This window comes from Pan troglodytes, chromosome X, assembly GCF_028858775.2.
Source record: "Pan troglodytes isolate AG18354 chromosome X, NHGRI_mPanTro3-v2.0_pri, whole genome shotgun sequence".
Lineage (NCBI taxonomy): Eukaryota > Metazoa > Chordata > Mammalia > Primates > Hominidae > Pan > Pan troglodytes.
The window spans coordinates 147235194-147306436 of record NC_072421.2 but is presented as its reverse complement, the minus strand read 5'-3'; the positions used below and the strand labels follow the sequence as shown (position 1 = coordinate 147306436).

The 71243-nt window shown below is 45.5% G+C and overlaps 3 protein-coding genes across 10 annotated transcripts; all 3 read right to left on the bottom strand.

Annotated features, from left to right (window-relative positions):
• Positions 1-3953: 3953 nt before the first annotated feature.
• On the bottom strand, positions 3954-9787 carry MAGEA9 (MAGE family member A9). 6 transcript variants are annotated; one of them, XM_063804514.1, is made up of 6 exons: positions 9660-9741; positions 7117-7358; positions 6696-6791; positions 5848-5934; positions 5621-5689; positions 3954-5545 (listed from the first exon to the last, which is right to left on the bottom strand). In XM_063804514.1, the coding sequence occupies exon 6, from the start codon at positions 5478-5480 to the stop codon at positions 4533-4535; it is 948 nt and encodes a 315-aa protein (XP_063660584.1). In that variant the 5' UTR covers positions 5481-5545; positions 5621-5689; positions 5848-5934; positions 6696-6791; positions 7117-7358; positions 9660-9741; the 3' UTR covers positions 3954-4532. The 6 variants fall into 6 exon arrangements, with proteins under 6 accessions (XP_063660584.1, XP_063660585.1, XP_063660586.1 ...); XM_063804515.1 differs by lacking the exon at positions 6696-6791 and having other exon boundaries at positions 9660-9762; XM_063804516.1 differs by lacking the exons at positions 6696-6791; positions 9660-9741 and adding an exon at positions 9106-9237.
• Positions 9788-14818: 5031 nt separating this feature from the next.
• LOC473816 (heat shock transcription factor, X-linked) lies at positions 14819-18918 on the bottom strand. Its single transcript, XM_016944374.3, has 2 exons — positions 16450-18918; positions 14819-15616 (listed from the first exon to the last, which is right to left on the bottom strand). The coding sequence occupies exons 1-2, from the start codon at positions 17011-17013 to the stop codon at positions 14909-14911; spliced, it is 1272 nt and encodes a 423-aa protein (XP_016799863.1). The 5' UTR covers positions 17014-18918; the 3' UTR covers positions 14819-14908.
• TMEM185A (transmembrane protein 185A) lies at positions 18868-54291 on the bottom strand. Of its 3 annotated transcripts, XM_016944375.3 has the most exons (7): positions 54016-54291; positions 33528-33704; positions 30886-31093; positions 26296-26379; positions 22599-22775; positions 21850-21973; positions 18868-20548 (listed from the first exon to the last, which is right to left on the bottom strand). In XM_016944375.3, the coding sequence occupies exons 1-7, from the start codon at positions 54051-54053 to the stop codon at positions 20304-20306; spliced, it is 1053 nt and encodes a 350-aa protein (XP_016799864.1). In that variant the 5' UTR covers positions 54054-54291; the 3' UTR covers positions 18868-20303. The 3 variants fall into 3 exon arrangements, with proteins under 3 accessions (XP_016799864.1, XP_009438034.2, XP_016799865.1); XM_009439759.5 differs by lacking the exon at positions 26296-26379 and having other exon boundaries at positions 54016-54280; XM_016944376.3 differs by lacking the exon at positions 33528-33704 and having other exon boundaries at positions 54016-54276.
• Between the last annotated feature and the right edge of the window lie 16952 nt (positions 54292-71243).

Genomic DNA, 71243 nt, shown 5'->3' with positions numbered 1-71243 from the left:
AACACTCCTCAGAACGACGGTAGATTATATGGTATTTTCAAGTGTGTGTGGAATTTTTACCAAAAGAGACCAGAAAACAACCCATAAAAATTTTAAAATAATTGGAATTGTACAAAGTATCTTTTTAAAATCTATAATGGAATGTGATTCAAAATATAACAAAGGAAATATCTGTAAAGTCCTTAAGTATTTTTAAAATAAACAACACATTTTTACTAATCCATGCTTAAAAAAATTCTTGAGGAAAGTTAGAAAATATTTTCAAATAAATAAAAATGGAAATGTGATGTTTTAAAATATCTGCAATTTAGCTAAAATGTGCCTAGGGGACATCTTATGTACTGAAATGTTTATATTAGAAAGTAATAAAAGACTCAAATATGTATATTTTGATCTCAAATAGCTAGAAAAGAAAAAGGAAATTAAACCTAAGGTGAGCAAAACGATGGGGATAATATAGACAAGAAGAGAAAAATTAATGAAATTGAGATTTCAGAAATTTTAGAAAAACAGTAAATAATACTGATGGAATCAAAAGTTAGATCTTTAAGTAGATCAGACAAGCCGAAAGGCCCGAAGTCAATCTGAGAAATTTAAAACACATGGGTTTGGGCCAGGTGCGGTGGTTCAAGCCTGTAATCCCAGTACTTTTTGAGGCAGAAGCAGGCAGATCTGTTGAGGCCAGGAGTTCAAGACCAGCCTGGCCAAGATGGTGAAACCCTGTCTCTACTAAAAATACAAAAATTAGCCAGGCGTGCGGTGCATGCCTCTAATACCAGCTATTCGGGAGACTGAGGTACGAAAATGGCTTGAGCCTGGGAGGCAGGGATTGCAGTGAGCTGTGATCTTGCCACTGCACTCCAGCTTGGGCAACAGAGTGAGTCTCTGTCTCACAAAACAAAGCCAAACCCCAGAAAACGTGGTTTTGGAGAAGCAACAGCTTTGAACACAGCTAGAAGTAGAGGACACTTTACAGAAACTATTAACTGTTGTGACAACAACAATGTTTCTTAGAGAAGTTTCTGAGAAGACCAGATTTGCCTTGAAATGCTCAACGTGTCTGCTATGTTACAGATGCTTTCAAACGTATTAACCCAGGGGTCCCCAACACCCCCGGCCATGGATAGGAACTGGGCTGCACAGCAGGAAGTGAGTGGTTGGGCAAGCAGGTGAAGCTGAACTCCACCTCCTGTCACGTCAGTGGCGACATTAGATTCTCATAGGAGCGGGAACCCTATTGTGAACTGCACACGTGAGGGGTCTAGGTTTTGCGTTCCTGATGAGAATCTAACGCTTGATGATCTGTTACTGTCTCCCATCACCCCCAGATGGGACCATCTATTTGCAGGAAAACAAGCTCAGGGCTCCCACTGATTCTGCATGATGGTGAGTATGCAATAATAATAGAAATAAAGTGCGCAATAAATGTAATGTGCTTGAATCATCTTGAAACAATGCCCCACCCCCACCCCGTGCTCATGGAAAAATTGTCTTCCAGAAACCGGTCCCTGGTGCCAGGAAGGGTGGGGATCACTGCATTAACCCATCTAATTTGAAGAGGATCCTGTAAGGTTAGCATGGAGAGTTCACCTTCTACACTCCATAGCATTTTCTGCACTTCCCTTTGCCACACCATCTATCAGCTCAGGAAGCTGAGGATTTCCTCCTTCCATCTGATGCAGGGGCAGAATCTTACCCATCATCTCTGCTACCCTCCATATGACTGTTCTTACCTGAACACCTGTGTAGGTGCCACTAGTCACGCTGAAAGCCGGCGTGTTCCTGGGGACAGATGCCAGACAGGAAGCAGTGAAAGGCTGGTTAAATATTCTTTTGAAACTCCAGCTGGCATGTTCGCCATGGAACCATTTTTCCCCTCCTGGGAGGAGCCCAGGGTTTGTAAGAATTCAGCTTCATGAAATGGCTGCTCCTCTTCTACCTCTTAGGAGGGGAATTTCTGAGCACCATCCGTCTGTTTGCGTGTTCTGTCCCCAGCTTCAGATAACAAACTCAATAAAATCCTACTACAAATATGCAACTGACTGCGAAAATACTCTCTCAATCCTGGGGGCTGTAACCCAACCAGGAGCTTATGGGTCAAATTGGACTCTTCTCACAGCCCACTGGGAATACACAGAGTAGAATTCTCCCGGGGAGGGAGGACCAAGTGTCTAAAGTCACCGTCCAGAATGGTTGCGGCTGTGGGACTGGACTAAGGGCGAGCCGTGCGAGAACCAGGGGACTACTTCGAGGGCTAGGAATGCTCCATGTTGCAGGAAGGGCAGGGGGGTCTGCCCAGCCTCCAGGGGGAGGCAACAGTGAAGAGCAAGCAGTAGGTCAGGTCGCAGAGTCAGAAGGGAGGAAACATGATAGTGACCGGGGAAGGGCACTGTGACACGGGAACGTGCTGATGCCAGACAGAAGTGCTGATTATGTATTCGTCCCTTGTGCCCAGGAAAGAGAAGATCAAAGATGTGGATGGGCATTTGTAGGCGCTCCTACAACCTGTTGCATAGTAGGTGCTCAACAGGCAGCACCCAGCAGACAGTTCCCAGGGGACCCCCGGCATGCCATCCCCAAATTGTATTTGATGCTCATTGTCACCTTCTTTAGGCCTGCATTTAGTACCTTGGCCTCAGGGTCCTTCTTTTTGTTGCTTGAGAGACATGATGCATTGCTGAGAAGAGAAATGAAGTGCCAGTGAGGAGGTCTGCCTCCGGCTCAGGGCAGTGGGAACAGCACGGGCTCTAGAGGAATTCAGATCAGGGATCCGGTTCCAGCTCTGTTCCTTACTAGCCACCTGATCCTGGGAAATACCCAAGTTCTGTGAGCCTCTGGTTCTTCATCTGTGAAGCAGGTATGATGAGGCCCTTCCACTAGGACGGTTAGAGTGTGTGCAATGTAAGTGAAGCATCTGGCTCAGGGCCTGGCATTAAGTTAGAAGTTTAAGGAATGGCGGATGGCTGTCATATCTAATACTATTTGACCCTAGACCCTAGCACTCTGGGATTTCGTAAATGTTGTTGTTCTCCAAGACTTACCAGAGAATATACAGCTCAGTAGGACATGGGATAATCAGCCCCAACAGGAAGTTTCGTCAATAAAATTAAGTATTTCCTCTTAGCGAATGTGCTTCAAAATTTGGGTGTGCTGGAGTCTTGCGCAGCTGAATGCAGCTCAAAGCTCCTAGAATTTGAATCGAGGATCAACTCCTTTCCTCTCTCCCACCTGCTTTTGGATCCAAGACTGTGTTTTCACTTATTTTGTTAACACTCGAAATCTAGCCTTTGCTCACAATTGGTCAAATCCCACCTGAGATAACTTGATTAGAATGCCTTTTAAATACGATCAACTCTGGCTCTCCCAGACAGGCAGAAAAGCACCTGGCCAATGACTTCTGGGCTTCCCTTCTGGGAGATTCACCCTCATCTTGCAGGAAACCCTTGCAGATGATAGGTATCCATCACCTAGCCCCTGCACTGTGTTCAAGCGCACCGAGACAAGAGCGCGGGACGATTTCCTTCTATTCCTGCCCCAGGTGGAGACTCTTCTCTGTTCATCCACTATCCAAAAGGAACTGCTGAGCAGTCGTCCATTCCAGGCCTTTCTCTCATCCTCTGAGAATCTGGCTCTGGCACCACCCAGCTTCAATAGAATTACCTCCCCCAGAAGGAACTGCAGTTTCCCAAAGCCCAAAGGGCCCTGGCTCAGGGCATATACACTCGACTGCTGTCATCTAGAGCCCCAAACCCTCACCCATGTTTTATTTTCCTCTAGTTCTTAGAGGACATGGCACCACCTTAATTTTAGGATTGTAGCCCCTAGACTTCACCACCCTATGGCAAAGGGGTGGGTCTGGCTTACCGAGCATCTCTACTACTAACCCAGGGTGTTCCGAATAACAGATGTTCAGTGCATGTTTGAAGAAAAAATGAGCCAGTGAACAGGAAAAATTATTCTTTCAATTTTTATTTCTCTTACATGCTCAAAGAAGCCAAGCAAATCCAGGTATACATGTATATATTTTAATTTTACAGGAGAGAGAAAGAGGTATAAGGCAAGAATTAACTACATTTTCATTTCACTATTTCTTTATGAGCTCTATTTTGCTGCTAAGTTCAAGTTTCAAAAAAATTATTAATTCCTCTGCTATGTTATCTTGTCCCAATTCACAAAATAACAGGGATTTCCCCATGTGACTCAAAAGCAAGAATCTTACTCCTAAATAACATAAACAGCAATATGTGTGACTACTGTCATTCATTAACTTCGATGGTGAAGTTCATTAAACTGACCATTAAAAGAACATTTGAACAATTCCAAAAGGGAGCAAGGATAAATCTCCAAATCACCCAATAGACAAGGAACCCAGAGATGACATACAGTGTGCTCACTTCCACCCACTGCCACTGAGAACACTGATTGCTCTCTTCAAACACAGAGTGAAGAATGGGCCTCATGTCACATGGGGCAGGGCAGCTGCTGGATGGGGCCCTGACCCCACAAACTTTGGCCCCGGCTGCGGCTGGTGCTCAGACTCCCTCTTGCTCCTCTCCCAAAACCTCTTCATAAAGGGATGGGTAGCAAATGGGCTCTCTTGCATTGAGCATGACCAAATAATTTATGACCTTCTCATAGCTGGTTTCAGCGTGGGCCTTGGAACCCCACAGGAACTCGTAGTGCGCAGGATCACTGCCGGGCACCTGCCGGTACTCCAGGTAGTTTTCCTGCACCCAATCTTGGGTGAGCAGCTTCCTGGGCTCCCCATAGAAAATGTGCTCCTTCCCAACATACACCCCCATCACACTCAACGCTTCCCAGATAACCTCTTCAGGGGCGCAGTTGTCTTTGGTTAGGATCACACCCAGGATAATGATCAGGAGGGCGGCCTTGGGCATGCTATGACCATCACCCAGCATGCTATCGCACGAGAGGCCAAGAGCAGTGACAAGGATGTAGGAGTGGCCGGCGGGGTCCACCTCCTTCACATCAGTGCCAAAGATCACCTGCATGAATTCGGAGGCTTTGCCGAAGATCACAGGAAAGTAGCGCTTGTAATTTTTGATGACGCTCTCCAGCATTTCCGCCTTTGTGACCGGCTCCTTGACTCGATATTTGTGGAGCAGGAAATGAACCAACTCAGCCACCTTCAATTTCAGTGCTTCTTGGAACATGAACTCCAGCTGAGCTGGGTCGACCGAGGGGCTTGGCTCTTCCTCTTCTTGACTGCTGGAGCCCTCATCGAATTGGCTCCATAAAGTGTAGTAGACGGAAAAGGAGGAGGAAGCGCCTCCCTGAGGACTCTGGGGAGGACTTGATGACCCAGAAGCAGACACCTCCTCCTCCTCGCTGTCAGAGGAGGAGGTAGTCTCCTGCTCCTCGCCTGTGGGTTCCTGTGCACCCATCAGGCCCAAGTCCTCTCCTTGGGCTTCAAGGTCTTCATCAGGCTTGCGGTGCGGACTCCTCTGCGCGAGAGACATGATGACTCTGGTCAGGGCAGCAGTCAGGAGCGTGGGCAGGAGCTGGGCGATGGAGACCCACAGGCCTGGGGAGAGAGGGAGTGTGTGAGAGACTTCAGCTGAGAACCGAACCTTGGAGGTTCTAACAAAGGCTGACTTACAGGTCTTCGTCAGTGCTGCTCTGGGGCCTCTTGGGGCTCCTGTCCTCCTGGTTAGCCTGTCCCGAGAACCTGAAGGAGGAAGTGAGAGGGCTACTCAGCGTGCAGCTAGCCTGCAGAGATCAAGGCTCTATGAGTGACAGTAGGGGGAATGGGGCCAGGTGCTATGGGGTCCCATGTGTGCTGGGGCAGGTGGGGCCCTTGGTGCACATTCAGGGTGAACACTTCACCTTCACTGCTGACACTGCCTGGGTCTCCTCTGCTCTGCGACCTGAGGACACTGTCTCAGACCAAGGCCTGCCGGCTTCCTGGAGCTCCTGGAAGAGGAATCGAGGGGCCCTTAGGCTGCAGACTGCAGGCAGAGCCCCGGTCCCTCAGTGCTGTCAAGAGGGCGGGCTGGACACTCTTGAGTTCCACACACTTTTGGGGTGGATGGTCCCCTCTGCGCTCACTCAGGGCCCTGACCTTTCTCCTGGCAGGGACTGGACTCTACTCCTCTACTTGCCTGAGAGTCTCTCAGATCAAGAGCTCACATCCCTGATATGGAACAGAAGGACATGCCCCAACCAACATCTGCCCACACCTGCCCAGGGTTTCCTCGGAAGTACAGTAAGAGATGTCTAAATTCAATGGGGTCCATGTGTCCTGGGGTGAGGATACTGCCCGGTCCTCATCTTGATGCCTGCAGGGTCTGGAACCCTCCCTCTGTTGACCTGAGGCCCTATCTCCAGGAGACACCTGAAGAGGAAGTGAGGGGAGTCCATCCACCCAGCGGCTTCCCTCAGCTGACACAAGGGGCAGGGTGGGGCTAGGTCCTCTGTGTTTGGTGAGTGGGGTTCCCTCAGTCTGCACCTGGACTCCTGGCAGGGCCTGGGACCCTCCCTCTGCTGACGTGAGTGCAGCCCCCTCAGACCAAGGCCAGCCCTCCCTGACACCAGTGATCCCAGGATAAAGGAGGGACCTCAGCAGACAGCCCTGCCCGGGCTCTCTAGGGTGACAGTAGGGGCAGGGCAAACTCTCTTGATCTGAGAGTTTCTCTGGCCTGGAGGTACCCTCGATCCTCCCTTAGGTTCCTCACCTGGACTGCTCTCCAATCCTGGGACCACTGTGTCTGTCGAACACAGGGCCTCCCTGTTTTGTCCACACACCCTCTGAGAACAAAGTCCTCACCTCCCTGAGATCCAGAAACAGAGGTGAGGAGGCCCCACAGATGTCACCCCTGCGTGGGGTGTCCGGGGCTGACCCCACCAGCTGAACCCTTCAGGTATGAGGTGGGTGTTCCAAAGTCCTCCTGTGGGTTATTCATCTTTACTCCTGCTGGGGCTTCTACTTCCTCGACCCTCAAACCCTTGAGATGAGCAGACATCTCCCTTTACACCAACGCCTCATCCCCCTGAGGGTTCCTCAACTTCCTGCCGTGGTACAAATGAGCTTGCCACTTAGCACCATCCTTGATCAGGCCCCCCGCCCCCGCCCCCAGATTTAAGAACAGAGTTCACCTAGACTCTGTGGGGTGGCTTCTTTCTGCGTTGGGGGTACCTCCATTCCTCATGAAGGGGGCACACCTTGGGTCCTGCTGATCCTGGGAGTCCTCCTTCTACTGACCAGGTGTGGAGCCCTCTGTTGAATCTCTCAGTGCCCCCGGGATCAAGGTACTCACCTCCCTGAGACCTCTCACCCCCAGTCACGTGGGAGAAATGAGAGCATGCCTCATGCCATTCCTGCCTGGGGCCACCTGGGGCTGAGAACAGGTGACACCAGTGTCTGTGAGGTCCTTTCTTTTTTGAGAGCGTGGAGGTACCTTCTTACCTTCAATCCTCACCAAACTTCCTCCCCGTCACTCCTGGAAGACCCTGGATTCCACCCTGTGCTGACCAGGTGTGGCTCCCTCTGCCGAGCTGAGGAAACCCCTCGGACCCAGGCCCCCACCTCCCTGAGACCCGGGAGGCAGAAGTGAGGGGCCACCTCATGGTCACTCATGCATGAGATACCCAAGGCTGACCAAAGGAGCAGGTTCCAGGGGGCCTCGTCGGTCTGGGTGTCCTCTAGGTATTCATATTTGCTTCTGACAGAATCTGGCCCCTTCCATTTTGCTGAACCAGAGATGAGTCTTGCAGACCAAGGCCAATTTCTCCCTTAGACCCTCTTTGAGAAAGTGTGTGTTGGGGGTGGAGGGGGCACTTCCCTTCCTCACCGTCCTGCCTGGGGCCTCCCAAGACTGACGGCAGGGGCAGGTTTCCTAGGTCTGGGATGAGAGGTCTGGTGAATCCTTCCTCAGGCCTCTGGGACTCCTCCTTCTGCTCACCTGAGGCCCCACTCCTCATACCACAGCCCTGTTCCCATTGACACCCGATCCCACCAGCCACAATGCACCACATGCGGCCACCGTGCCCGGGATCGCCCAGGCCAAGATCCCCACTGAGCTGGACTCCGGGGTCCCCTCTGTCCTCCGTCTTGTTCCTTCCCTGGTCTCCTAGAGGGCTGGGCCCCACCCCTCTGTGGACCTGAGTCTCTATCTGTCGGATTCCCGAGGCTGAATGAGGAGGGGCCTCGGTCTCAGATAGGGGCGGGGTGGGCCCCTTGTCCTGGGGTATTGGGTCCCCTCAGGCCTCCCTTGTCTCCCAGCAGGACCTGGGCCCTCCCTCTGTTCTCCCGCGGCCACGCTAGCGATACCAAGCCCCTTCCCTCGGTCAGCCCAGGATGCAGATATCAGGATCCGCTTGCCTGACCGCCATGCCCGGAACTTCCCAGGGTCCACTGCAGGGGCAGTGACTCCCTCTATGGGGCCTCAGCCCTCCCTCAGGGTCCTGGCCCTGATGCCTGGCAGAGCCTGGCCCCTGCCCTCTCTTAACCAGTCCTGCCCTGGTCACACCAAGCTCTGACCCAGAGTCCCCTGGGGCTTAAGCGGTGGGGTGGCGAAGGGTGGCCCACAGCCTGAGAAGTCCGCCCCCGGGGTGGTTCCGGGCTGGCAGCAGGGGTGCTGCTGGATTATTTGGGGCCCTCTATCTGGGGTGGGGGCGTCCTCAGTCCTCCCTCAGCGTCTCATCTTGCCTCCTCACAGAGCCTGGGCCCGCTTCCCTCTGCCGATCTTCAGCCACCACTCAGGACCAAGCCCTTGCTACTCTCTGACCCCCAGTGCCCAAGTCAGAGGCCTTACATCCGGGCACCCGGAGCTTCCCTGGGGTGACAGCAGGAGCCGAACCGGATTCTGCCACGGGAGACTTGGGGGTGGGGTGGAGTGGGGGGGGGGGTGAGGATGGAGGTGGGGAACCTGAGGCTGTAGGTCATGGTGGTGGTGGCTGGGTTAGGGGTGTGGAGGCGTTCAGCCCTCCCTCAGGGTTCTGACCTTGATGCCAGTCAGAGCCTGGGCCCAGCCTGATAAGCCCGACCCCGCGGGGTGGTCCAGGGCTGGCACAGGGGCGGCGCTGTATTATTTGGGGTCCTCTATCTGGGGCGGGGGAGTCTTGAGTCCTCCCTCAGGGTCTCACCTTGCCTCCTCACAGAGCCTGGGCCCGCTTCCCTCCGCCGATATCGACCCGCCCCTCACAGCGAGGCCCCAGCTACTCTCTGAGCCCCAGTGTGGGAGTCACTGGCCGTACATCCGGGCACCTGGGGCTTCCCTGGGTTGACAACAGGGGCGGAACCAGATTCTGCCGCGGGAGAGTTGGGAGGTGGGGTGGAGTTTGGGGTGGGGTGGGGTGGGGTGGGGTGTAGAGTGGAGCTGCGGATGGGGCTGGGGAACCTGGGGCTGTAGGTCATGGTTGGGTTGGGGGGGCCCAGCCCTCCCTCAGGGTCCTGACCGTGATGCCCGGCAGAGCCTGGGCCCTGCCCTCTCCTAACCAGCCCTGCCCTGGTCACACCAAGCTCTCACTCCAGAGTGCCCAGCAGCTTGAGCGGCGGAGGGAGGGGGTCGGCCCAGCCTCACAAGTCAGCCCCAGATCGGCCCCCGGGTGGTCCAGGGCTGGGAGCAGAGACGGCACTTGGTTCTTTCGGGTCCTCTATCTGGGGTGGGGGCATCCTCAGTCTTCCCTCAGCACCTCACCTTGACTCCTCACAGAGCCTCGGCCCGCTTCCCTCCACCGGCGTCAAGCCGCCCCTCAGAAGGAGGCCTCTCCCTTCTCTCTGACCCCAGTGCGCGCGTCAGTGACGTCACATCCGGCCCCCAAGCCTGGGGCTTCCCTGGGTTGCCAGTAGGGGCTGAACCGGGTTCTGGCGGAGTAGGGGTGGGGATGGGGATAGGGGCCCTCAGTCATCCCTCAGGGGGTCCCGACCTTGATGCCTGGGTCTCGATCCCCATCCTCTGCCCATTGGGTCTGCTCCTCTCGGACCAAGTCTCTGACTCCCAGTCACATGAGGTGGCAGTGAGGGGAGGGGTGCGGTCAGGGTGACAACATTGCCAGGGTCTCCCAGGGCTGACAGGAAGGGCTGAGCTGGATTCTGTGGCCCCTCTATGTGGGGAGGGTGGACCTTCAGTCCCCTCTCAGGAGGGTTCTCCTCCTGGCTCCTGGCTCTTTGACGAAGTGATGTGTGGGAGATGATCTGTTTATGTCACCTTTGAGCATTTGCCCAGCTGCACGCGTTGCAGACAATGGCTGCGGGTCCAAGGCTAGATGCTCCCTGGGGGGCTGCAGCACCTGTGATTGTAGGACCTGTGAGAGAAGATGCACACCTTCCCATGGGGGCTCCTCCCCAGCCAGAGCTAGACTTTGCAAACCTTTTGTCCTAAAAGATTTATTTTTACACGGAAGAGGCTGAGCAGCAGCAAGAGATTTGGAGAAGCCATGTGTTTTGAAGGTATCGAACACAGCAGAGTCCAGATTAGCGATTTTCATATTTTAATTCTCATTCACATGGTAATAAATTTTACATTGTATGTGTACGTTATATATGGTATTGTACATTTTGTTTATATCTACGTTTATATACATACCTGTTTTAGACATTATATACATCTATGCTTATATGTATACATACACGCATATATATCTTTATATCTTATATATACTTACATGTATATATCTTTAGCTACATATTCGCTTGTATTTCTAGACTTTATACTATATATATGCACACATATTTTATTAATATCTACCCATAGTATGTGGCCTTCACACATACTTACTATTCTATTCCTAGTTCATTGTTTATATTCCATTAAAATAATAATTTTTTGGAAGGCTGATCTTCTCCTACTAAGTTTGTTTCAGGTGGTTGTTAGCAGAACTCTGGAGCCATAGTGTCTCAATCAACTCAAATTTCCTGGTGTCCTGATATTACTCCAGGGCTACTGGCATCAGATTTTGTGGTGCTGCCTCAGATTGCGCGATGATGTGGGGTGGAATGTTAAACACTTTCTCCCATCCATCCTGTAATCTGCCATCTATGCAGGGTACAGACCTCCTCGATTTCCCTGCTGCTCCCTGGACCCAAAACACAAGTACCAGTTTAGCACAGTCTTCAGTCATCCCCAGGGCTTTCTCTGTTTTGATGGGTTTTTTTTTTTTTAAATCTTTTCCCTCCTATATTTTTTCCGGGGTTGATTTGGGGAGCAGAGCACAGCAACCTGAGCTTGGTTGTCACTTTGGCAATGACAGTTAAGGCACTCACTCTGTATTTAATTTAAGTAGCATTTACATCTTTGCCATATTCTGTTCCCCATCAAGGAATATGGTATACAGATCCATTTACTTGAGATTATTTCCTGAGTCTATCAGCAACTTTGCACAGTTGCTTCCATAAAGGTCTTGTCAGGCTCTTCTTATTTACATTTTGGATTTTAATGCTTCTGTGAATGGTGTATTTTCTATTTTCTATTTTATGCACTAAGTTGCTTTTGTGTGGCAAGGCTCTTGATTTTGCTTCAATGACCTTCTGTATGATGTTTTCTGAAGTCTTTTATTCATTTGAATATTCAATGTGTCTATTCCTTTGAATTTTCTATGTAGATAATCATATAGTTAACAAATACTATATTTCTTTGCAGTCTTCATATCTCATTTTCATCTTGACATCCATAGCTCTGGCTCTTTTTCATTTTGATATTCACTGCAGATGTAGGTGGTAGTGGTGACAGCATATGTCAACGACTTGTCACTGCCGTGAATGGCAGAGCTTCTGACATTTCACATTTATGTATGCTTGCTGCCGATTTTAGGAAATGGAAGTTCCTTTTAATGTTAGTTTGCTAAACATTGTTAATTTGTACTTACATAGATTCATTTCAGAGCCTTTTCCTGTACCCATTGTCATGACTGAATGTTTTTTTCTAGTCTATCTTGTATGCAGGGAATTAGAATTGAATTTTTTTCTAACATTTAATCCTATTTTTATTCCATGCATACAGGCAGCTTGTTCGTTTAATCCACTGTTGTGTTGGATATGTGATTATCTGTTTATGACATTTGCTGCGATGTGTGTGAACACTTGCCTCACAAATTCTTTTCATGAGTGCTCGGGTGCCTTCATCTGTTTATGAATCTAGGAGAGCGAGCCTGGGAGAATGAGTTAAACAATTGCCCATTTTGGATGCATTGGAAGAGTTGAGATAAGATGGTGATTCATTTTCCCTTGCCACTTGGCTGAACTGGCTTCCAAAATTTCCTCTCCTGGAATATTTGAGGGTAGATTGAACTTTGAATACACTTTCAGTTTGTGGAAGTACCATTGGTTTTATCCATTCACCTCTTCAAGGACATCTTGGTTGGTGATTATGAATAAACTACTATATACATTCGTGTACACGATTTTCCATGTGAGAACCAGTTTCCAATTCACTTAGGTAAAACCTAGTAGTACGACTGATGGATCTAAGGGTAAGTCTATGTTTTACTACATAAGAAAGGGCCAAAAGGCCTTCTAGAGTGAATGAAACATTTTTCTTGTCTACCAGCTATGAATGAGAATCCCACATCCTCTCCAGAATTTGATATTCTCAGGTATTTGAATTCTATCCATTGTAATAGGTGGGTAGAGGAATCTTAGTGCTGTTGACATTTGCATTATTAGTGAATAATTATGGTGATCATCTTTTCATGTGTGTATCTTCATTGGTGAATGTATGTGTATTTCTGCGTGTCTTCACTGGTGAATGTCTTCAAATCATTTACATCTTTAGTTGGCTTCTTTGTTTTCAAAGGTTGAATGTTAAATGTTTGGTATTTATTCAGCATATGAGTTCTTTATCAGATATCAGATTACTAATATTTTCTCTCCATCTATATAGTTTTTTCCATTCTTCTAACAGTATTTTTTTTTTTTTTTTTTTTTGGAGATGGAGTCTCACTCTGTCACCCAGCCTGGAGTGCAGTGGCGTGATCTCGACTCACTGCAACCTCTGCCCCCTGAGTTCAAGCGATTCTCCTGCCTCAGCCTCCCAAGTAGCTGGGATTACAGGTGCCTGCCAACGTGCCCGGCTATTTTTTGTATTTTTAGTAGAGACAGGATTTCACCATCTTGGCCAGGCTGGTCTTGAACTCCTGACCTCGTGATCCACCTGCCTCAGTCTCCCAAAGTGCTGGGATGACAGGCGTCAGCCATCGTGCCCGGCTGAGATTCACAGGAAAACCACGATCGGAGGGGTGTAAGTTTGTAGGAAAGAGGTTTTTAAGTGGCAGCATCTCTGCATGATTCAAACTCTGGAGGCATATGCATAAAGTCCAAGAAACACATGAGAAAATTGTACTTCTTGGAAACTAAGGAGCTCACAAATGATGAAATGTGATTCACACCGATTTGTAAATGAGCACCCATTTGTAAGTGAGCAGGCCGAGACAGGGAGATCCACCTGCAGACCATGGCTGGACTCTGGATTAATCCATTCCCATGTCTGCATTCTCTTATGGCCTCTTCCCACGTCTCCCAGGACTCTGCCAGCTACTGTCAAATTAAAAATCACAGGCAGGGATACCTCTGGGTTCTGGTGTGTGGGTGTTGGGGCTCTCTGCACGCCCTGATTTCAGAGCTCTTTTGATGTCTGTGCCCAGTTGTGTCTACGGTAAGAACTTGAATCTATTTCCTCTGATCAGTCAAAGAAGTTCGTCGATGATAGCATGTGTTCTAAGATGAACACCCCAAGTGACCAGAAAAGGCTGCTTCCTAAGTTAAAACATGACATGACATCTTTTAAATTAATTTTTGACTCCAAAAGAAAGGAGAAGGAAGGAAGGGAGGGAAAGAGAGAGAGAGAGAGAGCCGGAAGGAAGGAAGGAAGGAAGGAAGGAAGGAAGGAAGGAAGGAAGGAAGGAAAGGAAGCAGAGAGAGAGAGAGATGGAAGGAAGGAAGGAAGGAAAGAAGGAAGCAAAGAGAGAGAGAAAGAGAGAAAGAAAAAAGGAGAGGAAAGGAAAGTAGGAAGGAAGGAAAACAAGAAAGAAAAAGTGGGGGCATAGTGGGGGAATCAAGGAAGGAAGTAAAAAACCCCACCGGATCCAGCACAGACATAAAAGCCAAACGTAAATCCTGTCCACCAGACACTAATGAGCACCCTCTAAACTGCAAACCCGTAGGACTCCTTGGTAGTATGTGTCACCTCCACAACTATCAAGGGCACTTTTTAACCCAATGACAAAGCCAGACGTGATCTCATCTGAATGTAAAGTGAAGATCCTGTTATATAAAGGCACCGCCATGACAAGGAATGGCCAGTAACACAGAGTCATTGTGAACCCTAGGCCGGCAATGCTAGCAGCACAATTGGCACTCAGCGAGCAACTCCAGGTAACTTTTTTTTTTTTTTTTTTTTTTTTTAGACGGAGTCCTGCTCTGTCGCCCAGGCTGGAGTGCAGTGGCGCGATCTCGGCTTGCTGCACGCTCCGCCTCCCGGGTTCATGCCATTCTCCTGCCTCAGCCTCCCGAGTAGCTGGGACTACAGGTGCCCGCCGCCACGCCCGGCTAATTTTTTGTATTTTTAGTACAGACGGGGTTTCACCGTGTTAGTCAGGACAGTCTCGATCTCCCGAGCTCGTGATCCGCCCGCCTCGGCCTCCCAAAGTGCTGGGATTACAGGCGTGAGCCACTGCGCCCGGCCAGCTCCAGGTAATTTTTAATGAGTAGAGGCAGGATGTCTGAGGGGCTTCCTAAAACCCAGCACCTGCTCGAGTATCTCCTGGGCACTTTTCCAGGGAGGCGTGTTAGGCTGAAGTCTCTATCGTGCAAGCCAAAGATGTCGGAGGGGGGTACTGGACTGCAAAGAAAGAACAAGGATGGAGACCATGAAGACTTTTTTGTGCAGTCAGAAAATTACTCATTTTCTGACACATTTATTGACCAGCACATATTCTGCCCAAATGCTCCCCTCTATGTGCTCTGGTCTGCGTAGTCTGGGTACACCTGGGGCTCATCGCTAGCTGGCATGTACTGTGACGTGCGGTGGCTGTGGGGGCAATGGTGGTGCAGAGCTGGGAGATGGGGGAACATGACCATGGAGGCAGCAGGCTGTGCAGCCCCAGCAGCCACTAGGGTCACCGGTACCCAGAGATGGCAAAAGGGCAGCATGCCAGGTGCAGGAAGTCCTGTGGTGTCCATGGCAAGGGTACTACGGGACGCTGTGGGAAGGGCCACCACAGGCCCGTAAGAATTCATCTGAGTGGGAGATCCAGGGACATAGAGGAAGGGCAGTGCTGCAGGCCCAGGGACAGTGGCCACCGGAGTGACGTGAGCCTGGCTGCCCTCTGACCACTCGCCGGCCGGCTGGGTCACTGGACTGTTGTCACTCGCCACGGCGGAATCGGGCACCATCACAGGAGTTGCTGGTGGAGCAGAGCCACTCCTGATTTGGGTGTTGGGACCGGCCGGTTCCCGGTGTTGCGGTGTGACCTGGTCATTCTCATTCGGAGACGTGTGATCTTGTTGCTCAGTGTCTGCTGGTGCCAGACAGGATCCAGCAGCTTCTGGCTTGTCCTCCTCCTGATGTCTTGGTGCAGACTTGACGCCCACTCTTCTCTTCATCCTCACGAGGAGGTGAGGGGAGTCTCTTTGAAAGTAAGGATGGCAGTAGAACTCTAACTATAAGTCAAAGTTTAAATAAAAGGAAACTGCAAGTCACAAGGATGGACTACAACTACCAACCATCTACGCCCCTGTGCAAGAGAACTCTACTGGCCCAGGAGGCCTTTCTGGAAAAGGTCCCAGTCCCCAAAGGAAGCTGGGGACTCGCGTTCACATCGTCAAGGTTTACCAAGTTGTGGCGGGCCTTTCCGTCTTGGAAAAAGCCTCAAAATGGCAGATTAGGGTGTCCATGGCCGGCGGAAAGGGTCTTTGAAGTTGCAGACCAGGAGGGAAGAAGATTCTGGGCCTCCCCCATGCAGTGTCAGCTGGCAACAGAATGCACCCCGGCTGGGTTGGAGGCCCTGGGTACTGGCTCTTCCACACCAGGGGCCCACCTACCAAGAGCAGCAGGAGCATCTGCACCTCCTGCGCCAGGCGCCCTTCAGTGCTTCCACTTGAGCACCTCTCCAGACACCAGCTAGGGTGACAGTGGTACAAATACCAGACTCCCCTGGCCTGCTCACCTCACAGGGTAATGTGCTATGGAGTCAGGGGGACACAGCAACCGCCAGACGACATGGCTGGCCCCGGGGAGGATGACACGCAGATACGGCTACTTAGCACCTGTGATATTTTACACACTCGAGAGGGGCCCGCACCATCCTCAGCCCTCTCCCCACAGTCACTCTTAGTTCATGTCACCTCCACCCAGAGGGGGACACAGGCCCACAGCGATGGCCCCACACCCTGACTGAGGTCGCCCACTTCCCAGGAGGCAGTCCTGGGACTTCCACCCGACCAGGCCCCAGAGCCCACCGACTTAACCCCTCCAGAGGCTTGTCGTTCATTACCTTATTCAAGATGGAGACCAGCCTTTTTGCGGAGAAAATGCGGGTGAAGGTCCTGAAAGTGCATTGACGCCGTTTTCGGAAGCCATACAAGTTTAGCTGGCGGAAGAAGCTCTTTATCGAAGTTGTGGCAAACACTTTGTGTGCGACGTCCCTTTTGAGAATCTCCTTTTCAAAGAGTTTTTGATTGATCACTATACAAGCCCCACTGTCATCCCACCAGATGGACGAAAACTGGTTGCTGCTGACCAGTCTCCACAGTTTCTGTGGAAAGGGGAGGGAGAGGAGATTATCTTCTCCCTGGGGCGGGAAGTCACCGTCAGGGTGCGGCCTTCTGAACGAAGCTTCCTTGGCCAGAGGTTGGAAAGTGATTTCTTCTGTCAGCAGCCTCAAGTTAGGGCTCCCAGTGGACCCCGGGTCGTCCCAGGCAGGGGAAGGATCTGCTGGGTGAAGGGAGGTCTCTGACTGCAATTGGGGAGGGAAAGGCCCCCTTTCCAAGCCATGATCCTGTCCTCTCGAATTTCTTTCTTCACAGCGAGCCATACTCAATGATGGCTTGTCCTCCATCTGCCAAACTTGCTAGTGCAGTGTGGCCAGCAGCACCCCTTGGCAGTCATGTAACCAGCCCCATGACATCATAAAGGGGCTCTGACTGCCGGGGGGTGGCATCTCCACCCCCAGCAAGTTATGTAATAAAGGGCCAAGGCAGACAAGTAGCTGCCCATCTGCATGTGCACATTCTGGTCCTCACAGTCATTTCAATGGGAAAGATGACACTAGTGCACAAGAGTGCCGAGGGGCCCTGCCACACCGTAGATGCAGACCTGGAGCGGTCCCCTTGTCCTAGAGCTCCTGAGCCAGGCACAACTACAGCAAAGCCCTGGCTCAGGAAGGTCAGAGCTCACCGTCTGAGTCATGGGCCCACAGACCCCAGCACATGACTGACACTCGGAAGCACAGAACAAAGGGTAGGACGGTGCCCATGGGTCAGGCTGTAGCCACGCCACCCTTTCCACCCTGTCCTAGCCAGAGGCAGCAATGTGCTCCTTACAGATCCTCCTAACACACCCACACTGTCGGTCCCCAGCACGCAGATGCCCGACAGCCACTTAGGCAAATGGCTTAGCTGACTGCCCCACCACACGCCGTCGCCATGCAGTCCAGTGGGGAGTCGGAGCCAGCCTCCTTCCTGCCTCTCCTCGGCCTGCACGTGTCCCCCCACCAGGCAGAGACCCTTCTACACCCCGGGTCTCTGCGGTCACATCGCGGTGGGGCATGCAGCTGTTGGCCTTCGAGCATGTTTTGTTTTCCTTGGCCAGTGTCTCCAGAGAAACGCACGTGGGTTTGTGTCCAGCGGTCCATCTCTGCAACAGTTGTTCCTTTGGGATTGGATGCTAGGAGGTCACGGGAGAGGTGTCCATCCAAAGCAGTGTCTGTGCCACACACTGTCCCCACACACAGGGCCACCTCTGCACAGACTCCCCCGACTCGATTCTGGGCACAGAGCTCAGTGACCTTCCAGAGACTGCCACGAACCGGTGATGCCTCCACGCTTGAGACATCCTGACCGCAGGGCCCAAGACGCACTGGCTCAGGGGGTGACAGTGAGGGGTCTGCAAACAGACTGCTGATGCTCAACCCGGCCGCTGCCGAGCTGTGTGACTTGGGCACGTCGCTTAACCTCTCTCGCCTCTGTCTCCTCCCGGGGATAAGAGTAGTAGCACCTGCTTCCCGGGGCTGTGAGGATCCAGTGGGACGTATAGGAACTAGCGAGGCACCGGCAGTTGGGTCAGAGCTACTGTTGTCACTTCACAAGGCATTTTCTTGAACAGCAAGTCGGAAATCTCATGAGCCTAAGGCAGAATCCACCTGTGGCCTCTGGTTACAACCCACAGGACTGAAAATCCTTCCAGCCACAGCAACTGGTGAATTTCCTGGTCAATTGCCACAAGTCATGAGCTGAACCCCACTTGAGTTTCAGTTCAGGTAGAACTCTAGAGACGGCTAGGGCAAGCTAGACAGCAACTGCAGAGCCTTTTGTTGCAGCGTGAGCAGTCCTCAGCTGTTGACATCACTGGGGAGCAAACGGGGACCAGGAGCGGTGAAAGGACAGTGTCTGCTGCAGATTGTCGTAGCACCCAAGGAACACTCCAGAAAGCCTCCTAAGCAGTAACAAGTGTGGCAAGGTGTAGCCCAGCCAACAGTGGCATCTGCAAGGCGTCCCCTCCTTCCTCCCACTACCCCGTATACCCTGGGACCTGTGCACTGAAGGACTCATTCTAAAGGCTGTGCCCCTGCAGCCGCCAGCCTCACTCGCTGGCTGCCTGTGCCAGCTAGAGATTTCTTTCCTCTGAGGCTGGCTGAGAGGACCATTCCAGTTTCCTGGGCCATCCAGCAAAGAAGATACACATCATGCACGTGTAAAATGAGGAACCGGTTTATTGAACAGCTTAAGAGAGCAAAAATAGTGGCATTAGCTACATTTTTCACACACTGAGCAGGAAAGGCTAAACCATCCCGTTCCCCTATACCCCAAAGAGAACAGGGCTTGCTGGAGGCCAGTGCCAAGGGCGGAGTCGTGCTCGCAGCAGACTTGAATTAACCCCATGTAGGCCGGCGAGCAGTTGCCCGCGTGAAAACACCACCCTCTTCTCCTGGCTGAGAAGATCAAAGCTCTTTTTTAACCCTCTTTTCAGCAAAGGACCTATTTGTTTTCAGGCAGGAGGATGTTAAACTTGCAGCCTCTGACACACGGTGGAACCTGCAGTGCTTGGAGAAACGGCACGCACACGTGAAAACATCATGCCTACTCCAAAGCCTTCTTGTTGCTGGCAGGAGGGAAGCTTGAGACTTTCCCACGCATAGTCGTGACCCGCGTGGCCGTTTCTGCTCTCAGCAACATTCTCTAGTGTTCCGGCTTCAAGCAGCGCTTGTCAGGTTCGAAGCTAGCCACTATTCTGAGAACGTCAGAAAAGCATGGACCATCTCTTGCTTGGTGTTGCCGTTCTGGCAGTAGCAGCTACTACGTACCTGCATGAGTTCCAGGGCAGAAGTGGCAATGTCCCATGAAGGCGTGGCACCCCACGGGAGGGGGGGAGTGTGCCACGGGCGTCCACTTCTGCAGCAGAAGGCATGTGCCTACAGCACAAGCTTGTAAAAAAATACTTGAACAGAATATGCTGTACAGAACTAGGGTTTAACACCACATATGAAGATGCTAAAACATTTGTATAAATACTCTGTATACAAGCATGGAGTCACTCCCGTAGAAAGGGCTCATCGGTGAGGCTATGAAAAACTGCTGTCAGCATGCCCAAAGAGAAACTACTTCCACAGTAGGAACAGAAAAAAGGACTGTGCTGTGTCTAAACACGTGGTGCATCAGAGACATAGTTACAGTTCCTACTGACTGCCCCAGCCACGACCTGGGAGTGCTGAGCGAGCTGCAGGAGGTCAGCCCTGTGGAGAAATACATTTCTAAACAATACTTTTGATTGGGATTTCAGCACCGTATAGACAGATGTTCCTTCTGGGGGCCTGGCAAGCAGCCATCTCCCAGTGGGTCTGACGGGGAAGAGGGGTACCTGGAGGCCCTCCCAGACAGATGGTAATCCCACCCCTGTTCTGACACTCTTCCTGGCATCTGCATCTGCTGGCACACACCCCCGTCACCTGCCACTTCCGCGTCCCGTCGTGGTGAGTGGCTGATAGGCGCTGGATGCAAACAAGGCATGAGATGGACGTACCTGGAGACCCAGCTCCAGTACTGGTTCTGGTCTGCGGGGTGAACGAGGGGGCAGAGGAAGGCGGAGAGAGTGCGTCCCAGTCCACTTAAGCTCTGTCCCCGGAAGTGGCATCTAATCTGGCATTTCGATATTTAATTTGGGAGGTGGGAGCACATACTTCCCAGGGCTCTGGGTAATGACCACCCTGGCCTTCTTTCGAAACATGGGTGCGATTTTAGGGGGCTCCGGAACTGGGGTCTCTTCGGTTTCTTCATTATCTTCGTGATGGAGATCATAGGAAATGTTTCCATATTCTCGTAGAAATGGGAAGATTTCAAGCAGAAACTGACAGAAATCTTTGCGGATACCAAACCACCCTGAAAAATAAGAATTTTTTATTTCACACACGAGGCTCAACTGACCTTCCTGTTAACTTTCTTTCCATAACAAGAAGTTTCACTCCTACAATGTCATAACATACTTTATCCAGACTCCTGAGTCACAAAGCCTGAACAGGGCTTGAGTACCCAAAATGGGGAAGAAGTGCAAATGCTAGCTCTGTGGTGCTTGGAGTGGGGTTCCCGGACCGGCAGGGACAGCGTCCACGGGGCCTAGTTAGGGATGCCATTCTCGGGCCCCAGCCCAGACCTCCAGAAACTGAGTCAGGCTAGGGTGGGCTCCAGCGGTCCCCTTTTTCTGGCCCTTTTGGGATTCTGCTGGATGCCCAAGTTTGAGAACTACTGCTCCAGTGAGTCTCAAAATATCTGTGGTGCGCAGACTACGGTGTCTTCCGCTAATCTTCTCCAGCCAGGATAAACTCATGGATGACAGTGCCACCCAAGAACAAGATTTCTGTCACCCTCTGGAATCCGTGAGGGTGGTAGTCATGCATGGGTCCTGGCCAGGAGGGGGCCTGAACTCATGGAGCCACCTTAAAGCCACTTTCCCAGTCCCACTATTCCTCTCTGTAGGCTACTGGAGTGTCAGCTCGGTGCAAGCCCTCCCTGCTCCCGGGGCGGGGTGGGGGGGCGCAGAGGCACAAACAGCAAGCACAGCCCGGGCTGCTGGGCTGCAGTGAGGCCCTGCCCCTAAACCCACTGGCTTTCCGAAGGGCAATGCTCTGGGCTTCCATGCCATGGAGCTCACAGCCTTGCCAGGAAGGCACCCTCTGCAGAGATCGTTTTGGAAGTGTCTGCCTCAGCAAGCAGGTGGAGGGGAATAGAGTGTTAGCAAGGCAAGACAGGCAAGACTCGGATGATGGCAGCAAGGATATGGGGGAGGCAGAGAGGCCAACAGGGACCTAGGATGAATCCCAGGTTTGGGTGGGAGATGTGGATTTTCCATCAAACCCTCCCGGGCCTGGGAAGAATCTGTCTTGATCCCCATTTTGCAGAGGAGGGAACGGGATCTCTGAGAGGTTGCCTGCCGTGTCTGGTTCTACCTCAAATGGCAGCGTGCACTGCGAGAAAAGTCCCGGTGCAGGCCAGCAGAACACCAGAGTTACGGCATGCCCTTCCCTTAGAAGGTCCCAGAATTTCCTCAGCCCTCACTTTCCCACACAAGCTTCTAAATTGGGGCCCTCGGGGACTCATCCCTTCCTAGACTTCTATCCGCCCCCCCCACCCCCTGGTCCCACCCCAGACACACACCAAGGACTTCTGAAATGCTGAGTACATACAGTGGTTTCCTCCCTTCTGTCCAAATGTGGTTGCCATCAGCGTGATCAACGAGAGCCAAAGGGGGACAAAGATCGGGATGCAGGAGAAGGCGTTGTGGCCATCCAGTTTGTGAACCAGCAGAATCTAAAGAAAGAGACATAGTCCCGGTTGATGCCAGCACCGAAAATGGGCAGAGGCGGAAGCCAGACTTCATTAGGCAGTTCCTCCCCACCACCCCACCCCCGCGTGAGCTCCCACAAGAGGGAACATCAGCACCGCCAGAAAAAGGCAGGAAACCACCTATCCCTGGGGAAAGCTCGAAATGAGCTTTTATGTCCCTCTTCAGAGCTCGGCAATAGCCTATCCACTTGAAAAGTTCCCAGTGCCAGCAGTTTTATGGCAAACTCCTCCCGGTGTTTGTTCTAAGGAGTCAGCAGCTCCCATTCTAGAATTCTCCACGTGACTCCAATACACAAATCTGACATCCAAGTCTGCTTTCCCGAGAGTGGAAACTGGAGCCATACAGAGGCACCATGGCTAAAAAGGTGCACTCTTCTCCCTGCCAGCCCCACGTGCTGCCCCCAAGAGAAAGGAAGGATGCTCTCCTTTCCCCGAAGCTCCCTCTCGGAGACGGCTGTGTTCTCTCCCCTCTCCTGGAGTGGGCTCACTGTGAGCTCGAGGGACAGAGGCTGCCTTTCTAGGGGTGCAGAATCCTGTCAGGGGAAGCGCAAGCTTCAGGGGCTGAAGAGGCTTCCCGTGGAACGCTTACCTCAAATGTAAGAAGGGGCACGACGATGGTCATCCAGCTCAGGGCCATGGTTATGTGTGTCCTGCGCTGCTCCGCAATCACATCCATAGAGCGCAAGAACAAGACGGACCACACAATGTAGTAGAGGACCACCAGGCACAGAAAGGACATGAGAATCCACAGCGGGACACACACAACCTGGGGGTGGGTGAGAGAACAGCAAGAGAAGTCTCTTTAGAGCTTCCAACCTGGCCTCTGATGGAAGGCATCTTTAGCACCTTGCTGTGTCTGTCCAGTTAAGGCGGTCCTTCCCGTGAGCCGAATAAGGACCGTTCCATCTCCCAGGACTGCTGGGAGCATCGCTCAGGACAGAAAAGGTATGGTATGTTCACTATGGGGCCTGCTGCCACCAGGGGACACACACGCTCAGTGAGTCATCAGTCCCTCTTCCTTTGGGTGACAGACAGCCCTGCACCTGGCTCCGCAGCCTCTACTCTTCCAGAGGCCCACTCTCCCACACTCTCTCAGGCTCCTCTAGGTTCTGCTGCCATCACAGCTTCCCGGGAAATGGGACACAACTGTCACCCTGTGCACACACACAAGATCTCACCCCAACAGACTCTCTTCACAGGCAACATTCCCACAACCTGCTGGGGGTACTTTGGCAACACAAATGGGAATGGGCTCCCCAGAAAGTCTGGCTGCCTGGGCTCCTAAGGATCCCTAACCTCACCCCTACCAAGTTAGTGAACTTGGCGGGTTGATGCTGGATACAGGGTGATGCTGGATACAGGGTGATGCTGGATACGTAGCGCTGCCGAGTCCCCGCCTCCACGGCAAGGGCGCATTCCCAGTATGTCCCTGTCGTACCAGGTAGACCTTGTCTCATCCACACACAAGCCCAGAGGATGAGTTCCGGGGGCGCCACTTGGCCAGGCTCCCCTGTGACACGTCTTCGCCCTCCTGCCCTGCCTCCTGGGACGACACTCCTCCGTTCTCCCTTTTTATTAATTATCTATCATACAGTAGGAAAAGTGACCGCTTCCTTTGGTGTGAGTTCCCTGAGTCTTCACACAAGTAGATTCGCACAGCCGTTGGCAGGATGCAGAAGAGGTCTGTCACCCTGCAAAACTCTCCGTGCTGTCCCTTCACTATCACACCGTCCCCACCATTAGCCCTGGCAAACACTGATCTGTTCTCTGTCACTGTACTTTTGTCTCTGCTGGAACTTTATGTAGATGGCATCGCGAGACAAGTAACCTGTTGAGACTGGCTTCCCGCCATCCACATAATGTCTCTAATGAGATTCACCCAAGTTGTTCCCTCCCTGTATCCACAGGTCGTTCCCTCTCAGTTCTGAGTGGTATTCCATTGTATGGATGCCTACAGTTTATCTGACTGTCCGCTGAGGGTGGTTTGTGAAAACCAAACAAGGCCGCTATCCAAAATGCAAACAAGACTGCTACAAACACTGGTGTGTGGGTTTCTACAAGGCTGCGCGCTTTCACTTCTCTGGGGGTAAATCTTATACCCAGGAGTGGGGCAGCCAAGTCCCACGGTAAGTGCACTTTTAACTGCATCAGAGATGGCCAAACCATTTTCTACAGTGCCCGTACCACCTGCCTTCCCGCCAGTAACACTGGAGTGTCCCAGTTCCTCTGCATCCTCCCAGGCACGTGGCCTTGTCAGTGTTGCTGAGTTTCACCATTCTGAAGCCATGTGTTTCGGGCCCTCATCCTGGTTGTAGTTTGTCTTCCCTAACCTGTAATGGCGTTGAGCATCTTTTCCTGTGCTTTTTCGCCATGTGTATATCCCCTTCGCAAATTGTCAACTCTTTTGCCAAATTTTAGGTGTTTCTTTTTGCAGTTTTGAGTTTTTAAGAGTTCTCTGTATGTTCTGGGTGCAAGTCAGTGTTTTGATGTGTGTTTTGCAAATATTTTCTCCCAGTCTGTGGCCTGTCTTTATTTTATTTTTGAGGAAGTCCAAATTTATGATTTCTCTCTCATATGGACCATATTAACAGTGCCATTTCTAAGTACTCTTTGCCTAATTGCAAACCCCAAAGATTCTGTCCTATGTTATTTCCTAACAGATCTATAGTTTTACATTTTCTTTTAGATCTATGATTTGAGTTGGCATACGAATTTTACTTCTCCTGACCAGTTCTTGATTGTAGGTTTCTCTGCAGAGTCTATGCACCGCCTTTCTTCCCCCTTCCCCATTCTGTGATGAGATTCTCCTTTTTACTGAAGTTCCCTTCATGGGTGGAATGTTAGATCTCAATAGCCTTCCTTGTTTTCTCTTGCTCACTATGGGAAACATGTACTCAGACTGCTTCATCAACTGGGATCTACAGACGATGAAGGGCAGAAAAAATCTTTCTTCTCATTTGTGGAAAGCTCTCAAAATTACTAATCTTTTTTTTTCCCTGACAGTATCTTATACGAAAAAATTTGGTCTTGTTTAGATATGTTTCCTTCACGTCACAACAGAAACAGTTTTGAACCCAATGACCATTCTCCAGATACAGCACTGTGAAGTTGTAGGATGAGTGACTGAATATTTTTTATTATGAATGTTTTATCAAAGACTTTGGGCAGAAGTGATTATTCCCATCTTTAAATATGGAGTATACTTAGGTTCCCTTCATTTCTTCTCTGCTCCCAATTCTTTACTATACTTTTCACTTTTTAAGGGTAACTATATTTAATACATAAAATATATTGTATGCAAAATTATACATCAAACAACAGAGAAAATAAAACCGAACAAAAACACTAGCATGACCTTACCTCCCAGTGGCAATGGAACTCTTCTGCCTTTAGTCTCCATCTTTTTTCCATGCATTTAATAGTGGAAACTATACTGTGTTCTCTAATTTCTACCTTGCCACTTATCTTTCTATCTCTGCATCCATCTACCCATTTATTCACAGTTAATTTCAACCAAATGCCCAGTAACTGAAGTCACAGTTTAGAAGCATGACATAGATGCCACCACCAGCAAGAGTGTAAATGGGTATGGCTTTTTTTTTTTTCTTTTGAGACAGGGTCTTGCTACATTGCACAGGTTGGTCTCGAACTCCTGAGCTCAAGTGATCAGCTCACCTCGGCCTCCCAAAGTGCTGGGACTGTAAGTGTAAGCCACTGCGCCTGGCCAGGTATGGCTTTTGGAAAAGCAAGTTGGCAGTGCAGTATACGTATATAGGAATCTCAAATAGTTCCCAACCTCTAGCTCAGTAACACTATTTCTGGACTATTTCCTAAGAAAACAACCAAAAAACAAAAGGCAAAAATTTTAATGCATAAACATATATACTGCAGTATGATTTAAAATCATTCAACACTGGCAACAATGGAAATACCATATTTTAGAAATAAGAGGATGGTCTGATACATGCACTTGAAGAATATTTTGTATCAATTAAACTTTAGAAGTCATGTTTATAAAGACCTTTTATTAACATGATAAAATGTTTATGATACAACATTAAAACAAAAAAATCAGGATACAAAATGGTGCACACAGTTATATCCAAACTGTTTGTATAAAACACAGACATAAAAACACTAACCATGTTATCTCCCCATGGTGGGATTATGGGTGACTATTAGGCTATTACTTCTGCTTGTCCGTCTTTTCCAAGCTTTGTACAGTGAATATGAATTACTTTTATAATAAAAAAGAAGTTTATTTAAGGATTTTAAAAGTTACATACAAGCCAGGGCCAGTGGATGATCTTGTCCAGTCTTAAGGCAATGAATATAAACTGGAGAATGTTGACAGAACACAGGATTTCTAACTAAAAATGAAGAGAAGAATCAGTTAAACAAAGTATAATTTGCATTTAATACTGCAGTAATTTGGTTAACACACTAAAAGACAATACACATTATAATACAGTGTAACTTGTATAATATTATATTGCACTGGAAACTCCTGATTTTCAGTACCAGAGGGGCACAGCAGTATTACGGCAAGGGGAAATAGGGCTCAGCCTGCTGCCTTGCCCCTCTGCTGCCTTGCCCCTCTGTTGCCTTGCCCCTCTGCTGTCTTGCCCCTCTGCTGCCTTGCCCTTTCTGGCCTGAGGCCTGAGCACAGATGAGAACCTTGTTTCCAGGTTCACTGGGAACACAGGCTAGCTGCAATAGACCACTAAGCTTCCTTCATGTCCCTACCAACAATACTGTCTACTCGAAACCATCCTTGTGCATCCTTCTTCTCATACCTCGGTTTTGCCCTTGGACCCCACCCCTTCCTTTCAGGCTCCTTGAGGACCTTGTCACATCAAGTCATCAACTATAGATTCCTTACTGTATCTTTAACCCCACCTATTCCATTGATCCCTCCTAGCAGCACAGAAATGACTCCTTCTCATTAAAAACAAAAGCCCCGAAACCAGATAAACCCACCCCATCCTTTGATCCAAGACCCCTCTTAGCCTCAGGTTTCTCTCTGTGAGACAGTAATGAATATGCAAGCCCCTACTATCTCATCTACCATTCCCAGCTTCCTTGTGATCTGGCCTCCACCCCCATGACCACCAGAAGACAGCTTTCATCAAAGTCACCGATAACCAGGAGGCAGCAAAAACACTTCAACTGGCATCCTACTGATACCGTGGATGACTCTTTCCTTTTTGCTCCCCTCCTCCTGGCCTTCTAGGATCCCACCATACAGTCTTGGAGCCCTCTGGAGTGTTCTGGTAATTCCTTCTGTCTCCTTTTCCCCCTCCTTAAATGGTGATGCTCCGCAGAGCCACAAACTCAGTCTTCTCTCCCGACTAGGAAGACAGACACACAAACACACATATTTTCACTCACCCGCTGCACCCTGGACTGGGGGAGAAGAAATTTCAACCAGACCCTTGGTCTGCATTATTACCTCCTTCATGGTTAGTTCTCACATCTGTCTCCAACTTAGCCTTCCTGCTGCATAGCAGACCCAGCTGTGCATAGGCCACTCGGCTCTCCTAAAGGCACCTCAAATGAAGCCAGTCCCAAATAGAGATCATTATCGCCTGCACTTAGAACCTTGTATCTCCTCTTTCTATAGCCTCCCATGTCACTTTCTATGGCCTCCCATGTCACTTTCTATGGCCTCCCATGTCACTTTCTATAGCCTCCCTTGTCACTTTCTATGGCCTCCCATGTCACTTTCTATGGCCTCCCATGTCACTTTCTATAGCCTCCCATGTCACTTTCTATAGCCTCCCATGTCACTTTCTATAGCCTCCCATGTCACTTTCTATAGCCTCCCATGTCACTTGGAGGCACAACAGTGGTCTCATTTCTCAAGCCATGAGCCCGGGAATCACCCTGCATTCTTTTTCCCACACTGTCGCATTCAGTCACCACATCCTGTCCACTGTAAAGTCCAGATTTCTCCTGAATCCCGTGCCCACTTCCTATCCTGATGATGACTGCCTAGTGAGGCCTTCTTCGGCACCATCCGCCTACCACTTCAGCAACCCCTTACTAACCTCCCGCCTCCAGCCCAAACGCCCTGCAGGCTGCTCCTCACTCTGGTAAAGTACATTCTTGCTCACAAAATTGAAATCTGGGACCAGGCCCAGAGCTTCCCAAAAGTTCTCAGTACATAGGTACATGGGGAATTTAGTAATTCCTCCATAGACCTCTAGGCCAAAAGAAATCCCTAATGTGGCTGGGAATGCCAACAGTTGCACTGATTTAAGTAATTACATCTAACTTAGTAAGTATTTCTAAGTAGCCACTAGAAAAAATAATTCATATAAATCTAAAGAAAAATGTTAATATTATTCTTAAATAACCAAAACTAATTCCCAGTGGGATGCGTGTGCCTGTCAGGTAGCTCACCATTTCCCACGCCTTGGAATCAGACAAGGTGCTCCCACTCGTTACCTGTTCTTCACCCGGATTTTCACACAGCATTAGCCTTTTTTGTTTTCACAGCAACTGCTGAAAACCCAGCTTCTTAAAGATACGACGTCACTGAAAGGAATGCAGTGTGGCCTAAAAATAAACCTGTAAACTATTTCAAGCTAGTAGTTTGTATGGTGTCCCAACAAATGTCAGGTATTACTGTTTTCCTCAAAATGTCCACTATCCCCTGGTGCCCTGTGAGTGCACTGGGGTGCCTGGGGCACTTCAGCACATGCTCTGCGGGCTGAGGATGTGGCCCCTATTTGCCCCAATCCCTCTGTAGAGGCTCCCTCTCTTCTCAACTCCCACAGTTCCTTCCTTTCCACCTTGTGCTCCCGTCGGATCTGAATCGCCACAGTCCACTCAGCTGATGGAGTGTTTCCTGCCTCTAGGCTTCAATGTGTCCCAAAAATGCCATCCCTTCCCTCCCAACACAGGGCTTCCTGGCAGACCCTCAACTCCTCCTTCCCATCTCTGTATGAGCCTACTCCAGACCACCCCCTCACCAACATAGGTACTGTTCTTGCATCACAGGAGGAGGGAGCTCAGCTCCTGGTATGTTGTTTCTTCCAAGGGCAGGAATGCCTAGAGTGTGAATATATGAAAGACTTACTTTCTGTAATTCAGGCCCAATGCAGTCCTAGCCCTTGTATAGTTGTCCCTTGGTATCTGTGGGGGACTGGTTCCAGGACCCCCTGCAGATACCAAAATCCATGGATGCTCAAGTCCCTGATATAAACTGGGAATTGTAGGGAGGGTGAAAGTGGACCATCAGATACTCTCCCTCCACGGCTCACTCCTACCTACCACTATACCCATGCTGTGGCCTTTCCACCAGCATGAAAATCAGGGAATAGCTCCCCTTGTTCAAGGCCAAACCCTTCCTGGTGCTCCGGGTCCCATTCTCCCTGAGTCCCACAGGGCCTTGCTCCATCACCGTCCCTCTGTCTACATACCTTCCCCTCACGCCCATACCTGGGGTCCAGGCTTATATGCCTGACCCACCCTACAGCTGCTATGTTTACTTCCTAAGCCAACTGCAGTCTTCTCCCTTCACTCTTTATCCACACGGCTCAAAACCAGGCATCTACAGCCTCTAGTTCTCCCCTCAACCCATCAGTATTCAGCTTTGGGCCCTCAGCTTCTATGCAGTTATGTAGTTATGTGCCCGGGCTTTAGAGTCGGGCTGACTCAAATGGAATCCTGGTCCTGCCCCTTCACATGTGGCCATGAACAAATGACTTATCTTCTCTGGACCTACCTCACAGAGTTAGTTAGTAAGAAAACTACCACATGTAATGTGCCTCGCACAATGCCTGGCACACAGTAAGTGCTCAATAAACATTATCTGCAATTATTTTCATTACTATTATTACTAGTCCTGGTATTTTATTCATCTGCATATCCTCTATGCTTAGGGAAAAAGGGCTTGGCATCTAGTAAATACTTGATAAATGTTTATTGAATGAATAAACAAACACAGGGGCACATCAGGATAAGCTAACCAGACAGCAGGGGAGGTGCTAAATCATGGGGTCTGAGGTGGGGAGATGGTCAGTTTTGAGTGTCAACTTGGCTGGGCTATAGTACCCAGTTATTTAATCAAACACTAAGCTTGCTGTTGCAGTGAAGGTACTGACTTTGAATAAAGGAGACTACCCTCCATAGCATGGGTGGGCCTCATGCAATCAGGTGAAGGCCTTAAAAGCAAAAACTGTGGTTTCCTGGAGAGGAAGAAATTCTGTGCCAGGACTGCAGTGTCAACTCCTCCTAGGTCTCCAGCCTGTTCACCTGCCCTGGAGATTTCAGACTTGCCAGCCCCACAGTAATGTGAGCCAGTTCCTTAACTCTCTTTATACATATATCTGTATCTAACCTATCAGTTCTGTTTCTGTCTGATTGATACAGGATGTGAAGCTGGGAGAAGGCTGATGTCCTGGGTGAAAAGCTAGTGTTCTAAGTGAAGAAAGAAAAATTGTTATTTCCATCATCTTTTGTTGCCTTGTTGTCTCATGATGTAGAGTTGGTAATGATCAAGCTCTTCCTAACAAAGGGTAAGAAATTGACATCTGAATAACTGAGCAAAATATTTTACTTTTGAAAACATTCTTTTTTTTTTTTTTTTTTAAGACGGAGTTTCATTCTGTCACCCAGGCTGGAGTGCAATGGTTCAATCTTGGCTCACTGCAACCTCCGCCTCCTGGGTTCAAGAGATTCTCCCGCCTCAGCCTCCGGAGAAGCTGGGATTACTGGCGCATGCCACCACGCCTGGCTAATTTTTGTATTATTAGTAGAGACGGGGTTTCACCATGTTGGCCAGGCTGGTCTCAAACTCCTGACCTCAAGTGATCCACCTGCCTTGACCTCGCAAAGTGGAAAACATTCTTAAATATATGAAATCTCACCTCTAGTGACCTGTCATGTCGAAAGCCCCAAACGCAAGCTGCAACAGACACCGGGGAAACAAAGAACAGCGGCATGAAGACCAGGAGCCAGAAATGGCTTCCTCTCTCGATTCTGTCACAGACCAGAACTTCAAACATCAACAAGAGCAAGTGGATGCCCACTGCAATCAACATGGCTTTAAACTCCACACACGTTTCTCCTTCTGCTCTAAAAAAGGGAGAGAAGAAGAAAACACTCTCAGTTCAGAATCTCCACTATAAGCAAGCAGTTCAGGGCAAATACCAACTTATATTGATACTTTGAATTTTACTTGAAAATTTGACAAAAGCAAAGGGAAATCAGGTAGAAAGCTAACTTAAACCTAAGCTTTGGTAGGCAATCTCTGAAACATCGAAGAACTACTACATAATACAAAATGAACATTACAACCAAACCAGAATTTAATGTTTTAACCGTATAAGGATATTCTCAAAAGTAATAGCCAGTTCTTATTTCCCTGACAATGTACATAAACACTTCTGTTCACATCTTTAAATTCAACAACAAGAGTTACTTCCAAGATTATTCAAGCTGATTTGCTTCTGCTGCTAAAACCAGGCAAATACCCCTTAAGTCTCATGATCCTCATTTTTCAAGAAACCATGTAAACCACCCTTCACACAATATTATAAAAATAACTCTAGTTCTATGAACAAGTGCCAGTTATATTTCAAGATAGTAGTAACTATTGTTAGGTGCTATTTTTAAATGCAAATAAAACGTATACATGATTTTCATTTTCCTTTCTATTCCATTAAGATAAATTAACACCTGCAGATGAAAGAGAAAGAAGAACAAGAGTTAAAACTGTTCTCAAACAAAATCAGTTTAATTAGCTAAGTATCATGCACAATAACCTTAACAGATCTACAATTGAGCAATGGTAAGGCCGCTAATCAGGAAAAGGCTCTATAATGCATCTGAAAGGCCTACAATGTTTATTCAAAATACAGATGAACATTTATGATATACATGTATTGTGGGTGACAAATACACCGGAAGTTAGATCATAGAGAAAATGCTATCAGAGGTTATTCCTGTAGGACCCAACCATGTTCCACTGGTTAATGTTAACATGAGAATGACCACGCCTGTACATTCCTTACATTCAACCCCACATACACAATTCCTTTCCTTGCTCAAAACATCTTAAATAAGACCAACAAAGAGAAGTTTGAATATATTCTAAATATCAATTAGTAGAACCTAAATGTTTATTTAACTTTGCATTCTTTGAGAAGCAATTAATATTAGATATCTGAAAATATCTCATAAAAAAATAAAACACATACAGCCACACAGGTCATCAATCTTTCAAAAAAAATCTAAGAACTCTGAAACAGCTATACATGAATGTCCCTCACCTGCCAAGGCTCTCTGTGTAACTGTTTTACAGTTCTTAGACATGTATGTGATATGTAATTTACACAATCTGAATCATTTTCATATTTAGTAAACAAAAATTTAAAAAGTTGATGTAGTGGCCGGACGTGGTGGCTCACACCTGTAATCCCAGCACTTCGGGAGGCCAAGGCGGGTGGATCACCTGATGTCAGGAGTTCAAAACTAGCCTGGCATGGTGAAACCCTATCTCTACTAAAAATACAAAAAATTAGCTGGGCATGGTGGCAGGTGCCTGTAATCCCAGCTACTCAGGAGGCTGAGGCAGGAGAATCACTTGAACCCGGGATGTGGAGGCTGCAGTGGGCCGAGATCACACCATTGCACTCCAGCCTGGGCAACAAGAGCGAAACTCTGTCTCAAAAAAAAAAAAGGTGCGGTAGTTTCAACTTTACACTTTTCCCACATGAGCAGCTGCCTTCTGGGAATTCCTGTACTCCTCATCTTCCCAGTGGAGGTTCATAATAGCCTCCCAGTCTTAAGTCCCCCTTTTTCCCTTTATGTAGTTACAGTCTCTGTGGCAGAGAAGGGAAAGCCTCTCGCAGGTCCCAGCAACAAGCAGGTTGCATGCTGGCGTGAGCCAACTCCCAGGAATTTGGGCCAGCGGAGGCATCCAACAGCAGGGAGGGCAAGAGTTGGAAACGGTAAAAGGTACCCCTCTCCCCTGCCCCCAAAGGCTCTGCTTTCCTTCTCGGCATCCAATCTTTGACTTTCCTCATTCCCCAGCTGCTGTCTCAGGGACTCATGGTCTCCTGGTCAAGCCACCTCCCCTACACTGCTAATAGTCCTAAAGCTCTGGGACTAGGAGGGTGGGACAAGGGGAGCCCCAGTTCCAAAACTGTATTGGAGAAAGATCTTTCATGACGAAACATAATATGAGTGTCTTTTCCTAAAAACAGGGTGGTTTCATGCTGCTTAGTCTAGTATGGCATACCAGTTCTGTATTTTGGGTGCATTTTGGATTATACAGGCATCTGTGAGCTGGCTGGCAACTTACCCCCAAATGGTACTGCTTTTGTAAGAAAATACATACCAAAGACTAAATTTTCAAAAACACAGAAGAGATCTGTTAGCTTATACTATAGTTCTAAGACCCCAGATAGGCAGAAAATAAAATGGTCCTTACTTCATCAAAAGTGAGAAAAGTCAAGATATTGCTCCCTCATGCTAGAGACCAATGGGTTGTATAAAGCAGTATTACCGATATTGAGGATTTCGTGCCCAGACTCCAGTTCCAACTGAGGCTCCAACAATGACCATTAACTTCCACAGCCATATTGGAGCAAAGACAGCCCAGTAACTCCACTGTATGATGCCATCCAAACGAAGGGCCAGCAGCACAGAGAACAGCAGCAGACAGGCATAGATGAGGAATTTACTAGGAGAAAAGTAAAACGATTAAGAAGGATTCACTTTTACAAATATGTGATACTGAAATGGGGAGTAATAAGAGCCACATTTGTCAGCATGTAAAAGGAGTCACTAACTCAACAATCATTTATTGAAAAGGTCTATGGGGCAGACATAATGTGTTGGGAATAAAAGAAACATAAAGAAGACTAAAATAAGTCTCCTGCTTTCCAAGGCTTCCTCATAGAAGGAAGACCACACAGAAACGTATAATACAGCACAATGTTTGTGATGAGAGCTTGGAAGAGGAAATACAGACTGTGTCTGAGGAGGCACTCAGAAGCAGAGATGTGGTGACCCTAGAGCTGGTTCCAGAGGGCAAGTAGGAAGCTGCCAGGCAGGAAAGCAAGTGAGATGAGGAAGTATTCCAGGCAGAAGGAACTAGCTATACCAAGACACAGAGACTGGAAAAGGCTGACATGCTCTGAAAATGGTCAAGTTCTACCACTAACTGATTCTATTTCTAAAAAGGCAGCCATCTGTCATATTCATATGGCATGAACATTTTAGTGTATGTATTATACTTTCCATGAATGAATAAATTACACATACACACATGCTCACGTCTCATATAAAAGGGAATTGCTACAGAGGATGTCCTTGAAATAATTAGAAATTATACTCTTGAGGACCTCTATTTCCAGCCTTGACTTAATAATAGGAATATAATTTACCTTCCCGCCTAAATAAGAAACTTGATACAGTCTACAAAAGAACAGTTTTCAGACATTGACAACAGGCAGTGGAGAACAGGTGAGAGGGAGGAAATAAAGGACGTAAACCCTACTATTGCCCCAGTTTGCAGATCAGAGGCAGTTTCCAGGCTGCAGCAAGAAAACAGTTAAAACTCAACCCTGTCAATAACTATATTAAATATAAATGGCCAACTGAAAGACAAAGATGATCAGATTGGATAAGTAAGCAAGACAACTATATGCTGTCTGTAAGAATCCCACTTTATCTATCTATAAAGACACAGATAGATTAAAAGCAAAAGGAAAGAAAAAGTTATACCAAATAAACACTAACCAAAAGAAAGCTGGAATGACTATATTAATATCTGTTTAGTCTTCCATTGCTGCTGTAACAAATTACCACAAACTTAGCAGCTTAAAACAACGTAAATTTATTATCTCACAGTTCTATATGACAGAAGGCCAGACGGGCTTGGTTGGTTTCTCTACTCAGAATCTCACAAGGCTGAAATAAAGATGTCTGTTGCTGGAATGCTTATCAGGGGACTCTGGCAGAATCTACTTCTAAGCTCATTCAGGTTGTTGGCACAATCCAGTTTCCTGTGGTTGTAGGACTGAGGTATGTGTCTCTTTGCTTGCTGTCACGCAGCAGCTGATCTTAGATAGCAGGGGCCTCTCCTGGGTCCTTGTAAATAGGCCCCTACATCTCAAAGCCAGTAACAAGCTATAGCATATTCAATCTTTCTCATGCTTGGGATGTTTTCTCACTACTTCTGCCATATCGCTTCTGCTTCCAGTGAGAGAAAGTTCTCTGCTTTTAAGAGTTCATGTGATGAAACTGAGTCCACCTGGTTAAGCCAGGCTACTCTCCCTATTTTAAGGTCCATAACTGTGGTTGGTAGGCAGAATTCTAAAGAAGTTTCCCAGGATTCCTGTCCCCTGATTATTCAATCAAACACTAATCTGAGTAATACTGTGAAGGGACTTTGCAGATGGAATTAAGGTTACTAATCAGCTAACTTTACAATAGGAAGATTATACTGGATTATCCAGGTGTGCCCAGTGTAATCACATGAGCCCTTAAGAAAGCAGAAGAGTAAGTCAGAGAAATGTGGTGGAAGAGAGATGAGGCAGAAGTCAGAGAGATTCCAGACTTGAGAAGGACTCAGCCTGTTACTTCTGGCTTTGAACATGGAGGTAAGGAACCATGAGCCAAGGAATGCAGGCAGGCTTCAGAAACTAAGAATAACTCGCAGCTGACAGCCAGCAAGGTAAACGGGACCTCAGCCCTACAACCCCAAGGAACTAAATTCTGACAATAGCCCAAATGTGCTTGAAAGCAGATTAATCCCTGGAGGCTCCAGAAAGGAATAGAGCCCTCCTGACACTTTGATTTTGACCTTGTGAAACTAGGCAGAAGACCCATCTGAGTTGTGCTGTACCCGGACTTCTGACCTAAAGAACTGAGAGTAATTTGTCATGGTAACAGCAGAAACGAATGCTAATAAATATAGCTTCAAAGTCCCCTTTGCCATGTAAAATAATAACATATTCACAGGTTTCAGGGCTTAGGGCCTGGGTATCTGTGTATTTGTGGGGGTGGGGCATTCTGCCTACCACAACATAAGACACAGTATATTTTTGAACAAGGACTATTTCCAGGGACAAATAGAGGTAGTTCATAATGATAAAGGGGTCAATTTGTCATATGCCTAATAACAAAGTTTCACAATACATGTAGAAAGTACTGATCAATCTAAAAGGAGAAATAAAAAAATCAAACTGTTATAAATGGAAATTAACATTCCTTTCTTAGTAACTAATAGAACACATAAACAGAAAATTACTAAGGATATATATGATTGTAGCAACACTATCAACCAACTTGACCTAATTAATATTAATGAGTTCCTCCCAACAAAAGCAAAGTACAGATTCCTTTCAAACACACACGGAACATTCACCAAGATAGATTGAATTCTGGGCCATAAAACAAAGCTCAACAAATTTAAAAGGACTGAAATCATACAAAGTAAACAAGCACAATGGAGTCAAACTAGAAATCAACAATAGAAAAATATCTGGAAAATTCTCAAAATACTTGAAAATTAAATGCCACACTGCGAAATAATCCATAGGTCAAAGACTATGAAGAAAATTGAAAAATATTTTGGACTAAAGGCAAAAACACAATATACCAAAATTTGTGAGATACACTAAAGCAGTACTTAAGGGAAATTTTAGCATCAAATACTTACATTAGAAAAGATATCAAGTCAATAATCTAAGATTCTATCTTATGAAACTAGAAAGAACATGGAGGTAAGGAACCTCCATGTAAGAAACGGAAGGAAATTTTTAAAAAGTAAATGGAAAGAAGAAAATGATAAATGTAAGCACATTAATCAATAAAATACAGTAAAAAGGGATTAGAGAAAAAAATCAACGAAACTAAAAGCAGTTTCTTTGAGAAAGTAAGAAAATTGGTAAATCTACAGCCAGAATAATCAGTAAAAAAGAGTAGGCTCAAATTACTAATATCAAGAATGAAAACAGGGATATCACTACAAATCCTAATAATACTAAAGGGATAAGTAGGGGATATTATAAACAACTTTATGCCAGGAAATTTCTTGAAACAAAGACATGGAAACTGCAATTCTAGTTAAAACCTTTTTCAGAAAGAAAATGTCAGGCCATGGCAAAATCTACCAAACATTTAATGAGGAAATACCACCAATTCTTCACAAACTCTTGCAAAAAAGATGAGGGGGGAACATTTCCCAATTTATTTTATGAAGCCAGCATTACCCTGATAACAAAACTGACAAAGAAAGAAAACTACAGACCAATATCTCTCATGAACAGAGATGCAAAAATCCTCAAAAGATTTTAGCCAACTGAATTCAGCAATATATAAGGATACTACATTACGACTAGGTGTGGTTTAGCTAGGATTGCAAGCTTGCAATCTTGGATTAACATTTGAAAATCAGTTAGCAACCTTCGTGGTATTAGCAGGCTGAAAAAGAAAAATCATATGATCATCTCAATAGTTGTGTAAAAAGCATTTGACATAATTTGCTACCCATTCAAGTTAAAAGTGTTAAACAAATTAGGAATAGAAGAGCATCTATGAAAAACCTGCAGTTATAATGCTTAATGGTGAGAGACTCAATACTTTCCCCTTAAGACAGGAAACACAGCAAGTATGTCCACTTCAACACATCTATTCAACATTGTACTAAAGGTCCTAGCCACAACAATAAGATGATAAAAAGAAATTAAAAGAATATAGTTTTAAAAGAAAGAAGTAAACCTGTCATTATCTATAGGCAACATGATATTCTGTGTAGGAAATCCTAAGTAATCTACAAAAAAGCTAGTAGATCTAGTAAGTGAATTTAACAAAATTGAAGGATACAAGGTAAATGTACAAAAATTATTGCATTTCTATATAGTAGCTATCACAAATTGGAAACAGAAATTTAAAAATATGTATCATTTACTGCAACTTTCCTATAAATTTATAACTATTCAAAAATTAAAAGTTTATGAAAAAATCCACCATTTACAATAGCATCACAAATATAAAACACTTAGGGATAAATGTAACAACATATATGCAAAACCTATATACTGAAACCTACAAAACACTGGTAGGACTGTGGGGAAGCTAATAAACAACAGAAATTTATTCCTCACAGTTCCAGAGGCTGGAAGTTGGAGATCAGGATGCCAGCATGGCTGGGTTCTGGCGAGGGCTGCCTTCTGGGTGGCAGATGGCAGACTTCTCAATACCCTTCATATGGTGAAAAGAGAGTGAGTTAGCTCTCTGGTCTCTTTTTATAAGGGCACTAGTTCCAACCATGAGCGTTCCACCCTCATAACCTAATCACCTCCCAAATGCCCCGCCTCCAAATACCATCACATTGGGGACTAGAGTCAACTTGTGATTTTTAAAGGGACACATTCAGTTCATAACTGCCAAGAAAAATTAAAGATCTAAATAAATGGAGACATATACTGTGTTCATACAACACTCAATACCGTTAAGATTTACATCCTCTGTGTATTAGTTTCCTATGGGTGCTGTAACAAACTACCACAAAATTGGTGACTTAAAATGGCACACATTTATTATCCTGAGGCCAGAGGTCCAAAAAGGGTTTCACTGGGCTAAAATCAAGATGTCAGCAGGACCTACTCCTTCTGGAGACTCTATGGGAGAATCTATTACTTGTTTTTTTCCAGTTTCCAGAGCTGTATTCCCTTGGCTCATGGCCCCTTCCTCTATCATCAAAACCAGCTGCATAAAATCTTCAAATCTCTGTCTCTGTTTCCACCACACTGCCTTCTCCTCTTAATATTATCTCCCTCTTTTAAGGGAACCTGTGATTGATTGCATTTATTGCCCCACTTGGATAACCCCATCATCTCAAGATCTTTTTTTTTTAAATTATACTTTAAGTTTTAGGGTACATGTGCACATTGTGCAGGTTAGTTACATATGTATACATGTGCCATGCTGGTGCGCTGCACCCACTAACTCGTCATCTAGCATTCGGTATATCTCCCAATGCTATCCCTCCCCCTCCCCCCACCCCACCACAGTCCCCAGAGTGTGATATTCCCCTTCCTGTGTCCATGTGATCTCAAGATCTTTAACAGGTTCCATGGAAGTGGGTATCTTTGTGGGCCATGATTTAGCCTACCACACACACCAAATTAACCAAATTATTTTAAAGAATCAATGCAATCCCAGCGAAAATTGGGAGCCAGCAGGTTCTTCTGTAGAAATTGACATACTGACTTTAAAAGTCATATGACAGTGCAAAGGACATAAAACGGGCAAAACAATTCTGAAAAAGAACAAAGTTGTACAATTTATACTACGTGCTTTCAAAGCTTACTATAAAGCTACAGTAATAAACACAATGTAGTACTGGCATAAGAATAGATATATAGAACGTACTAGAGAGTTGGAAAACAGACCCATACATATAGAGTCAGTTAATTTTCCACAAAGGTGCCAAAACAACTCAATGGAGAAATAATTATGTTTCAATAAATGGTGGTACAACTGGATAAATGAGGAAAGTACACCTTGACTCTTAACCTTATAACATATACAAAAATTTATGTGACATGGATCATAGACCTAAATGTCATACACAAAACTACAAAATGTCCAAAACACATATGAAAAAAAAATACTTGCAACCTAGGGTTAGGCAAACATTTCTTAGATGGGATATGAAATTGGACTTCTCCAAAATGAAAAACTCTTACTCTCCAAAAGATACCTATCATTAAGAAAATGACAGCCAAGCCACAAACTGGGAGACCATACTCTGAAAACACGTATCTGACAAAGTAACCTGTATCCAGTATATAAAAAGGACTTTTACAACTAAAAAAATAAGTGAACAACCCGATTTAAAATGGCCAAAAAATTCAGAGACATCCCATCAAAGAAGGCATACAAAAAGCAAATAAGCACACAAAAAATACTCAGTATTTTCAGATGTTAGGACAATGCAAACTAAAACCACAATGAGATAAGATTACACACACACTAGATCTCTTATATATGCTGGTGGGAATGCAAAATAGTACAGCCACTTTAGAAAACATTTTGGAAGTTTCTTATACAGTTAAGTGTATACTTATTCTATGGCCCAGCAATCCCACACCTAGGTATTTTACTCAAGAAAAAGGAAAACGTATGTCCACACAAAGGCCTGTATTCAAATATTCAAAGAAGCTTTATTCATAATTGCCACTGGTAACAACTCACACATCCATAAACTGGTGAATGGTTAACCGAATTTTGATATATCCGTTCAATGGAATACTAATCAGCAGTAACAAGTAACAAACTATGGATGACAACAACAACATTGATGAATCTAAAATGCACTATAAGTAAAATAATTCAGATGGAAAACACAAGATAGTGTACAATGCTACTTATTTGACATTCTGGAAAGGGCAAAACTCTAGACACAGAAGAACAGATCAGTGCGGTTACAGATAAGGAACAGAAAGCTCAGATGTTAAATAACTTGTCTAAGAGCTCAGAGTTGGGAGTCAAACCATTTGACTCCAAAATCCTTCTAATTGAGTATTATACTATACTGGCTTTACACTGATAAATGAACATGTTTAGAAAAGCATCTGAATAAATATCCGCTGAGCAGCTAACAGGTCTCCACTCGGGAAGATTAAGGATAGTCTTTATACTCTTTTGCTTATGATATCTGAGTTTTCTGTAAGGTACGTGTACTGTTTTTGTACTATGAAAAATAACATAAGAAACTTCGATTGGAAAAAAGGGAGGAGGGTTGTAAGAAGACTGGACCTACAAAATTAAACTTGGAAGCAAGCCTCCCAGAGAGAAAACTACGCTGGGAAGATCATGAGATTCAGAGGGGTTGCTAAAAAAATATACATAGCATCATTGTGTCATGGTATTCTTACCCATAAAGTTAGGGCAATAATATGTACCTCATAAGGTGGCTACGAATATAAGATAATGAGTATAACAAGTGCTTTGTATAAAGCACTAAATCAGTGGCTCTCAAAGTTTTTAGTATCAAAAATTTTGACGTTTAACTCTTAAAAAGAACTCCTTTTCAGTTTTAACACTTACTGAGGATCCCAAAGAGCTCTGGTTGATATGGGTTATCCCTATTGGTATTTAATATTTACGATACAGTTGTTATTGAAAAAATAGCTACTCTTCGAAGGTAATAATAAACACATTACATACTAACATAAATAACATTATTTAAAAACATTTCCAAAACCAACACAAATTTAGTGAGAGTAGTGACACTGTTTCTACGGTTTAGCAAAATTTTTAATGTATGATATCATAGAAGACACCTAGATTCTAATATCTATATTTACATTCATTCTGTTGCAATACATTGTTTTGGTTCAAGTATACAAAGAAAATCTGGCCTCACAGAGATCTGTAGTTAGAAAAGAACTATTTTAATAGCTCTTTCAGATAATGGTAGATGTTCTTCAACAGGACACTAAAACTCAACAAGTGGTAGTTTCTTAAAGGTTAACTATGATGTGGAATCTGAAATCGTATCAATGACCTTTTTGTACTCTGCTACACTGAAATCCACTGGTCTCTCTTATACTTTCAATGAATCTTTTATCCCAGCATTATTGTATAATGCAATGTAGGTCGACTGGAAAATATTGGTTTACTGAGTTATAAAGATCTTTCAAATGTTGACACATTTCATATACAATAGCAAAAAAAATCACATTACTTACTATCTTCACCAACTTCATCAGAAATATTTTAATTACTGGGAGGTTGTCAAGCTCATGGTAGCAGATACAACTTTTCAAAAATTCTGGTTTTCCCATGAAAGATCAAATTTTATCATTTACAAAAAATACCATGAGTTGTTTTCCTTGAAGTTTTGCTTCCTGCATTTTCTTTTTTGTGTGTGTGTCATAGAAGCATCTTTTATTATAGTATTTTTGTCTTTTTCTTTTTTATTATTATTATACTTTAAGTTTTAGGGTACATGTGCACAATGTGCAGGTTAGTTACATATGTATACATGTGCCATGCTGGTGTGCTGCACCCATTAACTCGTCATTTAGCATTAGGTATATCTCCTAATGCTATCCCTCCCCCCAACCCCCACCCCACAACAGTCCCCAGAGTGTGATGTTCCCCTTCCTGTGTCCATGTGTTCTCATTGTTCAATTCCCATCTATGAGTGAGAACATGTGGTGTTTGGTTTTTTGTCCTTGCAACAGTTTACTGAGAATGATGATTTCCAATTTCACCCATGTCCCTACAAAGGACATGAACTCATCATTTTTTATGGCTGTATAGTATTCCATGGTGTATATGTGCCACATTTTCTTGATCCAGTCTATCATTGTTGGACATTTGGGTTGGTTCCAAATCTTTGCTATTGTGAATAGTGCCAGTTAGAATGTCAATCATTAAAAAGTCAGGAAACAACAGGTGCTGGAGAGGATGTGGAGAAATAGGAACACTTTTACACTGTTGGTGGGACTGTAAACTAGTTCAACCGTTGTGGAAGTCAGTGTGGTGATTCCTCAGGGATCTAGAACTAGAAATACCATTTGACCCAGCCATCCCATTACTGGGTATATACCCAAAGGACTATAAATCATGCTGCTATAAAGACACATGCACACGTATGTTTATTGTGGCTTCCTGCATTTTCAAGAAAATGTCTGCCAAACACCATAACACAAATAACCACAGTCTTGTCTGTCAGTTGTCCTTCCAAATAAAAATGATACTCCATGAAAACAGCAGCTTGTAACTCAGGCACACACGTTTTTCCTTGAGTCAACCATTGCACTTCAGCATACAACAGGCCTTTATGCATTCTTCCCATTTCATCACATGGAATATTAAACTAGATGTGCATTCAGGGGTCAAGATTAAATGAGATTAATATTTTTCTGCTTTATCAAGGACATTCGTAAGTGAAGCTGGCATTTTTATTTTAACTGCAAGTCCAGCACGTGGTGGTGAAGAATCCAGTGACAGAAGACTAGTGTAGCTGGTGCCACTGTCCTGATTTGTGCTCCAGCACCAGCTGTTTGATGCACTACTTTTGTACCACCAATGCCAATGTCGACCAAGGCAAAGAATGTCTTAGTATTATAATTTTGACTTTGCAGATACCTGGAAAGGGTCTCAAGGCCCACTCCCAAGGTCTGTGGGAAACAGTCTGATAACCAGCGTACTCAATACACATTAGCTAATATTATTAATACTTGAAAACAAAAACAGGCTTTTATAAGCTGCTACAAAGAAAGACAGAACATTTAAAGAAACCAAGATAAAAATGACTTCATCCCTTAGACTTTGGACAAGAAGAGAGCCTGTGTCAAGGTGGGGTGGAGCGGGATTCACAAGTTAATAGAAATGGAGTTATCACCAGAATTACAGTACACAATTAGTAGAGGCAGAAGTTTTCTCTCTTAAAGCAGAGGGAAATATTCCAAAATCTAAAAAAATCAGAACCAATTTGTCAACTAAAGCCTGTGGCTACAAATATAATTACCAGAAACAATGGACTTGAAAACAGACTATTTAAAAAAGAAATTAGTGGATTCAAACATTAACAAATGCTAAGATAATGACGACACAGGATTCATATATATATTAGATAACATGTACAGGTAATTTTTATCCTAAAGGATTTTCAGACTATAAATAAAAAGTAAATTGGTGGGGGGGGGTGGTAAATGCTGTAAGCTAACTTCATTATCCTCTGTAAAACAGTTTCCTTATTTAATAAAAAAAGAGAGTAGTGGAACTAAAGAAAAGAGAAGTACCAAAATGTTTTAAATGTTGGAAAAGGGATTATTTTATGTGGTTTTTGACATAATTTAAAGGAAACTTAAAATTTTATGTCTATTACATGAAAAATAGAAAACAAGATAAACTTACAAAAGGACCCACAAAATATAATTCATGATTCAAATACTAGGGTTAGAAAAGTATACATGAGCTGAATGTTCTCTTATTAATTTCCTATTGCTGCCATTCAAAACTGCCACAAACCTAGTGGTTTAAAAAGCATAAACCTAGTGGTTTAAAAAGCATAACCCTTACAATTCTGGAGGTCAGAGTCCAATATGGGTCTCGCTGGGCTAAACTTGAGGTGTCAGCAGGACTATGCTACTGAAGGCTCTAGGAGAGAATGTTTCTTTGCCTTTTCTAGCTCTAGAGGCTGCCACATTCCTTAGCTCATGGCCCCTTCCTCCATCTTCAAAGTCAACAATGGAGAATGCAGTTCTTCTCATACTGAATCACTCTGACCTCCTTTTCTGTCTCCCTCTTCTCTATTTAAGGGCCCTGTAATTACATTGGGCTCAGCCAGAGAATCCAGAATAATCTATTTTAAGGTCAGCTGATGAGCAAACTTAATTCCATCTGCTACCTTAATTCCCCTTTGCCATGTAACAGAACATATTCCCTGGTTCCACGGATTAGGATGTGGACATACTTGGGGGGTCATTATTCTGCCTACCACAGCTCTGTAAAAAGAAAGGTTGCTTCCTAGATTAAGAAAGTAAATCTGTTACATTCAAGAGTTACGCTTGGAACCAAAGTCAAAAGTCGAACCAACTATCAGAAATCAGATGACAGAGGTTTAGCACGCCTGGATGAAGACAAGAGCAACAATTTACTATCTTTAAAATTAGATAAATTAGATTTCAAAGCCGAAAGTATTAAAATGCTAAAAGGACTAATAAGGAAAACCTAAATAACAAAAACCTAACATGACCATGGAATATGGAAATAATTTTACAATTTTTCTTTTTTAAGGATACACAGAAATATTTTAATTGTGGGCTTCCTCATGCTACTCTTAAATCATGACAGATAAAACAGACGAAGTTCCTAAGGAAAATACGGAAATGAACACAAGAGTAGATTTAAAAAACAGCAAGGTTATATGAAGAGAATTAAGTAGCAGAACGAGAAGATTTAAAAAACAGCAAGCTTATATGAAGATAATTACGTAGCAGAACAAGAAAACATACTTGCTTTACATATATATAGTTTTTCCAGGGAGAAAAAAAGGATCATGGGGCAGCAATACACAATAAACACACATCTAATTTACAATTGTTAAAAATATTTGAGTGCCTGAAATGTGTGAGATACATAAAAAGGAGCAACAATGCGTTCGCTCAAGATGCTCAGACTAATAGGAACAGAGGGAGATGATGTATCAACAAGTAACTACATATGGTAAACTAGGGGACTTGGAAGATTAATTTCCCTGAGAGAGATGGGAAGAGAAGTGGAATCTGGGCAACAAGTTGGGAATAAGGAATTCCAGACAAAGGGAATAAGATGTTTTCCAATTTTTTAAAATTATTTTTATTTATTATGGATACAAAACAGTTGTGCCTATTTATGGGGTACATGTGATACTGTGATGCAAGCATACAATGTGTAATGATCAAATCAGAGTAACTGGGATATCCATCACCTCAAGCACTGATCACTTACTTGTGTTAGGCACATTTTAATTCCACTCTTTTAGTTATTTGCAAATATACATTATTAACTATATTTGCCCTCTTGTGCTACCAAACACTAGATTTATTATTTCTATCTAACTGGATTATTGTACCCATTGCTCATCCCCTCTTTATCCTCCCCTCTCCAATTCCAGCAGACTGGAACACACAGAATACTTTCTATAAATCGTGGTGGGTAGGGTGCTGCAGAGACAGGAGAAAGGGTACTGGGGGGAATAAGCCAGAAGTTGGCTGTGGTAACATGGTAGGGGAATGTGAATATCAAGGTAAAGTCCTTGGAATTTATTAATAGGTAATATGGGGCCACTGCAGATTTTCTCAACAAGAGTGACAGAAGATGCATATGCGTGTGTAAGGTAGATTGTAATCAGTAGAGACCAGAGGTAGACATTTTATACAATTCATAAAAAAACTGACAAAAAATGGATCATTTTCAATACTGATTTGTTAAGCAGTTTAGTAGAGTTACTAAAATACAATTGAAACATAAAAATACCTGGGCAGCTGCCAAAACAAAACTCAAGAGAAAATGTGTTCATTTAAAATGTTTAAGTAAAAGTAGAAAACAAAGAAAAAAAAAAAGAGGCAAAAGAAAACTAGTAAACTGAGTTTCTAAGAAATTTGGGGAAAAAGCCAAAACATGAAAATAATAAAACTAAAAGTAGAAATATAGATATAAAAATGAAACTGATCAGTAATCCCAACAGCTAGCTTTTTAAAAAAATTAAACTACAAAGTTGATCAAGTAAAACAAAGTAATACAATCAGAAAGTTCAAAAGATGTAATTCATACACACTCCTAGTTGGGGAAAGAAAGAATAGTATCCTAACTATATCAATATATTTGCAAGCAAAGTCTAAAAGGTGACTGCATAGCCAAAAGGAAATATCAAGCCTGATTTGCAAAAGAATACACAATAATATGCAATAATACAGTGATAAGAAAATGTATTTACAAAAATAACTTATGGTCATAGCCTAAACTACTTTGAGTTACTTTTCAAGAAACATTCAGACCAGATTCCAAGTATAAAAATAGACTGCTTAATTCTCCACAAACCTGGGAGAAATGGGGGGTTCTGGTTTAAAATTAATCACTACTTCTTAAAATTCACTTTTCCAGTTACACCTTTAGAATGGATTTATTCCACTCTCATTTGAATCTGTAGTGTTAGTATACGATGAATCACTAAGTAGTGCTACCTGGGCCAAAGCTAGTATCCTCTCTGAAATTTATATGGAGCTTTCTGCTCAGGCTCAAATTCCCTCTCTCCACTTTGCAGGGCTGGGAGAATAGGGAGGGAGAAAAGGAAGAAGGGAGGGAGAGAGAGAATATACTTAGCAAAGGAATGATGACTCTGAATGTAAAAGTTCTAGTATCTGTTTTCTGCATATCATAAGAATGCAGCTGGACTCTTTTTAGACCTATCAGTTTTTTTTCCAGTGGAAGCTGCTGGCTTCACTGGAGCACATACATGCGCATTAACACATGCCTGCATGCACGTACACACGCACAGGCACATACACACACACAAACTTTGGATGGCACATCCCAGTCTAAAGCTTGACAGAATGGCTCCAAATGACAACCTGACATACTCACAAACTATCAAGGGAATTGCCCCTCTTACACCTTATTAACCAAATTTAAAGTCTTTTAGTGGAGACTTTAGCTGGTTTTATTAAGATAAAAAATGTTTAAGAGCATTTAACCAGTAGATACAAAAAAGCACAAAAGCCAAATAAAAGCAGAGCCCAGGCCAGTAGGAAGATCTGCATTTAAGTTCCTCAACTGCCATTCATCAGCGGTGTGGTCTTGGGTGAGTTATTTTCCCCCAGGTCTGTCTCCTCATCTGATTCCTCATATACTGATTCATTAAGACAAGGGTATGTGAAAGCACTGTGTAAATGATACATTTTACCCATTCTAGCTTTAGCAGTATTACGAAAGACAAAAGTTCTGCCACATTGTAGGTAATAATCTCATTTAGCAATCATTGTTGTCACTATTAGGTTGGAGCTGACAAAGTATGAGTCTCCACTTATAAAGCATCTATCTCCAGAGTTCGAGGCTTTTGTCTTAAATTCCAGTCATCTTGTACAGGCATGACATATCAGGCAAAATGATTAGAAAACTCAAGCTCCATATTAAAAAGCTTAACTTCTGGAGTCCTAGGAAACTATCTAAAACTCCTTCAATCCACGGTCTCTCCTGTACAACAAAGACTTCCCAGTGGTAGATGTCTATTTGTACCCAACATCCACTCATTCAGCACGTAATTCAGCACCTCCAAATCCTGGCCCTCAAAGAACACAGCTAAGAACAATGTGTGTGTAATTATCAAGTAATAGGAATGATATTTTTAAAACTGGAAATTATACATTCAAATGAGATTTCTCTCCTTTAACCAGTCCCCTTGGGAGGCAATGCAGTAATTCCAATGGTACTTCATTACTCAAATCATCTTTGAAGCTTTCTTCTTGGAAGCACCTTGAGAACCTGCAGTCTGATCTTCTGACTATCCCAAATGGTGCTAAATTTTCACTGAGGGTGGATTCAAATTTTGGAAATGGCAAACAGTCAGTCAGAGCCAAGGTTAGTGAATAAGATGTGTGATCAAACTAGGTGGAACTATTTTGGTTGAAAATGATAGATGATCATAAAGCAATGAGATGGATCTTCTTATGTGATATGTAAACTGACTTTAAAGGGAATTCCAGATGAGTAACAAGGAGTATGAACAATGGAATAGGTTTATACATTCTCTTTCCCCAAGTAACCTCTTTGAATAACAACACTCATTTGGATGTATAAGCGCCACTAACAGGTTTGTTTTGTTTAATCACTTACAATTTGTAAATAGAGGGTTCCTTAGCATACTGGATCTACAATGTCATGGAGGAAAGGAGTTGTCACTTAACTAGAACTATGGCATGGCACGCAGGAAAGAGCACAGGCTTCATGAGACTGACGTGGATTCGAATGTTGACTTAGATTCTTCCTGCCTATGCAACTTCAGGGAAGTCACAAGCTGTCAAGACTTTAAAATAAGGCTGATACCTAATTTTGCAGGGTTGTTGTAAAGATCATGGATAATGGATGCAAAGCCCCTACATTGGGCCTGGCATGTGGTGGGTACTCAAGAAGTCACAGCTATTATTAACAGCAACATCAGTAAAATCAAGACCATTTTCTGACTGTAGGTGGCTTGAGAGGACAGAACAACAGATAAGCAGTCACTTGAGTGGTAAGTAGTTCATTGACAGTACTGACAGTACACTCGTGCATTAGATACTGCTTTCTTAAAAACAATAACCTGTAAAAACTATTTGCAGTAACTATGTATTTTTAATTCATACGACACATGTCATCTGCAGTGCTCATACCACATGGACCTCTTCACTACCTGAACATACCAGGCACTATCATGACCCCATGCCTTTGTGTACTTTGTCCCTTCTGAGATACTGAAAGGGGCCAGCCCCTCCACACCTGTGGGTATTTCTCATCAGGTGGGACGAGACTGAGAAAAGAAATAAGACACAGAGACAAAGTATAGAGAAAGAACAGTGGGCCCAGGGGACCGGCACTCAGCATACGGAGGACCCGCACCAGCGCTAGCCTCTGAGTTACCTCAGTATTTACTGATCATTATTTTTCCTATCTTAGCGAGGGGAGCGTAGCAGGGCAACAGGTGGGGAGAAGGTCAGCAGGGAAACGTAAGCAAAGGAATCTGTATCATGAATAAGTTCAAGGAAAGGTACTGTGCCTGGATGTGCACGCAGGCTAGATTTATGTTTCTCTTTACCCAAACAACTCAGTGTAGCAAAGAGTAACAGAGCAGTATTGCTGCCAGCATACTTCGCCTCCAGCCACAGGGTGGTTTTCTCCTATCTCAGAATAGGACGAATGGGAATGGTCAGCTTTACACAGAGACATTCCATTCCCAGGGATGAGCAGGAGACAGAAGCCCTCCTCTTATCTCAACTGCAAAGAGGCCCCCCTCTTTCACTACTCCTCCTCAGCACAGACGCTTTACGGGTGTTGGGCTGGGGGGTGGTAAGGTCTTTCCTTTCCCACGAGGCCATATCTCAGGCTGTCTCAAGTGGGGGAAACCTTGGACAATACCCAGGCTTTCTTGGGCAGAGGTCCCTGCGGCCTTCCGCAGTGCACTGTGTCCCTGGTTAATCGAGAATGGAGAATGGCGATGACTTTTACCAAGCATACTGCCTGCAAACATATTGTTAACAAGGTACATCCTGCACAGCCCTAAATCCATTAAACCTTGATTCATTACAGCACAGGTTTCTGTGAGCACAGGGTTGGGGCTAAAGTTACAGGTTAACAGCATCTCAAAGCAGAAACAATTTTTCTTAGTACAGATCAAAATGGAGTTTCTTACGTCTTCCTTTTCTACATAGACACAGTAACAATCTGATCTCTCTCTCTCTCTTCCTCACAAGGTACCCTTCCTACTCTCTGGTCTGATGACAACCCTACAATTCTAGCTCAAAAGTCTGGCTCAAAAGACTAGCTCAATTCAAAATCTAGCTCAAAAGTCATTTCCACTATAGACTCTTCCCTGCCTGCTCGAGACAGGATTAGTGGCTCTGCCATTTGTACTTCCAAGACATTTGGTTTCTTTCACTGTAATGCCTCATATTCTATTGAATTCTTATTTCCCTTTCATTTCTGCTTCTTCCACTAGGCTTACGCATTGAGAGGAGGACTATATTCCTTTATTTTTGTACTTAGAGCACCTAGTACATCACTTGGCACGAGATAGGAATCTAGGAGATGTTTGAGGAATCAATGTTATAATATACTTTGCAAATAACTGTTAGAGGCCAGGTAGCTGACTTTAGTGAACTATATTACCAGCAATCGCATTCCTTTTTCCTGACTTCAAACAAGAGACAAGATAACTTATATGGACTCCAGAATGTCTTTTGAAGATGGAGCATACAGAAGTCTCCAAACACTACTGATCTCATCAGTACCCCATGCCCACAAGTTGGAACCCCCAGAGCAACACTTCTCAGCCTTTGTTCCAGTCTAGCACACCTGAGGGATACACCACACTCCCATCAGGAGCTCACAACAGATGACTAAGAAGGCCCAGCAGAGTTTTCACAGCCTTCCAGTGCCACATGGCTACCAGGGTGGAAGGGCCTTCTCTGAACCAGCAACTCCCCCAAAGTAGCAGAAAATTTCAAGGCTCCATGGTGAGTGCCGGGAGCCCACCTAATGCTACCTACTACCAGATCCCTACCACCTACAATGCCTCAGAATCAGTTTGCCTATTCTAAGAACAGGGCTCTTTCACTGTTAGGAAGCCTCAGGCATTCAAGGAAGGACTTGTTTGTGGGTCCAGTACATCTGTTTCGGCATGTCTTAACCTGCATAACTAAAAAGCAATTATGAAAAGAAGTTCATGATCAACCAGTTCAGTGCCAGATGGAAATAGGTAGAGTGGGTCAGCTGGCAGCCCTGTACATCTGAGTGTTGACACTTGTGAATCATTCTCTGTCACTACAGTTTCCAGAGCCTTGCCAACGCAGCAGTGGGTTCAGACTTACCAAGATCCAAAAGGCTGGAAAGGGGATCTGGAGCCATGACCCATGCCTTGGGACCTACCACACCATGACAGTGACTATTTCTATGACAAAGACATGCTCTTCAAAGTAAATATAGCCATATTCTGCCTTAGTGCCATGTTCTCTCCCATCTCTCCAAAGCAATGGCTGCACTCTGAAGGTGGGAAGAGTGTGAGAAGAAAGAGAACCAGGCCACAGACCACCGGGAAAGCAGTGATTGAAAGCAGCAGCTCTAGATTTATCTTATAGGCTCTGGAGAGTTATTCACTTATTTACTCCACAAATATTTATTGAGCCAGGTACTATTCCAAGTATGCAGGCTACGATACTGACACAGTCACGGCCTTGACCCCATGGAGCTTAAAGTTTAGTGGGGGAGGCAGGTATTAATCAAATAAGCATCCAGACAGACACAAGGGTACAAATATGCACTATGATGGAGGAGTAGTAAATACTACAGGAACTGTAGAAACAGGGAGCAGTAAATCTGGTCAGGGAAGTCAGGAATGCTTCCCTTAGCAAGTGCCAAGTGAGGATAAATAGGAGTTCACTAGGTCTGGAGGAGAGGAAAAGAGAGGGAAACATTCCTGGTAAAGAGAACAGTGTGTGACAAGGTCCTGGGGTAGGAGGGAGATGTTGAATTGGTTCAAAAATAGAGGCAGGGAGCAAAGCAGTAGCATCAAGGTTTGAGTCCCCAGCATAAGGTAACTTCCTGTGTACACCCCTCAGTTTTCTTTCTCCTATAGAGAAGGCCTTCCTCAGCATGGAAGGAAACTAAAGCACACTGTCAAAAACTAGGAGTGCTCAGGAGACGTGAAACACTACCAGCTAAAAAAACAAATCTGATTTACCAATAATACCTGGCCAATGTCCTCTTGAAATATCTGTAAAATTAAGGAACTCACTACCTCTGGCAACAATGAATCAGGAAAATGGCACAGTATAAAAGACCTTTAAACTTTTCAGGTAGAAATACATTTTAATCCAGGTAGAATTAAGAGATTGATAAATATGTTGATAAGTACTATAAATCTGCTTAGATACCAGGTATTTCCTTGTAATTTCATATACTAATTTTTTTGGGGGGAAAAGGGCTAAAGGAAAAAATGGTTAAAGGTAATATCAGTGCAGCACTATTTTGCTTTGGCAACTCTGTTAGCCTGTTTGATCACTTGAGGCAGTTTCTTGAGGCTTCTGAATTCTCTGTCACCTTGCAAACAAGTCACTGTAGCTTTCTATTTGTAAGGCACTTCGTAATCAATCTTTAATTGGCCTCCCTACCCCACTGAGAGATTATACTCATTCTACAGATAAAACAATAGATAAGTGAGTTGCCCAAGGGCACAAAACAATTCAGTTTTTACTTAACTTTCTTATCACCATCTCCAAATAGAAGACATACATGGCTTGTCCAGCCACAGCACCAACCCTACTACCCTGCAGACCAATCTTAACCCCCTGATGCAGCAGAGGAAGGGACTGCAGTTAGTTCTGTTACCTCCTCAATGCCTTCGAAGCCAACAATGATAATGTCTGCACTGTGTTAGAGACACTGGCACTCCTGACCAGAACATGAACTCAAAGCGGAATAAGAGCACATACAAAGTCACAATGACTCACAAGTTAAAATTTCACCATCCCTAGGGAGACTGCACCCTCAACATACAAATACTCCCGTAAAACTTCCTTTCATCCTCAACAAGCAGCCAAGGCATAGGTCCCCAGAGTTGGCCCCCGCAGTACAGCACTGCACAGTACTGTAAGGCATCTTAAGTGTACAAGCCCTTCTTCACCCCATGCTGAGACCGCCAGCATCTAAAGCACCTAGCATAGGTTACAGCACACAAATATTTACTGAGCACGTCTTCCCAACTGGCAAATAAGGGAAACGGATACTCCTTTCAGAGAGTAGTGCATTTAAGAGATCAGTTAGGCCAACTCCTCATTTTACAGAAGGGCCAAAGAAGGGCAGAGAATCACCCAGTTACATATGGCCTCGTCTCCAATCCAAGTCTTTGGGCTCAGTTTAGTTCCACAAACATTTTATATGTGCCTACTATGTGCCAGATACGGTGGGTGGGAGGCGCTGGGGACACTGAGATGAGCAGGAGATGGTCTCAGCTTCAGGGAGCTCACAGCCTGGGGTAAAGAACAGTTACAAAACAGTCGGGCAAGTGCAAGGACAGGCGCTTGAGTGCTTAGCCAGTGTTTTCTCCACACTGTCCACTGGGTGTTCCCCATCTGGAAAAGAAGGACAGCAATATCTACTTCCTGCAAATAAACTTGTAGTGAAGACTGATGAGAAAATGAGTATGGAAAATGATCAGGCTCACCCAGAAATGCATTATATAAGGTATTGCCATACCCCGACACTGACTCCAAGGATTCAACAGTGTTTCAGGTATCCGTTCAACAAAGAAGCAAACAAGAGAGGGATGGGCATAAACCCAAGGAAAACCCCAAGGACTGCGAGGAACTGGAGGAAACAGCTGGGGTGGGGGTAGGGGTGTTGGGTCGAGTGAGACGGCCCTGACGCGGAGAATGGAGGGCCCGCAGCGGCGCAGAAGAGGATGGAACCGAGACGAAGAAGTTGGGACACCAATGAGGGACAGCAAGCAGAAAAGAATGGGGTTCCCTTGGGGCAGGACGGGGCTCGCGGCCGGGCCCTTCCGGCCGTGGCCGGGCAGGGGCTGAAAGCACCGGGCACGGGAGGGGGAAGCGGGCGGGCGCCGAGGCCGACTGTTTTGCCTGGGGACCGCTTGCACCCGCAGGGAGGCTCGGGCAGGCGCCCGGGTCCTCGGGCTGCAGCATCTCGCCCGCCGAGCCTCCCCGGAGCCGAACACCAGCCCGCGCCCGAGCCCGCAGCGCGGACTCCCGGGGGCGCCAACGACGCTGCCTTACCTCGGGTTGAAGTCCTGGAAGAGGCCCCTCAGGTTCATGGCGGAGAACTTCACCGCGGCGTCCTCCTCCTCCTCCCCCGCACCCCGTGCTGCACAGCCTGCGCCTTACAGCGGGTTCATGGCGCCAGCGCCAGCCGCGTCCACGCTGCTGCTCCCGCTACTGCTGCCGTCCCCGCTGCCGTCGCCGTCGCCGCCGCCGCCGCCGCCGCCGCCGCCCGGAGAAACCTGAGCCACCGCCCCCTGCCCCTCCTTCCGGGCTTCCGTACGAGGGCCGCGCATGCGTCCGGAGCCCCGCCCAGAGCGCTCCTCGCTGAGAGGTCCCCATCCTTCTGTCCGCACGCGACCGGCGGAGGAGATGGCAGGGGGATGGAGGCTGGGAGTGAGCAGGGCCCCGAGGAAGGGGATGCTGACGGGCTGAAGGCCTGCAGGGAGGGAGCGCGCCGCCCGGGAGTCTGGCGGGCAGATCTTGGCAGACACCTGTCACCTTGGCCCGCGCTACCTTCTGTAGATTTTCCCCAGTGACGACTGAGCCCTGGGAGTAGTGACAATGAGTGAGACGTTGCATTTTTGGCGATGTCATCCCAGGCTTCACCTGTCATATCTGTCAACGACTCCAAAGTTTGGGTCCCAACTTCCCTTCCAATTCCCAAGCCAGCGTGTCCAGATATGCTGGCTATTCCCAACTCAAGTTACCTAGCACCAAAGTCACTTCCCGTCCCAACCGCCTTCCCCTCCTGGGTTCCCTTTTTCCCTTAGCAGCAGGCCTATTCGTACGCAGGGGGGTATTCAAGCAGGAGACGTGGAAATCATCCTCATTTTTCTAACCCAGTTCAGAGCCTCCTTGGATCCTGTCTAAACTTTGTGGTCACTTCACACCTGACCTCTGCCTCCACTCCAGGCTGCCCTACTTACAAGTACCAGGTTCATCTTCCTTGGGCAAGTCAACATCTTTGAGTCTCAGTTTTTCTCCTCCGCAGAATGGAAATGATAAAAACCTCTTTTCTAAGCGTGTTAGGAAGATTCAGTGAGATCGTGTGCATAACACACTGCCTGGTACATGCTAGGTGTACAAAGAATGCTGTTGCTATCTGGTACTCTTTCAGGTGTCAACCTCCTCAAGGATTTTGTTTGCTTTTGGAATCCAAGAGCAGGACAAGCTCATAGCAGGTGACCTAGTTTACCATCTTCACTTTGGGCAGATTTAAGTTTTCATGAGCACAACAATGCCTTAAACATTAGTCTAGTATCATTATGGATAATAGTCATCCTTTGTTGCAATAGCAGAGTTTCACAAATGACAATTTTATACTGTTTAGCCCCAAGGGCAGCTTGAGAGAATCACAATTGCGATAGTCATACTTAGTCTTGATGTATCACCTTTCTTCTGAGAACGTAAAAACATGTCATAAGTGGTAATTAAGCTTCCCAACACCCACTGGGAAATGGATATTATTATATGAGCTGATTTTAAGGTTGAGTAACCCAAATCAAGTTTTCATCTGCTGAAGCACCAGGACCCTGTCCCAGACTTTTTCACCCATCTTCCTTTCCCATCCTCTGGGTAAAGTCCAATGTGTAGCCCAGAGGAGGTTCTCAATGAACACTCAAATACAGACGAGGAATTAAGGCACAGAGAAGCTTGTATAACAGGCCCTGAGCGAGCCAGCAAGTAAGGGTGAAGGAGCACAGATGAAACTCAGGGTCTAGCTGAACCTGCAGCCCATACTGTTAGAAAGAGGTGCTTGCCAGTGGTCAGATTGGACAGCACCATCTTCATTACCAGTGACCGTGCCCCAAGCAGGCATGAGAAGATGGTCTGCCAGTTCAGACACTTGAATAACAGGCATCATTGCCCTTTCAAGAGCTTCATAGATAGAGACCAGGCAGGCTCCTCAGAGTCCAGAATCTTGAGGGCAGACGCTACTTTAATGAGATCCCAGGGAGTCTGGGAGCTGAACCACTGCTCTGCAGGCCCACAAGTTCAATTTTAGCAGTTCTTCCAGAGTTGACCAGGCCCTGGAAGCTATCTAGCAAAGGCAACAGGGCACTGATGCACAAATTACTTGTCAGTGTGTTCTTTTGCTCTGACAAGGTAAATTGCCAAGAGGAACATATGAACCTGTCTGTGAGGAAATACAGGAAGAACTGGACTTTCCCAAGGCTTCACATCCCCAGTCTTCAAGAGGTGGATTACCTGGACTGATTCTGGAAGCCCAACCCTGTATGCTACTGGTGCTCTCATGGGGAAAAAAAAGCCAGAAACCAGATGTCCATCTGGTCCTCTCTCCAGCAAGTGCAAAAGACCCTACTGACAACCTGCTGCTCACTTCAGAGCCCTCACTCAGTGTCCCACCCTAGATGGAGGTCCAAAGCCTCAATGACCTGTGTAGACAGACCCACAAGTGATCCTGACATTAAAGAAAGACCCTGGGTCATATGCAGGCACCAGGAGTGTTGGGAAGCTTAATTACCACTTATTAAATGTTTCTACATTCTCAGAAGAAAGGTGATACATCAAGGCTAAGTATGACTAGTGGAGAAGATGACACCCACATCTTCTCCACTAGCAGAGTTTGACTTTATCTTTTCCTTGACTTGCCAAAAAATTCCAGGGCTATCTTACTAGGGGCTCCCAACATTCTTCACTCAAAGGCAAGAAATGGCTCTGGATTGAAAAAGCATGACCCCCAAATAAGCCAGACAGCATATTCTTGTGACTTTGGGGTGGGCTTAGGTTACAGTGTTCCAGAAGAATCAGTGTATATCTGACCATGGTTTTAAGGACTAACTTGGATTTGTACCACCCTTCTGATAAGCTGGTGGCTTGTCCAATTCAATATTCACATTGGCTTCAATGTGGTGATATAGGATGCCTCTCCTCTGAAGAGCAAGGCACTGGTGAAGAGAATCCTGGTGAATTTAGACACTTGGACTGGGGAGACCTGGCATAGGGGAAGAAAATGGCCATGGAACCGCCCTCCACACACCACCAAGGCTCCTTCCCTGGCTGCAGCAGTAGAATGGAGAGAGTGTGGAATTAGTAGATTTGAACTCAACACCAGTTTCACCCTTGCTCCAGTGGAGGGAGGGCCAGCTGGGATCCAGTCCCGTGCAAGGCCTATGGGACTATAAAGAGCTTCTGGGAGGTCAGATTGACAAGTTCTTTAGCCAGGAAACATGGAGGTGCCAGCCTGCAAGGCTTTCTTAGCCTGGAATTCCTCACCCTAGGTTCCCTAAAGTCCACACTTTGAATGCCACCAATTAGAGAATTGCTGAAGATGCTGGGAATTAGTCCACCTGCAGAATGCAATCTCCCGCTTCCTGACAACCCTTTGTTTCAGGCAACTTTAGCCTAACTTGGATACGCATCTGAGATCTCCCTGGGAGGTGGGTGGGTCTGGAGTCTAGACAGGGATTTGATTAAATACAGGGCTAGATTTAGGGGCTTGGAGAACTGGAGGAGGAGATTGCAGGGAGGCAACTGAAGGGACCACAGAGGTAGTAGCTGTAGTTCTGCTTGGACTTGCAGCAACCCCTATGGCCGTCCAGAGCCCAGAAGGAGCCACCTCCTCAGAGAGTCTTCCCTCAGGTAGGCAAATTACAGTTACTGAGAGAGAAGAGGGAGGGAGGACAGTCCCAAGGCCCCAGTGGACCTCCTGTCACCCAGGGTAGCCCTGGGAGTGGGTGGTTTATCATCCCTCATGTAGCAAGCTTTCTGCTAAAGGAAGCAGGGGCCATTTCCTGTTGGAAGGCAGAATGGGGAGCCTTTGCCTGGGCCTGCAAACCACCACGGTATCCCTGTGCTTCTCCTCTGGACCTCTCCTGATGCCAGGGTTTCCAGGAAGCCTTCCCGGCTGTGCCACACTCCTCCAGTGTGCTGTGTATGCAAAGCCCAGGTCAAGTGTGTGTGGCCAAGCACACGGGGCAGACAAAAAGGCCCATGCTTGCCAAAGGTCACCAACCAGCTGCCCACATGATTCCTTTTTCTCCTTGTTCCCAACCTGCTCTCATTCCTGAATCTCCACTCAATGCTTGTCTTTCTCCCTTTCTGTTTCCACACTGTATTTCTGACACATTCCTCTGGGGCCCTCTGCCCTAACTAATCAAATGTGCTCTTCCTCATCTTGCCTTCCCCTAATGGATCCTTTCATCTTGGGTAGCCTGTAACCTTCACTCCTTTAGTTGCATTCATCTGACATATGTCTTCCAGAGTGTCTGCTTTGTGCCGGGCACTGTGGAAGGCACTGGGAACACACAGATATGAATAATGAAAACACAGCATTGTGCACGATAAGCATTGGGGATGAGGGAACCGCTGAGCTGAAAAAATAACATTGCAAGGTAGGAAGAGAGGAAATGAGGTTCCAGGCAGAGTAAACAACAGTTGTAAAAACACAGAAGTCAGTGAATGGAGGCAGGTGCACCATTCTGGAGAACAATATTGTCTGCAGCCATCCTCCCTTCCCTTCCCACCACCCCACTCTGCCTACAGGCAGCTGTGCGTGTGCTCTCTCAGCTCTCTGTGCTTGGAGGAGTCAGTTTTGGAGTCCCATGATGCTTCCCACTATGCCCCTGTATTCTTGGATCCTGGCATGCAGTAGGTGCTCAGGCAATGGTCATGAAATGAATGCTGATGTTGGACAGTCACAGGGCACAAACAAAAAAGCAGTTCTTCCTCATCCCTTGCCTCAAACCAGGCAACTAGTGTCTGCAGGAAAAATGACCCTTTCTTTCCAAGTTTCTAGTAGCTGCAGACATTTTGTGGGTACCCACACTCCCACTTTCCTACAAATCATTGACATGTTGAGATTTTTTGTGTCTTACTATAAAACAACTTATACCATGCTTGTACAGTTCTAAGATGTGAGATGAACCATCTATTTAATAACAGATTTTCAAGGGAAAAACCCTGCATGAATCAATGTACTTATGCATCTTAAGATCTGTACTCTTTCAGAAATATTACCATGTACAGGAGAAGGTGCATCTTAGATGTTCAGCAGTAATTGCACCTTTTTATTCATCATAAGAAGGCCTACTTTGGGCCATCTTATAATCGTCGTTATGAGTTGAATTGTACCCTCCAAAATATACCCTTCAATATGCTGAAGTCCTAATCCCCAATACCTGTGAAGGTGACCTCACTGGTAATAGGGACTTTGCAGCTGTAATAAAGTTAAAATGAGGTCATTGGAGTGAGCCCTTAATCCAATATGACTAATGTCCTTGTAAGAAAAGAGAAAATGAAACACAGACCCAGAGAGAAGACAGCCATGTGAAACTGAAGGCAGAGACTGGAGTGATGCTGCCACAAGCCAAGGAACACCTGGGGCTACCAGAAGCTGGAATAGGCAAGGAAAGATCTTCGCCTAGAGCCTTCAGAGGGAGCACAACCCTGCCAACACCTTGATATTAGGCACTGAACCTCCAGAACTGAGAGAGAATTAATTGGTACTGTTTTATACCACACACTTTGTGGTACAATACTTCGGTATGGCAGTCCCAGGAAACTAGCGCAATCTTACACCAATGTTCCCAAGTTGTGCTATGTTTTGGTTTGGCTGTGTCCCCACCCAAATCTCATCTTGAATTGTATTTCCCCATATCCCCACCTGTCATGGGAGGGACCTAGTGAGAGTTAATTGAATCATGGGGGCAGTTACCATCATGCTGTTCTTGGGATATTGAGTAAATTCTCACAAGATCTGATGGTTTTATAAGAGGCCTTTTCCCTTTTTGCTCAGCTTTTCTTTTTGCTGCTGCCATGTGAAGAAGGACATGTTTGCTTCCCCTTCTGCCATGATTATAAGTTTCCTGAGGCCTCCCCAGCCCTGCAGAACTGTGAGTCAATTAAACCTCTTTTCTTTATAAATTACCCAGTCTCCGGTATTTCTTCATATCAGCATGAGAATGGACTAATACACCCCGTTTTTCAGATGAGGAAACTGGCAGATCACTAGGGGTCAAGCATAGAAAAGGTGCAGCCAGAAGAACTAATCTTTTATAGTCTGTATGAGTCAGGGTTCTCTAGAGGGACAGAACTAATAGGATAGATATATGTATATATATTTAAAGATGAGTTTATTAAGTATTAACTCACACAATCACAGGGTCCCACAATAGGCTGTCTGCAAGCTGAGGAGCAAGGAGACCCCATTGAAGCTCCAAAACTGAAGCACTTGGAGACCGATGTTCAAGGGCAGGAAGCATCCAGCACAAGAGAAAGATGTAGACTGGGAGGCTACGCCAGTCTAGTCTTTTCACGTTTTTCTGCCTGGTTTATATTCTAGCCATGCTGGTAGCTGATTAGATGTTTCTCACCCAGATTAAGGGTGGGTCTGCCTTTCCTAGCCCACTGACTCAAATGTTAATCTCCTTTGGCAACACCCTCACAGACACACCCAGGATCAATACTTTGCATCCTTCAATTCAATCAAGTTGACACTCAGTATTAACCATCACAGAGTCTTACCCAAACCACTTGGAGGTGGCTTCCAGTTCATTATGGGGGCATAAGTGTGTCCTCAGAGACATAATTCCTCTTCTGGCTGCTTTCTGGGAGGAAATGTAGAAAAGGAAATTGGAAATATTATTGGCACAAGAGAGGTTTGCAGTTGACAAGTAGGTAACCCCAGGCTGATTCAAACCTTGAAAATGATTGTGTGAGCAACAATAGTTTTTTAAAAAATATCAATAGTTTTAGGGGTATAGTTGGTTTTTGATTACATGGATAAATTCTTTAGAGGTGATTTCTGAGATTTTGGTGCATCACCTGAGCAGGGTACGTTGTACCCAATATGTAGTCTTTCATCCCTCACCCCTGCCCACCCTTCCCCCTGAGTCCCCAAAGTCCATTACATCATTCTTATGCCCTTGCATCCTCTTAGCTTAGATCTCACTTATAAGTGAGAACATACGATGTTTGGTTTTCCATTCATATGTTACTTCATTTAGAATAACGGCCTCGAGCTCCATCCAAGTTGCTGCAAGGGCCATTATTTCATTCTGCTTTATGGCTGAGTAGTATTTCATGGTGTATATCTACCACATTTTCTTTATTCACTTGTTGGTTGGCGGACATTTAGGTTGGATCCATATTTTTGCAACTGTGTATTGTGCTGTTATAAACATGCGTGTGCATGTGTCTTTTTCGTATAATGACTTCTTTTCCTCTGGGTAGATACCCAGTAGTGGGTTTGTTGGATCAAATGGTAGTTATACTTTTAGTTCTTTAAGGAATCTCCATACTGTTTTCTGTAGTTGTACTAGTTTACATTCCCACCAGCAGTGTAAAAGTGTTCCCTTTTTACCACATTCATGCCAACATCTATTTTTTTTATTTTTAAATTATGGCCATTCTTGCAGGAGTAAGGTGGTGTCTCATTGTGGCTTAAATTTGCATTTCCTAGACAATTAGTAAGAATGTTTTTTAAATAATCATGTGGAGGGCCAACCTGCAAGTACAAGCTGTGACAGAGGTAATTTGGAATGTGGCTCCAGCATTCCTCAAAACCATGAACTTGGGAGGCCAGGAGAATGCAGTGTGGAACCTTTTCTTTGGCATTCAGGGTGTCCAGCCAGAGGACTCTGCCTCACAAAGCTTTGGGGTGTTGGGTTGAATGCAAGGAGGGTGGGCCTGGAAGATGTCTTGGAAGCCTTCCTCAGGGTCAACACCCACAGATCCATATATTGATCCTGGCCCCAGTTCAGTGACCCTGACTTTTGCCCCAGCCAGGGCTAGAACAAGTTATACCATATCTGCACAGTTCTGAGATGTGAGATGAACTACCCACAACAACAGATTTTCAGGAGAGGAAGAAATGTACCAATCAATGCCCATGTAGACTCTAAGACAAATATTGGTACAGAAACATTAAAAACAATAAATGGAGGCATTTAAAACAAATATACATGGATAGGAAGATTCAGTATTGTCAAGATGTCAGTTTTTCCTAACTTGATCTATATATTTAACAAAATCCCAATTAAAATCCAGCAATTTATTGTGTTGATGTCAACAAAGGGAAGGGCTGGCAAGAGCCAGGCAGGAGGTCAGCTCCTTGCCAAGGGGGCTGGAGTTCAGAGTAGGGGGTTAGCCATGGCTGGTGGAACAGGGAGGTTTCCCAGGGAAGTGAGACCATGTCTGTGAGGCCTCCCACCCGCCCCTCAGGGGGCAGGCTCAGGACATCTGGAAACCCTCAAGACCTATCCACGGATGGGCACAGGGAGGCTCCTATCTGCTCTGCCCTGACATGGTCAAGATTGGCTCTGTCCTGTGTGATGTGTGCCCACACTAGAGGCTGCTGTGGAGGATGCTGGACCCTGTAAATGCCTTCCAGGGGAGGCTGTGGGGGTGTGTGAAACATCCTAGCTGCTCCAGCCCTGCAGTCCTTAGGAAACACAGGGTGAGCACTCTCCACACACCTTGGCTCTAAGAAGGGACATGCGGTATCCCTGTTTCCAGCAGTGTCCTTCCTTCCATTCTGAAGTGCCACACAGGCATCTGCGTCTGGCCATTCCCAGGAGTACCTGGCTCATAACATGGTCCAGCCTCATTCTGCTCCCATGTCCCTCTCCCCACAGCCAGCCCAGGGCAGTACAGCTGGATTTGGCAGGTGCTCCTCCTCACTCATCTCCTGGGGTGGCTGTTCCTCAGCATGGACCCCAAAGCCCTCTCACAGCAAGCTCCTTTCGAAATCCTAATGTGGGTCTAAGTGTATTCTGGGAACTGAGGAGTGTTGCGATGTTCACCGCCCCCACCATCTGCTACAGCCTTTAGTCTTCTTTAACTGCCTCTCTGGGCACACTGAGGCCCTAGCTGCCTCTGCTAGGACACCCCAGCCCCACCTCTCTGGCTCAACCTCAGAAAGCAAAACCTCATTGTCGCCCATTTAAGGTAATCAGTTAATCAAAAGCCAGGCATTACATGGGGGATTATTTGAATAGTACCTCCTAATCATAGTAATTTGTCACTCATCACACTGCAATGATTATTATTTACCAACCACTAGGAGACTCGCCAAAAACTTCATCATCTCCTGCCAGTTCTACCACAATATCTTGGAAGGGGATTCCTTACTGGGGAATTTCAAATGATGATATTTGCGTGTTAACATAATCATCAGATCCTGTCTTGGGCCCAGTGGTTGTTAGTAGAGATAAGAACGGTAAAGCTGTAAACAGGGCCAACTGAGGCCAAGTATTGGGGACTATGGGCAAATTTGGGCACAGCAACAGGAGAAGGAAACCCCTGGTCTCAACTGAGATTTTGGCTATTTTGGCCACTGCCTTCCACCCATACTGAGGAGGACAACACCACTTTCGGAAGCCTGAAGGTTGCAGGTCACATGAAAAACTTCCTGTAGTCAGCATCCTATGGGGTGATTCCTACCCAGGGCCTTAAATGCACAGAATCTGGTTTCTCACATCTAAAGGAGCAAATGTGTATGACAACTCCTAGGTGTAGAGTGATCTGTGTTCTGTGTTGTTATGGTTTGAGAATTAATGTATTGCTTCTGCAGCACCTTCAATAGAAATGACTGTGACAAAATAATGTGTCTGCTTCTATTTCAGTGGCAAAGAGTCATAACATGACCCTTCCTAACTTCAAAAGGACTGTGATGTTCCCCTGTGTTCAGGAAGGAAAGGAGGACAAGACATAGATGAGCACTTGTAGTATCTCCCATAAACTGTTTTGCAGATGTCCAACATAAAGCAACTACAATTAATCCTTGAACAACATGGGAGTTAGGGGCACTGACCCTCCATGCAGTCAAAAATCCACCTATAACTTTTGCCTCCCCCAAAACTTAACTAATAAGCTATTGTCGACTGGAAGCCTTATTGATGATGTAAACAGTTGATTAACAGATATTTTTGTGTATTATGTGTATAATATGCTGTATTCTAACAATAAACTATAAAAAAATTAAGAAAATCATAAGGAGGAGAAAATATATTTACTATTCATTAAGTGGAAGTAAATCATCATGAAGATATGCGTCATTATCATCTTCACATTGAGTAGGCTGAGGAGAAGGAAGAGGAGGGGTTAGTCTTGCTGTCTCAGGGCTGGCAGAGGAGGAAGAGGTAGGAGGGGAAGCAGGAGAGGCAGGCATACTCAGTGTAATTGAATGAAAATACGTTGTAATTTTCTTTTTCTTATATCTAAAAGTTTCTATATGGTACCAATCCTTCTTCCACTGTTTGTTTTAGTTTCAGTGCCCACATCATAGAAGGGTCCATGTCGTAAAAGGAGTCAAAAGCAGTCTTAAAAAATTGGAACCCTTCTGCCAGATTGTCTAGTGTTAGTTTTTTTTCCTGGCACCGTTTCTTATACATCTTTTTCCTCATGATCTGTCACTGGTTTGGAAACACTCATCTCCATCAAGTCACCTTCTGTTATTTCCTCTGGCATGGTGTCTATTAGCTCTTGAATTTTTTCAAGATTCATATCTTGAAATCTTTTACATTCCATCTTTTGGACCATATCCACAACCTCTTTCATTGTTTCCTTATTTGTCTGTGTCGTAAATCCTGTGAAGTCATGCACAACATCTGGACATAATTTTCTCCAGCAGAAATTTATTGTTTAAAGTTTGATGGCTTTCACAGATTTTCTATAACAATAATGGCACCTTCAATGGTAAAATCCTTCCAGACTTTCATAATTTTCTCTCTATGGGGTTTCTCTTCCATAGCATTGACAATCCTTTCCATAGAGTACCATGTGTAGTGAGCCTTAGAAGTCCTTATCCTGATTTAGAGGCTGAATTAGAGACCTTGTGTTTGGGGATAACTTCGATCATTTCAGCACCCTCAGTGTTGAACTCATTGGGTTCTGGGTGGCCAGGGACATTGTCTAATAGCAAAAGAACTTTAAAAGGCAGTCACTTACTGCCAAGGTACCTCCTGTCTCCAGGGACAAAGCATCGATAGAACCAATCCAGAATAAGTGTTCTAATTGTCCAGGCTTTCTTGTTGTACAACCCAAAGACTAGAAGCTGATATTTTGTCTTTCCCTTTCAAGGTTTGAGGGTTAGCAGCTTTATAGATAAGGACAGTCCTGATCACAAACTTGACTGCATTTGCATAAAACAATAGAGTTAGCCTATTGCTTTGTGCCTTAAATCCTGGTGCTCCCTTCTCTTCCTCACTAATTAGTGTCCTTCGTGGCATTTTTCCCCCAGAGTAGGGTATTTTCATCTGCATTAAAAACCTGTACAGGCAGATATGTTTTCTTCTCAATAATTTTCTTAATGACGTCTGGGAACTTGTCTGCTACCTCTTGGTTAGTAGAAGCTGCTTTTCCTGTTATCTTGACATTTTTCAAGCCAAATCTCTTTCTAAGATTATCAAACCACTGCCTCTATCCCAGTGGGTATATATATATATATACATATATATATATGTGCCTGTGCTTTGCCCAAACTTGCCCATACTCCCCAATATCTGGCCTCAGTTGGCCCAGTTTATATATAATGTGTATACATATATATATTTCATTTTATTATGTATATATTTAAATATATATGTATATACATAATAAAATTATTGAACCATCCTTTGCTGGCATTATATTCTCCAGCTTTATATTCTTCACGGATCTTTTGCGTTAAGTTATCATATAATAACTTGGATTTTTCTGGATTCATATTAGAATCTATAGGTATGCCTTTCTTGTGGCAATTCTGCACCACATAAACGCTGCATTTGCCATATGGGATAAAAAGGTGTTTCACAAAATGTGCAAGGTTTTCACACCTGCTGATGTAGTTGCAGAAACAGCTTCACGAATTTCTTTTTCTTTTTCTTTTTTCTTTTGTTTTTACAATGGTTCTTATGCAGATTTCATTAATCTTGAAACAGTGGGCAACTACAGCTGCAAATCCAATCTACGGTACATGTTAAGCAATTCAACTTTTCTTATAATGTTATTTCTTTTCTCTGCTTCTTGGCAGGAATTCCAGCATCACTAGTGGCACATTGTATAGATCCAATGGTGTTATTCAAGTTTTAAAGTATTGGACTAAACATGATGAAAAATACGTGAGAACCATGAGAGATCACTTTTTACTGCTATACGCAATTTACTGGAGAGACAAACTCCTCACATGGAGATAATTAGCGTCCCATGGCTTTTCAAGCAGATACAAGAACACTTGAGCTTACTGCAATAGCAACAGGAGGTGGCTATGAAATTATTACAGTAGCACAGCTTATGCTACAGTTAATTTTATGCAGTTATGATTTAATACTACATCTCAACATTTGTTTACATTTATCTTGACTGTGAATAATACCATGTACGGTCTGTAACTTTTTGTGTACATAAATTTTGATAAAACCTTTTACAATAGACTTCATATATTTTATAGTACTAAATAACAAAATATCCTAGTATCCACATATATTTTATTCATTCATGACATAACTCTTTTCTTTTTTTATATCTCTAGGCTATGCAGTTTGTGAGTTTTTTCAAATTGTTGCAAACTCCAAAAAATTTTCCAATATATTTATTGAAAAAGCCTGTGTATAAGTGAACCCACACAGTTCAAACCCATGTTGTTCAAAGGTCAACTGTATTATAATTTATTACTACAGCAATCCTCTTCATTTCTGGGAGGAATTTCTGAAAAGGTCAGATTTGCTTCAAAATTCCCCAGCTTTTTCAAGTACCTACTTATTATATGACAGATGCTTCAAATACAGGATCACATCTACTTTTCAAATAATTCTAGAAATCTCATCAGGGAAGGTTCACCTTCTTCACTCAATGGCACATTTCTGCACTTCCCTTTGCAATAACCTCTAATCTCAGTAGGTTGAGGTTTTTACCCTTTTTGATTCATGGTCAAAATTTTAACTTGCGAGTCTTTGTTACTGTCCACATAACTGAACTTACCTGAAGACTTGTGCAAGTGCCATTAGGCACTTTGCAAACAAGGATTTTCCTGTGGAGAGGTACACAGACAAGAGATAGCAGAAATATATTTTTTTTTTCTTTTTAAATCAGAGCTACCATGTCCAAAAAGGAAGCATTTTTCACCTCCTTGGAGGGCTCCAGGGTTTTTAGAAATTCTGCTTCAGTAGATTTTTTTTTCCTACAGTGGTTTACATGGTCTTTCTGCATCTACAAGCTTTGATGTTTGACCACCTAGGTAAGCTTATTAACCTGTGTGTATTCAGTGGAAAGTCTAATAAGACATTTTATTAAAATCCTACTCCTATATCTAGATGCTTTCAAAAACCCTTTATCTAACTTTACATTTCGGTAACAAGAAGGAATACGTTGTGTGCCAAATCAGAGCCTGCACCCATTTGGAAAAGTTTCAGAGTGTATTTTGACTCTCAGGCATATAACCAGGCATCTGAACATCACTGTCCAAGTGAACTTTTATGTCAAAGAGGCTGTTGCCATTAGAGGAGTTCCAGGGTGAGCAATGTGACAGCCAAAGGACGTTTTCAGGAAGCAGGCATGCTCTATGTCAGGGGGAAGGCAGGTGATTCTGGGCCATTCCACTGGGAGCAAGGCACAGTTTTCAGATGATCATTTTCACATGCTTACTTTAGGTCAGGTTTTAGTGCCTTGACCTCAGCATTCTTCTTTTTGTCACCTTAGAGACATTCTGCAATACTTACTACAAAAATGAATTACAAGTCAGAAGATAGACCTCAAGCTGGGGAGAATGGGAATAGCGTGATCTCTAGATGAATCAGGCCAGGGATCTGGTGCCAATCTGTCACTTACTAACTATGTGATCCTGGGAAATTACTAAGCCCAGTGAGCCTCAGTTTCTTTATCTGTAACATGTGTTTGGTACTTTTTAAAATAGACTATTAGAATATAAGACATTTATTAAAACACTTGGCACAGTGCCTGACATACATTGCATCTTTAATAACTATCATTTATTTCTTTTTTTTTTTTTTTGAGATGGAGTTTCACTCTTGTTGCCCAGGCTGGAGTGCAATGGCGTGATCTCGGCTCACCGCAACCTCCGCCTCCCAGGTTCAAGCAATTCTCCTGCCTCAGCCTCCCGAGTAGCTGGGATTACAGGCATGCACCACCACGCCTGGCTAATTTTGTATTTTTAGTAGAGACAGGGTTTCTCCATGTTGAGGCTGGTCTCGAACTCCTGACCTCAGGTGATCCACCCGCCTCAGCCTCCCAAAGTGCTGGGATTACAGGTGTGAGCCACCGTGCCCAGCCCAACTATCATTTATTTCTAATATTATTTTGACCCTAGATTTTGGAAAATATTTTTGTTTTCCAGGACATCTCAGAGAATTTGCAGTGAATGGGAAACAGAATTATCACTAAAAAATGCTGCTTAGTAAATGTCCCTTGAAGAGGATTCATTATTTAATTAGGTGTTGGGGAGTCTTCCATAGCTGAGTGCAACTCACTAACTTTAAGATCCTAGAATTTGGGTCACAAACTCCTTTCTTCCCTCCCAGCTTCTGTTTCAACCAAACCACTATTTTTCATTCACCTCATTCATATCATCCCCACCAAAAGTATAGCCATTTCAGTGGAGTCAGCTGTACACCAAACCAGGCAGAAGAGTACCTGGCCAGTGGCTTCTGGCCTCCCTTCCTGAGAGATTCATGCTTATCTCAGGAAATTCTTGCAGATGGCAGATGTTGGGTATCAGTCAGCCACCTCTTACACTGTGTTCGACTACACTGGGACAAAAGTGCAGGACACCTTCCATTCCTGCCCCTGGTGGAGACTCCTCTCTGCTACATCCACCACCCAAAAGGAACTTCTCAGAGCAGTTTTTCATTCCAGGCTTTTCTCTCACCCTCTAAGACTCATGGTCTGAGATGGTGGCGCTTGTCAGCTTCATTATAATCAACTCCTCAAGAAGGAACTGCGGTTTCCCAAAGATCAAAATGCCCAGCTCAGGGCATTTAACTTCACCACTCTCACCTGGAGCCCCACACCCTCACCCCTCTCTTACTTTTCCTCTGCATCTTAGAGGACATCTCGCCACCTTAATTACATGAATGCAACTCCTAGACTCTACTACTCTAAGGGTAGGGGTTTCTCTGGCTTATTCTAGTAACTCCACTACTAACCCAGAGCCTTGCAAAGAGGAGATGCTCATAAAAGTTGTGGAAAGAAAGACTCAGTGAGCAGGTCTTTTGTTTAAGTTGTAATTTCTCCTACAACCTTGAAAAAGCGAAGCAAATCCAGTTATATGTATATGTTTCAATTTTATAGAACAACAGATGAAAATGGATAAAAAGGCTAGAATTAGCAGACTTTTCCTTTTATTTCTCTATTTTATGGCCCCATCAATCTTATTGATAATTTCTTACATTTGCCAAGAAAATATCTATTCCAATGCCATGGTATATTGTTATAAGTCACAAAGCAATATGGAAGGTTTCCCAGTATGTCTCACTGAAGGCAGCAGTGGCCAGTCTGGAGTGGATGCTACCATCATATGAACTACAACAGGGAGGTGCAGCCAGGGCTGCACACTCCTTGGAACCAGCATGAGGCAGGGACAAGTGGGAGCCCTGCCCCTTCCGAGTTGGTGGGGTGGGAGCTCCCTGGGTGCAGCCACAGCCACCCAAGTCGCAGCTTTGGATACAGGCCTCCCGCTTCATGGAGCAGACAGGAGCCTCACTACCCTGGGTGCAGCTGCAGCTACCCAAGTCGCAGCTTTGGATATAGGCCCCCCGCTTCATGGAGCAGACAGGAACCTCACTCCCCTGGGTGCAGCTGCAGCCACCCAAACCATCGCTGCAGACCCAGGCATCCTGCTCCATGGAGCAGGCAGGAGCCCCGCCCCCCTCCCCTGGGCACAGCTGCAACCGCCCAAACCATCACTGCAGATTCTGGCATACCTGCCCTCTTGGGGGCCCAGGAAGGCCCCCACCACCCTGGCAGGGTCAGAAATGCCTGCTCCTACTCCTGGCTTCTCCCTGCTATCAGCAACCACTCCAGACTCAGAGCAAAGTTGGGCCAAGCCCAGGTGCTGCCACAGCCTGGCTGGGTGTGCACACACTCAGGGCAGTGCTGACATGTCAGTCCCCTGCTGGCTTGGACCCCGACGGAATTTGGGCGCCAATGAGCATAGTAGGGAAGCTGATGGGGTGGTGAGGGCAGCTCATAACTGGCCTGTAGGCATCCCTTGGCACCTATGGCCTGGGCTCTGTGAATGACAGCAGGAGGCAGACAGGTTCCTGGGCAGAAGGCGGCGAGTCCCTGGTGAGGCCCCACCTTCAGGCTGGGGAGGGCCTGAAGTCTGGGGGCTGGGCTGCCAGTCCTGTGGACCAGAGTGGGAACTTGTGGTGCCTTTTCTGGGCCCACCCATGGCCACCGATGGACCAATTGGCATGCACTTTCTCCCTTCTGAGGCCCAAAAATCCCCAGGCTCAGCCAGAAGTGAGCAGATGTCGGGACAACCAGCTTCAGAGAGGAGCTATCCACTCCAGGGCCTCCCCTCTGCTGGAAGCTGCAGAGATGGGAGGACCTGCCTGCAGAGAGAAGCTTCCCACTCCAGGGTCTCCTCTCTGCTAGGAGCTGAACACTTGTTGGGACACCCTGCCTGCAGGAAGGAGCTGACCCCCTGCAGGAGACTAAGCTGTTCTATTGCTAATTAAAGCCCCTCTTCATCTTGCTCACCCTCCATTTGTCTGTGTACCTCATTCTTCCTGGTCACAGGACAAGAACTTGGAACCCATTGAATAGCTGAGCTAACAGAGCTGTAACACAAACAGACTGAAATATGCCCCTTGCTCACCATGTTGCGAGCAAAGAGAAGGAGATAAGACCTGTGGCCCATCCGGGAGCCCAGACCTGGGAGCTCCCTGAGCCAGGGCTGTGACTCCCTCTTTGGGGCCTTGCAGTTCCTGGCATCTCCAAGCTTCTAGGTGCCACCATGTTCTGCAGTGCCAGCTGTGAAAGCTGCTTGTGGTGTGCCTGGTCCAGCTGCAGGTTTGTGGAGAGCCAACACCTGTGCCAGTGCCTAGAGCTGCCTGCCCTACTGCAGCAGCTGGCATGTCGGACTGTGTGCAGTGGCTGGACCCCACAGTCATTCACACAACCCTCACCATTCCACGCCTGACTCGCCCTTGGCGGGAATGGGACACAGACTGGTAGTGCGAGCTGAGTGCAGCATGCCAGGTTGAATGGTCAAAACAAGCCCAACAGGCCCAAGCAAAATTCGGGCAAAGGTGCCACTGGCCACAGAGGTTTCTTGCCAGAAA

What these genes read in the sequence shown, in the direction of transcription:
- MAGEA9 (XM_055078639.2), bottom strand. Translation starts at nt 5,480, where the DNA reads ATGTCTCTCGCGCAGAGGAGTCCGCACCGCAAGCCTGATGAAGACCTT.
- LOC473816 (XM_016944374.3), bottom strand. Translation starts at nt 17,013, where the DNA reads ATGGAGGACAAGCCATCATTGAGTATGGCTCGCTGTGAAGAAAGAAAT. An exon ending in TGGTCTCCATCTTGAATAAG is followed by an intron (nt 15,617 to 16,449) that starts GTAATGAACGAC and finishes TTTGACTTATAG; the next exon opens with TTAGAGTTCTACTGCCATCC.
- TMEM185A (XM_016944375.3), bottom strand. Translation starts at nt 54,053, where the DNA reads ATGAACCTGAGGGGCCTCTTCCAGGACTTCAACCCGAG. An exon ending in GCACGAAATCCTCAATATCG is followed by an intron (nt 31,094 to 33,527) that starts GTAATACTGCTT and finishes TCCCTTTTTTAG; the next exon opens with AGCAGAAGGAGAAACGTGTG. An exon ending in TGCCCCTTCTTACATTTGAG is followed by an intron (nt 21,974 to 22,598) that starts GTAAGCGTTCCA and finishes CTCTTTCTTTAG; the next exon opens with ATTCTGCTGGTTCACAAACT.